Source organism: Hyaena hyaena, unplaced genomic scaffold, assembly GCF_003009895.1.
Source record: "Hyaena hyaena isolate Hyena2069 unplaced genomic scaffold, ASM300989v1 scaffold_870, whole genome shotgun sequence".
NCBI lineage: Eukaryota > Metazoa > Chordata > Mammalia > Carnivora > Hyaenidae > Hyaena > Hyaena hyaena.
Window position 1 is genome coordinate 272,784 of NW_024081505.1, and position 66,838 is coordinate 339,621.

Genomic DNA, 66,838 nt, shown 5'->3' on the forward strand with positions numbered 1-66,838 from the left:
TGCTGTTTTGGGTATCTTTGGATAAAACTGACTGTGTTCTAATTAGAAAATGGAAAATGACTAATTAATGCCATTTTGTGATTAGATTTGTTTTATAAAAGAGGACTAAGAGACTTAGTTTTCACTGGGGGCTAAGGGTTTTAAGAATTAAAATTCTGATAAATGTGATGGAGACTTGACAATGATATGAAAGCAACTCTGAACGTAGGGAAATGGGAGACTTTTAAGAAAGGCATTAGAAATGAGGATACATTTTTGTAGAGGAAGAAAAGTAATTCAGACTCTCTGAAATGAGTCTGGTTGTTTAGAGAAGGAAAACTTAGGACAAATCAAAATGAAAAAAAAGAAAATTATAAAAGGTTTGAGGAGAATCTTCGGAAAATAATTTTGTACGTGGTCAGGACTGACTAAGATTGGAATGAATGAATTTTAAAAGTACACTAGCATTGGGGCGCCTGGCTCAGTCCGTTAAGTGTCTGACTTCAGCTCAGGTCATGAGCTCACAGTTCATGAGTTTGAGCCCCACATTGGGCTCTGTGCTGACAGCTCAGAGCCTGGAGCCTGCTTTGGATTCTGGGTCTCCCTCTCTGTCTGCTCCTCCTTGGCTCATGCTCTGTATCTCAAAAAATAAATAAACATTAAAAAGATTTTTTTAAAGTACACTAGCATAAATAAATACATAAACACATACTTGTACAAGTTTGGAATTTGGTCTTTCTGTTAAAAAGACTAAGTTTTCTTGGATTGTTGGCCTGCTCTTGATAAGAAATTATTAACAAAGTTTTTTTTTCTTTATCTGCCCAGAAAAACAAAGTTCTATGTTTTGTCTTCATTAGTTTTTTTGATTAAGGAAGTTAAAGCTTTTCAATATTAAAAGAGCTAAATTTTGCTAATAACCATGTAATCTTCTGTATTTGCTTTTAGAATCTCTTACAGCCACCTTTGTCAAACAGATTAATTAAGGTTTAAGTTTTCTAATAATCTCTAATCCTATTTAGGAATGTGCTTTAGAACCATCCGAGATTTTTAACAAACTTCCCCCCAAATTCAAATTCTACATGAAGTCTTTTTGACTAATTAGGCTTATTTGGTTTGTTAACTTACATGAGAAGAATTGTCAAACAAATGATGATAAACCTTCTTAGGTTATATCGTGTGGGTAAATGCTGTAGCAAAAATTATATAAAATTCCTAAAGATTTAATACGTCCTGGTATAATGTCATTATTTGAAATTCTACTGATTGAAATGTTGCATGTCACAAAAATAACCACATATCCTTGTCAGCTGCATTTTAGGGAACTCCTGTCAGTCTTTTAACCCTGGCCATGTTTTGAGTCTTATCATTGCAGTTAGCACCCTGTTCTTGAAAATATGTTTTAGCTTCAAGGAGATTCACGAAAAGGACTTTTGATGAGCGAAGGATTCTGATATCTTTAAGACTGTAAAACTAAACTGGGTAAGAATTTCCAGAACTAATGGAAAAACTACATTCAAACAGAACAAGGATTAATAATGTGAGACTAAGTGCATTGAAAAGATGATTGTAGATTTTATGACTCTTGTTTAAAACATTGCTGGTTCTCTAATGTTTGCTCTTCCAGATTTAAGAAAACCTTTTCTCTTAAGATATCTATGGCTTAATAGAAATGTGATAAAATATTCCTTTGTAAGCAAATAGAAACATTTGTCTTTTCTCCCTATCTGAACCCTCCAGAATTTAGAAACTCTACATGAGTATTCTTTCTCTCATGGCAATTATCGTCATTTACATAAATCCAATGAGAATCTGTTCTCCTTGTAACAGGACACCATTGAAAGCATTGGCTACATTACCAAGGCTTTAACTGGAATGTCATATTTGAGAGACACCTGCATAGACTCAGGTATGACCAGACAGGTTTAAAGAACTAAGATTGACTTTATGCAGCCAATAAAACCCCTTGGAATTGTTGGCCTGATACCTTACTTATAGAGTTTTCAGGAGTCTTACCAGGTGAGCAAAGAATATCACTTCCTGGCAGGTGCAGAAACTTCAGGATATTTTGGGGACCTCAGGAAAAGAGAAATTCACCCACATCTACAGGTGTTGCAGGTGAGTCTGATGGCAAGTATTTGTCTGGGCTTCTGACCTTGGGAGGCTATTAAAAGTTCAATGTGAAATGCCTTATAAACATTTCGAGCAAAGCAGATTTTTAAAAACCTATATGGTCAATAAGTATTCTTGCTTTGTCTATGTAAATAAGTAGGACAAATATGTTAAAAAATTGACTTATTTTACAAATGAATTAGTTTTAATTTGGATATCTTCCACAGAAATGAGGGTGCTTTTAGGGAGGAAAAATTAAGTTTCAACAACACACCTTTTGTAGATGTTAGATTCTAGTTCTGATTAATTGTCTTTGAATGTTTGCCTATAAAACCAGGCTGGATCCTGAATTCTTCTGGTTTCCTCAAATGCCTGGCTATGACTCTCCAAATGAAGTTTTCCAATTTTCTCCCATTCTCTTGACTTGGAATCACTGAGAACTAAAACTGCCTCTTTTCCTGAAGCCCTGCAAACTGAAGCTAGACAACTTGAGGTAAACTTCAGAGAAATTTCTTCCTTCCTTCCTTCCCTTCCTTCCCTTCCTTCCCTCCTTCCTTCCTTCCTTCCTTCCTTCCTTCCTTCCTTCCTTCCTTCCTTTCTTTCTAATAAAATTTGTATTGTTTATTTATATTTGAGAGAGAGACAGAGATAGAGTGGCAGAGAGAAACAGAGACAGAATCTGAAGTAGGCTCCAGGCTCCAAACTGTAAGCACAGAGTCCCACACAGGGCTTGAGCCCATGAGCCGTGAGATCATGACCTGAGCTGAAGTCAGATGCTTAATTGACTGAGCCACCCAGGTGCCCCCAGAGAAATTTCTACAAGAGCTCATATATAGAGATGTTCTTCATGCCTGTTGTTCTATGGGCCACTCAAAAGGATGAATAATTATTTTACTGTTTCAAATTGTCCTCAAATTCCTCCAATAAACCCTAGTGGCTGCATTTTTCTTGTTAATATTATTGTACCTGATTTGATCATATTTCATTGAGGATTTAAACAATTAAACCTTAGAAGTGATATCCATGCATCATTTTCTTGTGTGTGCTCTTGATCAGGCTTGGGGAATGTATTTTTGTAATTAGCTGTGTTGATTTAAAGGAGCAGGACGGGAGAGAGGAGTAGACATGCTGAAGCAGCTCCAGTTCTTCCTGTCGGCTGTCCTGCTGCTTGCCTGTGTCTTCTTCTACCAGCTCAGCCTGAAGTCCAGCTGCCTCTTCTCTTGCCTTCCTCCCCCAAAGTTCCAGCAGGACCCGGAAACCATCCTGGGCCATGGGCGTGGCATTGTGTTCATTGAGACCTCAGAGAGAATGGAGCCAACGCCTCTGGTCTCTTGTGCCGTGGAATCTGCTGCCAAAATTTACCCTGAGAAGCCTGTGGCGTTCTTCATGAAGGGTCTCAACAACACCTCAAGGCTGCCCTCAAACTCCACTTACCCAGCCTTTTCCCTCCTCTCAGCCATGGACAATGTTTTCCTCTTCCCTTTGGATATGAAAAGGCTGTTTGAAGACACACCGTTGCTTTCATGGTACACTCACGTAAGTATTCAGAGAATCTTAGAATGTCAGCATTGGGAGGTACCACAGAAAATGAGCCCAATCTCCTCATCTCTTAAAAAAAATATGATTTATTGTCAAATTGGTTTCCATACAACACCCAGTACTCATCCCAACACCCTCATCTTATGGATAGATAAACTGAGCACAAAGACTCAGTGTCAGAGATGGGACTAGAACCCAGATCCTGGTCTTCTTTCTACAGTGTTGAATCCTGATTCAAATAAACAGGAGAGACTTCAGTTAGGTTTATCTCTAGCCTGGTGTCCTTTGCTTCCAGACTTACTTCTTAGGAACTAGGCTTCTTTTGAGACTATTCTGAATGAAATGAGTTTTGATAACTTTTATGGGATTATGTATAATCACTTATTTTTCACTTATTTAAACCCACCTATGTTAAACTTTTTTTTGCATCTGAGTGGGAAACAAGGTGATATTTAATTTGAAAATGATGTGAATAGAAAATTCGTGAAGAATCAAGTGGAGTGCTGCTATATGAGATTGGGTTATATTGAGATATGACCAAGAAACTCCTGGAGCTCTTGAGAATTTTGTAATCTTCATCTTAGTAACATAGTATAATAAGGCAATAACATTTCAATTAAACATTTCTCTCACAGAGGACCCACAATCAGATAATGCTTAAGGAAATTATAGTACAACCACTCAATGATTCTACTATGCAGGTTTAGCTGTGACATCTTATGAAGACTACAACTCAATATAGAATAAGTACACTTCCATTAGAATGTAATTGTAATTATTTTACCTATGTACCACCTCCCCCCAACCACATTGAAGAAAAAAGCCTGAAGAAAATACACAACACAAAGTAATCATAGGTGTTTTAGTGTGATTGGATGGGGAGTGCATTTAGTGATGAGAATATGTTAATTTTACAAATAAAATTATTTTAAAAACAAAAAAGTAATTTAAAAATCAGCATCAAAATACTACCATTTGCTTGTCATATAAAGTCCTTTCTAAGTTCTAATTGTGGGCTAGACCAAACGTCAGATGGTAAATACTTTGTCAAGGGGCCAGATGGTAAATAAACACTTAAGGCTTTTCAGGACAAAAGGCAATATTGAGGCCATTATGGCAGTACCTGTGTTAGTTTCCTATGGCTGCGGTAACAAATGGCCGCAAACTTGGTGACCTAAACCAACGGACATTTGTTCCCTTTTGGTGCTGGAGGCCAGAAGTGCCAAATTCATTTCACTGAGTGGATATCAAGGTGCTGGCAGGGCCACAGTTCCCAGGGAAGCTCTCCGAAAAAATCCTTCCAGTGGAGATCTGCACATGTCCTTTCCCTCTGTGTGTAGGACCTTTCCCTCTACATCTGTTTTTAAAGGATACTTGTGAAACTATTTAGGTCTCATAGCAGGACAACCCAGGATAATCTCTCCATCTCAAGATCCTTCCTGTAATCACGTCTGCAAAGGTACTTCTCAGATGAGGTAACATTTGCAGGTTCTGGGATTTAGGACCTGATGTCTTTGAGTGGCCATTATTCAGTCTACGACAGTATTATATATACAAAAAAGAAAACTCCTATCATGCCCTGCCTCATTCACCTGGGGACTGAGTGTGCTTCCCTGGGTGAGGACACATTTGAGCCTACTTACTATTAGCTGGAGACATTTTCTAGACTAAGCAACAGACGTGTGAGGCTATTGGCCAGTTTTACTTTTGGCACCAGATGACTTCCATAACCAGAGTGCCCATCTCTTCTCCTGAAGAGCCTGGAGGTCTCAAATAGAGACTTATCTGGAGGCGATGGAGCAGCTCCTCAGACTGAGATTTCACCGGCAGCTGCTGGCACAGGGGTCCCAACAAATCAGTGGCGACCAGAGCAGGCCACTGGGAAGCAGCAGGGGACGCCCCAGGCTGGGAAGGCAGGCTCTGGCAGCAAAGAGGGTCCCTGGAGGGGACACACTGGCTAGGTCCCTGTTGCTCTCAGGGCTAGCCTTCTAGAAGGTATTCCAGGAGGCCTAAACAAGAACGGCAATGTGTTTGCCTACTTTCCCCACAGCTAAGCCGGACCTACATTACCTAAACTGTGTTTTGCTCCTCACACAAATAAATCTCTGCTCAAATTGTTTTGGAAGATGCTGCATTCTATCCTTTAAAAAAATTTTCCCCTCACAGTCTAATCATGTACATGAACAGATTAAAGGCTCTGTAGTTCTGAACCAAAGAAATGTTAATTTGATTCAACCCAGAATTTTCCAAACGTATTTGAGCATGAATGCCTCTTTTGATAGGGCATAAATATTTTCTTGGAGCTGATGTTTCATAGAGCACAGTGGGGTCTTCTGAGCTGTACCTCAGTTTTACCAGGTTGAATTTTAGGAACAAGGTGGGTGGGGGGACACAGAGCCCTTAAGTGTCAGCCCCATCTGAGCCTGCAGGGTACTGCACCAGACTATGCATTTGCAATGATCACACCATGATGCCTTTGGGGTAATGTTCTGTAGCATGTTCTACCCCACTGGGGATGGCTCAATGTGCCATCACTTGCTGGTGTCTACTGGATTTGCTGCACTGATTTGGCAACTGTAGCCTTTGAAGATGCCTGGGGTTGAGTACTGTGGGGGTGGAAGGGGATGGGCAGCCAGAACCCTAACCCACTTCCTAGAGCTCACCCCTGTGGGAGCTTTTGTGTTTTAGGTTGATGTTAGTCCAATGCCCACAGAAAGGCAGGCTCCTTCCTCCTCTGGTTTTGTGTGGCTTTTGATATCCTATGTCTCTGGGCCTGTTCACTAGCAATCACCAAATTACCAAATGATCATTTTTACTTATTTTTACCAAAACCTTATTTCTTTTGAATAAGTAGATCTCTGGAGCCAGACTGGCTGGGTTCAAACCCAGCCTCTGCCTCTCTCACCTTGGACAAATTACTGAACTTCTTGTTTCTTTTAGCTTTTAACTTGAAAAAATGGGAATAATCATAATACCAGTCTTTGAGCATTTGTGTAGATTATAAAGAGATTGGAACAGTTTTTGATAAATTTTGCTATTATTATTTATGAAGTTTTCAGCAGTTGTATACAATTCTTGTGACGTTAACAACTTGTGTAAAGATTCCTGCAAACCATTAATTGACTTGCCTTCATTTGGCCTTACAGCAGAGATTTTTTTTTAATTAAAAAAATTTTTAGTGTTTTTTTTTTTTATTTTTTTAAAGAAAGAGAGAGACAAAGTGTGATTGGGGAAGGGATAGTGAGAGAATGGAGCACAGAATCTGAAGCAGGCTGTAGGCTCTGAGCTGTCAGCACAGAGCTGGATGTGGGGCTCCAACTCATGAACCATGAGCTCATGTATGCTTAACCAACTGAGCCAACCAGGCACCCCCTAGAGCAAAGTTTTAAAGAATGTTTACTTTGTTGGGACACTAGAGTGGCTCAGTTACTTAAGTGTCTGACTCCTGGTTTTGGCTAAGGTTATGATCTCATGGTTTGTGCCCACATTGGGCTCTGCCCTGACGGTACAGTGTGGAGCCTGTTTGGGATTCTCTCTCTCTCCCTCTCTCTATGCTCCTCGCCTATGCACACTCTCCCCCCACTCTCTAAATAAATAAATACACTTAAAAAAAAGAATGTTTATTTTGTCAAATGCCAATTATTTAAGTTCAATCTTTCTTTGCTTTTTATTTATTTCTTGGAGTGCCTGGGCACCTCATTTGGTTCAGTGTCTGACTCTAGCTCACATCATGATCTGATGGTTCATGGGTTCAAGTCCTGCATGACGCTCACTGCTGTCAGCATGGAGCACCCTTTGGATCCCCTGTTCCCCTCTCTCTCTGCCCCTCCCCCACTAACATTTTTTTCTCTGTCTCTCTCAAAAAAAAATTTAAAAACATAAAATTTTATGTATGTATGTATGTATGTATGTATTTAAGTAGGCTCTGTGCCCAGTGTGGAGCACAGTGCAGGGTTTGAAATCACAACCCTGAGATAAAGACTTGAGCTGAGATCACGTGTTGAGCTCTCCAGTTGTCCCTATGTTCAATCTTTTAATCAACATATTTCAATCCAGAAAAGTCTATTTCATTTTCTCTATTCAAAATTTTAGCATTCCATTTGGGAATGTTGCCATTTATAGCAATTAGTTTTTATTGCCATTTATTATGAATAGTTTCTATTCTTTTTAGAGTCATTTTCTGTTTTGCTCCTGTGTTAGCATTTGCAGTCATCCTTGACTCCTTTCCCTGCCCCCACATCCAATCCATCCACACCCTGCCCCATTTCATCTGAACCGTGTGCCTAGGATCTGACCATTTCAGCAGCCTTCCTAACTTGCCTCTGTGCTTCTGCCCTTGCCACCTCCCAAGGCTTGCCCCTGTCTGTTTTCCACAGAAAAGTCAGATCACACCACTCCTTTCTTCCAAACCCTCAAGTAATTTCAGTCTTCAAATAACTCCAGCCTACATGATCTACCCTCCCTCTCCATCCATCCCTCTCTGCTCTCATCTCCTACCCCTCTCCTTCACTGCCCTGCACTGGCCACACTCTCTTCTCTATTTCTGCACACAGCCAGGGTGTTCCTACCTCAGGGCCCTTGAGCTTGCTGAAACCCAAGGTAAGATAGTGCTCCACCCTGCCCCCTTCATGTCCTCCTTATCCAGCTTTTTTCCCCTTCACAGTCCCTATGACACCTGACATATTATATATTGATTTGTTTATTGTCTATCTCTTCCAGGTAGGGATTTTTGTCTGTCTGTCCCCTGCTATCTCCCTAGGAGTTATAACAGAGCTTGGCACATTGAAAGCAGGCCCTCAATGAATATTATTAAAGGAAATAATTAGTGAAAGAAGGTATGCATGCATTTTAAGATTCTTTTTACCAATTTCTCAAAAAGCATACATATTGATCTACTCTATAGTTTCCTAGTTTATTTTTTCTTTATTAGTTTTAGCATTTCTAGGACTCAAAAAATTCTTTCTTCACAGCTTCATATTTGTGGTTAAAGTACACTCTGCTGATAAGGGCTCATATGGTTTATTGTGAAATCCCTTCAGGGTTTCTTCTTTACCATTCCATCGCTTTAATTAAAAAACAAATTCATTAATTCTTTAAAAGCTGCTAAAGTCTTCGCACTGATACAGGTTGCTGTAAACTTTTCACTGAAAGGCAAACTTTTGAGTGGAGGTAAGTTTGGTCAATTTGCAAAATTAGGCTTTTGTAAGTAGATTTTTGAGAAGCCAGCTTGCTTCCTTCTGCTCAGCTACTGCGGGCTGGACTCTGGTTGTGACACCTTTCCATTTCCCCTGTTGCTGTGGCTGATTTGCACATGTTCCTGCAGATCAATGCCAGTGTGGAGAGCAACTGGCTCCACGTCAGTTCAGATGCGTCCCGCCTGGCCATCATTTGGAAATATGGCGGCATCTACATGGACACTGATGTCATCTCCATCCGGCCCATCCCTGAGGAGAACTTTCTGGCTGCACAATCTTCTCAGTACTCTAGTAACGGGGTGTTTGGATTCCTCCCCCACCACCCCTTCCTGTGGGGGTGCATGGAAAACTTTGTTGAACACTACAATTCAGCCATCTGGGGCAACCAGGGTCCCAGTTTGATGACGAGGATGTTGAGACTGTGGTGCAAACTCAGAGACTTCCAGGAGGTGAGTGATTTCCGGTGTTTGAACCTGTCCTTCCTACACCCCCAGCGATTTTACCCCATCTCCTATCCAGAGTGGAGGCGCTACTATGAAGTCTGGGACAAAGACCTGAGCTTCAATAACTCCTATGCCCTGCATCTGTGGAACTACATGAACAATGAAGGAAGGTCTGTGGTTAGAGGGAGCAACACGCTGGTGGAAAATCTCTGCCGTAAGCACTGTCCCAGGACTTACAGGGACCTGATTCAGAGCCCAGAGGGCTCGGTGACTGGGGAGATGGGTCCAGGTAACAAATAGAGCCAACACTGGGTTGTTGCCACGTCATAGTACTGGAAGCTTCCTGGAGTGCCAGCTTGCAGTTCGTGTCCACGTTCCCCAGGGGTGTGGAGGCGTGCCCAAGTGTCAGTTAGGGGTAGCTTTCTCTGTGTTTAATAGAAAAATCCCAAAGACCATTGGTGTATAAAATACAGAAGTTTATTTCTCTCTCATTTAAAAGAAGTCTGAAGGCAGATGATTCACAGGGCTTGTGGTCACTCTAGTCATCAGGTACCCAGGTTTCTTGCACATTTCTGTTTGCCATCCTTAGTCCCTGGTCTATATGACTGCTTGACTTCCAGCCCATTATGTCTGCATTTCAGGCAGTAGGATGAAGGAAGGTGGAAGGTACACCTCCTTTATTTAATGAAGACTTCCTACAAGTGCTGTGTAACACTTTCCTTTACATCTCACTTGCCAGAATGTAGCTGCAAGAGACGCTGTACAATTTAAGGAGGAAGAGAAGAAAATGGGTGTTAGGAGAGGGAGCGAACAGTTTTTCTACCCATTAAATTTTCTTCTGTAAGAGTAATTTCAGGACAGAATGGACTAGGGAAAAGGAGTCTTGATTTCTGATCCTGACCTTGATGTTCATTAATTCATTCAGTCAATGAGTATTAACCAAGCCCCTTCTGTGTGCCAAGCACTGATTTTAGGTGCTGAAAATACAGCTAGATCAAGCAGACAAGGTTTCTTCCTAATCAGTTTGGGCTTCAGCAGCAAAGTACCACAGACTGAGTAGTTTAGAAACAACAGAAATGTATTTTTCGCAGTTGTGGAGGCTGTTAGTCCAAGATTAGGGGGCCAGCATACTCAGGTTCTGGTGAGGACCCTCTTCCAGTGGCAGAGGGCACTTTTCTTGTTGAGTCTGTATATAGGCAAAAGGGTAAAGGGAGCTCTGTGGGGTCGTTTTTATAGAGGAACTAATCCCACTCATAAGAGCTTCACCCTGGTGACCTAATTACCTCCCAAAGGCCCCACCTTCTAATATCATCACATTGAGGGTTAGTATTTCAACATATGAATTTTTAAAAGTTTGCTAAAACTTAAAGAGGAGCAGAGAGAGAGGGAGACACAGAATCTGAAGCAGGCTCCAGGCTCTGAGTTGTCAGCACAGAGCCCGACGTGGGGTCTGAAACCACAAACCGCAAGATCATTACCTGAGCCGAAGTTGAACACTTAACTGACTGAGCCAGGTGCCCCTCAACTTATGAATTTTGGGGGGACATGAACATTCAGTCCACAGTAGGGCTCTGGTACTTACATCCTAATGATGGCCACATACCCCTCTGATAGCCCCTGCCCTCCCCAGGGTGTCTGCTGTTCCTGCCTTACCTCATTTGGCTCATAAAAGCAAATTACAAATTCCAGTTTTAACAAACCACTTCCTCTTTCACAGTCACGTAGAAAGCTGCCTTCTTTTTTCCAGGATGTATGAGAATCAATATTTCTTCTACAAATACTCATTAACCAAGATTTTCTAGAACTTTCCTTTTGGTAGTTTGCTCTATAAGAAAATAATTACATATTTTCCAAAAATAAAAATATGATTTTTCAAACTATATTCTCCCCATCTCCTTTCATTCTGCTATTTCCCCCTTTGAGAATCACTGTTGTGATAGTCTTATTTTTTATAGTCTTATTTTTTAAATTTATTTATTTTTTTTTTATTTTAGAGAGAGAGAGAGAGCACAAGCAAGCAGGGGAGAGGGAGAGAGGGAGAGAGAGACAGAGTCCTAAGCAGGACTTGGGACTTGATCCCACAATCCTGGGATCTGACCTGAGCCAAAAGCAAGAGTCAGACACTCAACTGAGTAAGCCACCCAGGTGCCCTCTGACAATCTTATTTAAAAAATGCTCACAAGTCTTGTCTGTACCCTAGCTTTATTTATTCCCAGCTACTTGCTCTGGATTCTTGGATATCTGACACCCTGGTCAGACTATGAGGCCTCCTGGTCCTCCTCACAGCTGCCCTCTGACTTGTGTCCCCAGAACCCCAATGATTTTCAGCTCTCCTGCCTGTCTCCACAGTTGAGGGCCAGTTACCTCAGGGAGGAGGGCCACACACATTGGATCATGTTTCCACATCTGGAGAATACATGATATATTTTTTTAATGTTTTTTATTTATTTTTGAGAGACACAAAGCAGGGGTGGGTCAGAGAGAGAGGGAGACACAGAATCCAAAGACAGGCTCCTGGCTCTTAGCTGGCTGTCAGCACAGAGACCAATGTGGGGCCCAAACCCATGAGCCATGAGATCATGACCTGAGCCAAAGTCGGGCGCTTAACTGAGCCACCCAGGCACCCCCGGAGAATACATGATAAATGGTTCTCCAACTAACATTCCCAAGGGTTTTGAAGGGTTTGGTGAGGAAAAGTTTTAATATTTAAAAAACATATGAGTTGTTTCATGATAGGACCAAATAGGTCAATCTGAATGTCACATGTCTTTATGCTGGGCTATGATGATATGAAGTCACTGTGTTAATGTTGATAATTTGATGTTTGTAGGGAGATTTACCTGACAAAGTGCCTTAGGTTAATAAAATGTGAGAAAGAAATTAATAATACATTGCTTAATGAATGTAGTTCGCTTAGTAGAAAAGGATACTTCAAGACATGGCAGTGAGGGGGAGGATTGGGCAAAGTGATAAAAGTCTTGAGTGGTAAGAAGTGTGGGATTTCTGGGGCTCCAGATGGCCCTAGACTCCTTCTGGCCTTCTACGAGTCTGGGCCACACGTTTATGTCATGATATACTTTGAAAATAAGCCATGCTGGTATTTTCTCTATATTAATTTTTTTTTTTCAAATCCCACATTCAGAATTTCAAACAACAAGATTGTATGGAGTCAAGTGTCAAAGGGCCTCTTGCACCACTGTCAGGTTTGGTATGCGTTGCTCACCTTTTCTCTGCATGGATAGCATGCTAGTGGTAGGAAGCCTTGGCCACCAGCCTTCCAAGTATTTCCAGTTCCTCCTTGTCTGCCTTACTCTTCCCTCCAGAGCCCCTACAACACAGCAATTAAAGGGTTAAGACTGGCCCCAGAAGGCTGTCTAGTTTCCAGCTCTAGGGTTAGTGCCTGTGCAAGTCAGGTAGTTAAATATTTTGAATATCACCCCTGAATTTCTCATATGAATAGTTTTTTTTAAAAACATAAATGGAATTGTATAGCACACAGTATTCTGTCAGTTGTTCTTCACATCATCGGTATGTATCCTGGATGCCTTTTCATTAGCATACTGTGTTCTTCATAATGGCTTCAGAGTGCTTCAATTTAGGACATCTCATAATCTATTTAATGAATAACTGGTGGATATTTAAGTTGATTCTAATTTTAATGGTGCATGTAATGCTGTTGCAAAAGGCCTAATTGCTGCACTTCTAAGGATTTTACATTTTGATGTGGTGCCAATTCAAAGGCTGTTTGAAATTGCTCGTTTTCCCATCTTTCACCAATGCGAAAAATCTATTTAATTTTGACTATACCATAGTTTTAAAAATGTATTTAATTGTCATATTAATTTTGGTGAGGTTTAGTGTTTCACATGCTTAATAATATATATTTTCTTATTCTGTGAATTGTCAAATATCTTTTGTCCACTTTCCTATTGGGTTGTTTTTCTATTTCTTATTTAAAAATTTTTTAAAATCTTTATTTATTTGTTTCTTTATTTAATGTTTCTTTATTTTTGAAAAAGAGAGAGACAGAGTTCGAGTGGGAGAGGGGCTGAGAGAGAGGGAGACACAGAATCCAAAGTAGGCTCCAGGCTCTGTGCAACACAGGGCTCCAACCCATGAACTGTGAGGTCATGACCTGAGCTGAAGTTGGATGCTTAACCAATTGAGCCACCCAGGTGCCCTAATCTTTATTTATTTTTGAGAGGGAGAGAGACAGAGTGCAAGTGGGGGAGGAGCAGAGAGACAGGGAGACACAGAATCTGAAGCAGGCTCCAGGCTCTAAGCTGTCAGAACAGGGCACCATGTGGGGCTTGAACCCTTGAACTATGAGATCATGATCTGAGCTGAAGTCAGATGCTTAACCTACTGAGCCACCCAGGAGCCCCTTTCTATTTCTTATTGATTTATAACCACCCTTTGTATATTAAGGACACAAACATTTAATTATTTTAGTGTAATTTTTTTCAGTTTATCCCAGCTCACCATACCTTGAATCTATTTTTAGACTCAGAGAGTGGGTCCTGGTTAGGCTGACCCTGCATTTTTCATTTTGTAGAAGGGAGCAGTTTTTTCCTGAAAAAGGAGATCTCTTTTGTAAGTGCATCTGTGTCTTTTAAAGTGATTTTTTTTTTCAGGGAATGCACTAGAATATAGGTCATGCCTATATGGTCCGCCCTCAGCTCCAGCCAGTTCTTGACATGTCAGAGTGCAGGTCGCTTTTGCCAGATCCTCAGAGTTTTCAAGAGAAATCAGCAAACCAGATTTTTATGTAAAATCTCCCTTTGACTATAAACCAGTCTATCCACCCATCAACACTGTGAAAACTCAACAATATACTTTTGACCTATAATTGCCTCAGTTACCATTTGCAGCCAGCATCCTGGCATTGGGAGACCTGTCCCATAAACCTCAGATGCCCTCTGGAGGCTAGAGCTGGGTCTGGAGCTGGCTTCTGAGCTGTGATGCCAACAGTTGACAGCAGAGAGCACTCCTATTGTGGGCTGCCTGGGGTCTAAAGTCCACCTTCAGTCAGCAGTCTGTACCACTGTGTCCTGTCACAGCGCTAAGGGTAGGAAGGAGACCAGTTGTGATGTTATCTCTGCTGAGTCAGGCTGGCCTGAGGAAGGGGTGAGAGGCTATGGGGTCAGATAAGAACCGTAGGCATTCAGATCCCACCCTCTTTGTATTCTTCAGAACCTAGAATAGAGCACATAGGAGGCACTTAATATCTCTTGGCTATATTGAATATTGGAATGTGGCCCAGTAGAGGAACGATGTGAAGGTTCCATGCATGGGAAGTCTCGGTCAGCTGACAAGGTAGACGAGGCTGTATGTCAAGTTCACTTTCTCAGGACAACCCTGCAAAGGAGGGTACCTCATTTACCCAAAGGGGAATTGAGGCTGGTGTAAATGATATATACAAATACAGGTGGAGGCCGCCAGAGCTACTTTCTCATACTTCAGGGATACAGTGGGAAGAGAACTGAGAAACAAATTCTCCAAGCCCCCACAGGCTTCACACTTGTTTGAACTCTAGAAGGCACATCACTGACTGCCAGGCCCCAGACCAAGCCTAGAGATGGTTTAGTTAATTGATTCTCATAATGACCCTGCGAGACAGAGCTTATTTTTCCCATTTTACAGAAGGGTTAAGTGACTTTCCCAGGGTTACATAGTGTGGGAATGTGGAAATGTAAATGCATCTTTTAAAATGTTTAATTCCAGGATAGTTAACACACAATATTATATTAGTTTCAGGTGTACAATACAGTGATCCAACAATTCCATACATCACCCAGTGCTCATCACAAGGGTCCCATTAGCCATTTCACCCATCGCTCAGCCCCCTCCTCTCTTGTAACCATCGGTTTATTCTCTATAGTTAACAGTTTCTTGGTTTGCCTCTCTTTCTCTCTTTTCCTTTGCTCATTTGTTTTGTTTCTCATTTTTTATAGGGTGTCCTATGTTTAGTTTTTTAATGTTTCTTTCTTTTTTTGAGAGAAAGAGAGAGAATGAGCAGGAGGAGGGGCAGAGAGAGTAGGGAGAGAGGATCCAAAGCAGGCTCCATGTTGACAGCAGCAAGCCCAATGTGGAGATCAAACTTATGAACCATGAGATCATGACCTGAGCCTAAGTTAGAAGCATGATGCTTAACCAACTGAGCCACACAGGCACCCCAGCTTATTTTGTTTCTTAAATTCCACATATGAGTGAAATCATATGGTATTTGTCTTTCTCTTACTGACTTATTTTGCTTGGCATTATACTCTCTAGCTCCATCCATGTTGTTGCAAATAGGTTGCAAATAGCAAGATTTCATTCTTTTCTATGGCTGAGTAATATTCCATTGTGTGTGTGTGTGTTGTATGTGTGTCTACCACCTCTTCTTTATCCATTCATCTATTGTTGGCATTTGGGCTGCTTCTTTAATTTGGCTATTGTAAATAATGCTGCAATAAACACAGAGGTGCATAAATCCCTTTGAACTAGTGTTTTTGTGTTTTTTTGGTAAACACCCAGTAGTGTGATTGCTGGATCATAGGGTAGTTCTATTTTTAACTTTTTGAGGAAGCTCCATACATTTTTCAGAGTCGCTGCACCAGTTTGCCTTCCCACCAATAGTGCACAAGAGTTCCTTTTTCTCCACATCTTCACCAACACTTATTGTTTCTTGTGTTTGATTTTAGACATTTGGACAGGTGTGCAATGGTATCTCATTGTAGTTTTGATTTGCATTTCCCTTATGTTAAGCGACCTTGAGCATCTTTTCACGTGTCTGTTGGCCATCTGTATGTCTTCTTTGGAGAAATGTCTGTTGATGTTTTCTGCCCATTTTTTAAAAAGAATTATTATGCCGCCTGTTGGTTTTTATATTTTTATTATTTAAAATTTTTTAAATACTTATTTTTGAGAGAGAGAGACAATGTGGGCAAGAGGAAGAGAGAGAGGGAGACAGAGGATCTTTTTTTTATATAAATTTTTTTAACGTTTATTCATTTTTGAGAGACAGAGACAGAGCAAGAGTAGGGGAGGGGCAGAGAGAGTGAAAGAGACACAGAATCTGAAGCAGGCTCCGGGCCCTGAGCTGTCAGCACAGAGCTTGACACGGGGCTCGAACCCATGAACCATGAGTTCATGACCTGACCTAAAGTCAGACGCTTAACCGACTGAGCCACCCAGGCACCCCAGGGGGGACAGAGGATCTAAAGCAGGCTTTGCACTGGCAGCAGAGAGCTGGATGCAGGGCTTGAACTCATGAATTGTGAGATCATGACCTGAGTCAAAGTTGAACATTCAACCAACTGAGCCACCCAGGTATCACCTGCCCATTTTTTTAAAAATTTTTTAATTTATTTCTAGGAGAGAGACAGAGAGAGAGACAGCGTGAGCAGGGGAGGGTCAGAGAGAGAGGGAGTCACAGACTCCGAAATAGGCTCCAGGCTCTGAGCTGGCAGTCAGCACAGAGCCCGACGCGGGGCTCGAACCCATGAACCGCGAGATCATGACCTAAGCGAAAGTCGGATGCTTAACCGACTAAGCCACCCAGGCTCCCCTCGCCTGCCCATTTTTTAATTGGATGATTTGTTTGTATGTGTGTTGAGGTTTATCAGTTCTTTATATATTTGGTTACTAACCCTTTATTGGATATGTCATTTGCAAATATTTTCTACTTGGTAGATTGCCTTTTAGTTTTGTTTATTGTTTCTCTCACTGTGAAGGCTTTTATTTTGATGCAGTCCCAATAGTTTATTTTTTCAATTGTTTCCCTTTTCATAGTAGACATATCTAGAAAAAATGCTGCTGCTACAGCTGATGTCAGAGAAGTTATTGCCTGTGCTCTCTTCTAGGATGTTAATGTGTCTTTGACTCTAAAGCCCAGACGCAATTCTCTCCCCTAGTAGGTGGCAGGAATTCCTGGAGTGAAAAGTGTGCCCTGGCCAGGAGGGAGAGGAGGAACAAGATTCCCCATCAAACTAGATGATTTACAGACATCCCTACTTGGTCTTGGTCCTGGCCAGCCAGTTTCTTGTTTGTTTTTTTTTACATTTAAAAAATTGTGGTTAAAAAAATACACACACACACACACACACACACACCATAAAATCTACCATTTTAACCATTTTCAAATGTACAATTCAGTGGCATTAAGTACATTCAACCAACACCGCTATCCACCTCTAGAACTTTTCCATCGTCCCAGACTGAAACTCTGTACCCATTAAACAACAAGTCTCTATTCCCTACAACCCTAGTCCCAGCCCCTGCTAACCACTATTCTATTCTGCATATCTCTATGAATTTGATTATTCTAGTTACCTTATATAAACGAAATCATAACATTTCTGCTTTTGTGTCTGGTTTATTTCACCTAGCATATTGCCAAGGTTCATTCATAACGGGGCGTGTAATAGTACTTCATTATGTTTTAAGACTGAATAATAGTTCATTGCACGTATGTACTACATTTTGTTTATCCATTTATATGTTAATGGACACTTCAGTTGTTTACACCTTTTGGAACTGTGAATAATGCTGTTATGAACAAGAGTGTACAAATACCTGTTTTAGTCCCTGTTTTAATTCTTTTGAGTATACACCCAGAAATTAAATTGATCAATCATAAGGTAATTTTATTTTCAATTCTTTGGGAATCGCCATTCTCTTTTTCACAGCAGCAGTACCATTTTATATTCCCATCAGTAACGAAAGGCGGGGAGGTGGGAGGTCCAATTTCTCACATCCTTGCCAACACTTGTTCCCATACACTTTTGCAGATTGAGACTGGAGCGAGAGGAAGGCCTTTAAAAAAATCCCAGAAATCTGAGTCTCAGTAAAGCAAAGACTGGCTAGGGATCCGGGACCATATCAGGGGAGAAAGAGTTCTTGGGTCCTGCGTTTCAGAGGCGGATCCATAGGACAAGCTAGAAGGTTGGGGGTTGGGGGTGAGAAGGTTGGGGGTTGCTCGCCATACGGACTAGCTCTGCAACTGCTCCAGCTTTCCAGCTGACCAGCCTTTCTCGGTGGTGGGTGGGTGGGTGTGTGTGTGTGTGTGCGCGCGCGCAGACTAGAGCACATCCAGCCTCCCTGGGCTCCACGCGGACACCCTCTCAGTAAGGCCTGGGAGCCTTTCTCTAGGATCCCGGATTTTCCAAACGGATTAAACGTGGCATTCCCTCCTTCCCTCCTCGGTAGCAACCTAAAAATAGCTCGTCCGGTGGGGGGGAGGGGAACGGGAGAGGCTCCACCCCTGTCTGGGTTGGGTGGGGAGGACGTCCCGGGAGCTCAAGGTGTCGGGAGACCCGGGGGCGTCCGGCTGCCTGTACGGAAGGCTCTCTCGCCCGCGGGCCCGCAAGTCGGCTGCGCTGGGGTGGGCGGCTGGCTCTGTCCCCGCCGGGGAGGGCGACCGGGCTCCACGACGCTGGGGGAGCATCCCCGGCCGGCGCGGCGGCCGGCGTTCCCGGAACGGCCCCCGGGAGGTTGGGGCGGTGGAGCGAGCCGGGAGAGGCGGGGCGGGGGCCGAGCTGGGGAGCCCGCTCCGGCAGCCCCCAGGGGAGCGGGGCCGCGTGGGAGAACTATGGCAGGAATTCGGCCCGGGAGGGGCGCGGGTGGAGAACGCCCTCGCCGTCCGAGCTGCGGGTGCCGCGGACTGCAGGAGGTTAAACATTAGCGGCTCCGACGCCCTGCAGGGGATCGACCGGCCGCGGAGCTGCGGATCAGCCTCTGGACCGCCGCTTCCAGCGCCCCGCGCGGGCCCCCAAATCCAGCTCTCTCGGCCTGCCAGGGACCGAGGTACCCCGGGAGGGAAGCAGGAATGACTGCACCCCAGGACTGGGCTTCCCTGGATGGACAGACTTGGATGCCTACTTTTTGAAAAAAAGTAAAATGGCTTGGGGGGCTTGATGCTTTGAGTTCTGCAGGTAAAGGGGGACCCTTTGGTGATGAGGTGATTTAAAAACAAACATTGGCATCTCTGGTTTGTCCCTCTTGCACTCTGGGGCTGGAGATTAGCCGGAGACAGCAATGGTATTTTCCTTTTGAAGTCCATGCAGATAAAGTCCAGGGGAGACTTGCCTTGTATAGGACGGAGCGAAGGTCTAGAAGGGGGTCCGTAAGGCCTGAGCAGGGGCTCGCCTTCACCCAGCACTCCTAAGGGCCTGGCGCCTACCTGCCCCTGCATTGTTTCCGGAATTTAATTTCTAACAGCATAGCACTTGGAAGAGAAGCCTGGTGAGTGAGGTGCTTTCACTGTGGCCTCTCATACTTCCGTCTGCAGACAGAGCGAGTGGTCTTCCTCCTGTGTCAAGGTCCCTCATCACTTCCTCCTGGCCTCCTGGAGCTGAGGACCCGCCAGTGAGAACAACCCCAGTTAGAGAAGGCCACTCCTACAGTCAAGTGGTTGATAAAGTCTTTTTTTTTTTCCTTGTCTCTGTCAGCAGGAGGGTCTAGAGACATCTTCATCATGTGGAGATACTTTTGGATACCATCCAACTTGATAAAATGGTCTCACTAAGGTATATGCTTCAGGTTGGGAACCGGATCCTGAATTCCTTTGTGGAATGTAACGCTTCTTCCACAGAGCTGAAGTTTGGTCAAAAGGCCTGTGGCTCAGTAGACACAGACAGGAGCAGGGAAGGGGCAACTTGGTGGGCTGTTCTGAATTTCCTTGCAGCCCCCTTTTGGAAAGGGCCTGTCTTGGTTAGCAGGGTTAAGGTTAACTACCTGCAATACCAGTGAGGCCTTTGTACCTCTAGGAGGGGATTCAGTGAGGCTCTGATGCCTGAAGGAATAGAAAACCTACTAAGAAGCAGCGACTCCTCTATGGGAAAGAAAGCACCAGTATATTATTCGAAACTGGTATTCTTTTGGATGTAAAAAGCAGTAGTGATTTTTGACAATTCCGCACCCAGGAAGATAGGTCATGTCAATTTGTAGTCTTCCCCTCTAAAATTCTCCTAAGCAATGACAGTTAAAGCCCTTGCCCCAATTTTTATTTGACTTTATTAAAAATTTTTTTCATGTTCATTTATTTTTGAGAGAGAGAGAGACTGTGAGCAGGTTAGGGACAGAGAGAGAGGGAGACAGTATCTGAAACAGGCTCCAGCCTGAGCTGTCAGCACAGAGCCCGACACAGAGCTCAAACCCACGAACCTCGGGATTATGACCTGAGCTGAAGTCCGGTGCTTAACCCAGGTGCCCTTCCCAATTTTTATTTTAAAGAAAATTCTTTTGTGGCAAAAACCTAAAAGAGGCTCTTGAGAAAACCATTGGTACTATTTTTTAAAAATGCCTCCTTACAGAGAAATACAGGCTACCAGTTACAGAGTAAGTCACCGGAATAAAAAGCAGAGCATAAGGGGTACAGTCAGTGATAGTGTAGTAGCGATGTAATGGGACAGATAGAAGCTATGCTTGTGAACATAGCATAATGGATAAACTTGACAAATCACTAGGTTGTACACCTGAAACTAATGTAACATTGTGCGTCAACTAAACTAAAAAATGAAGAAAGAAAAATACTTCCTTAAAGTTAGTGGGAAGGGAAGCCAGCTGTAAGGGAGAGCTGTGTGCTACTTGATGGTTCTGGGAGTAAATACAGCCCCCATGAAGGGCATGAAGGAGTGGCAAGGGTACACCTTTCTTTAGAAAACAACTGAATCAGGGAGTAAGTAAGATGTGTAATGATAGTGTTCCAGAAGAGCTCTTGAGTCACCCCAGTCTTCTTTGGGATCCCTAGGGCTCCCTTGCCTCTGGTGTGAGCCTGGCTTGTTTGCAAACTGGGAAGGTTTCCTTGGCAGCTACAACAATTAGCACTAATGACATGCCCGGGCTCCCAGGGCGCCTCCGCCTCCGGCTGAAGGTGGCTCTGGAGCCAGGGCAGGTTTGGAAACGATTGCCTGGCAGCCGCCTTGGTAGCTTGACTCCTCTAACAGCTCCTTTTGGCTGCATACTTGAGGGAGCACAAGAGACAGTAAGGTGGCAGAGGAGGTGGTATAGTCTAGCCGTCAATTTATAGTAACATTATCAGCCATTTGATTGATTTTGTGCAAGTTATCTTTGACAGATTATAGAGGAGCAGGTTTCAGAGGAACGGTAAAGTCTCCAGGAGTTGGTTCGCTGTGGGAGGACTTCTTCGTGAGGTGGTGAACCCCTCATCACTGTGGGTGTGTAAGGCAAGAAAGCTTGTTTTCTTGGCTGTGGGATTGCCCCAGGTATAAACCATCTCTTCAGTAATGAAGCAACCTTGGAATGCTAGGATAAATAGCGTTCTTTGGGGTCCACTCATTCATGACATTGATCTAGGATTGGGAAGTTTCCTGGGACCCCATCAAAACATCTAGAGATGGTTAGCACGGCCTTGGATTTCCTAATGATGGCGAGTCATTTCTGCCTTGTGTTTCTGTTCCCAGATGTGGGGAAAGCAGTGTGCTGAGAACTCAGTCTGGAGAGAGCGCTGCTTTCCTGCCCATGGGGGTACGTGGTTTCCAGGTAACCTGCAGTACTCTCATTTGGCTTTGTCTCCTGGCATCCCAACCTGGACACAAGCTGTGGAGTTGAGTCGTGTTCAGCTACGCTCTGTGGAGATACAGAGAGAATTTTGGGTCTCCGGCACCGATCCTGTTGTGAGTTCCTGTAAAATCTTTCCGTTCTTGGAGATTGGACAAGAGATCTCAGGTAGTGTCATTTCCATGATGAGAAGTAATCTGTGTGTCACCATCATCATCAGCAGGAGGTAGCCTGACATAATTCCAAAGCTTTGGAGTCAGAACCTGGTTTAAATTTTGGGTTCGTTACTTAGCAGTTGAGTGACTTGGGGGCAGGTGTCTTAGCTTTTCTGAGCCTCAGTTTCTACATTTGTCAGATGAGGCAAATGAGAGCTACATACAAGGTTGTATGATGGCTAGAAATAGCAAGGCTAGCACAGTGCCTGGTACACAGAAACACTGACCCTTCTGCTCAGGTGAATGGCAACCTGGAGTACAAGTAATATGCTAGGGGTTAGAACAGAACAGATATGGATAAGCCATGGCCTCATCCCTGGGGGAACTTATAGCTGAGGGAGAATGGCGGGGGGAGGGAGACAGGAATGTCCTGGTATGGCCTCTCTTTGGTACACCCACTGCACCATGTAGCTCCTACCCTGGCACTTATCAGTCTGTAGGGTAATTTCTGTGTATTTTTCTCTCATTCTGGAGAACTCTGGAGCCAGACACCATCGTTTACTAGTCGTGTGACTGTAGGAAAGTCGTTCTGCCTTCTTGGGTCACATTTAATTTTCTTCCTCTGTACCCTGGGTTGTAATGAGAACTAAGTGGGGTAGGGCCTGGCATGCCTTACAACTCTGTGTGGAGCACACAATTCCAGAACTGTTAACTAGTTTTATTAACAACAGCAGGGAGTATTGCCTGGGTCACCATCAATTCTGAGTGCCAGTCGTAGTGCCTGGCACTTAGTAGGGGCTTAGGAGTCATTTGTTGATGATGGATGCTGCATAGTCACACCAGTACAGACTGGAGTATGGTGAGGTGCTCAGAGGAGTGTATACGCGATTCTGGGAGCCCAGGGGAGGGCAGGGCTTTCTGACTGAGCCTGGGAAGGATTTATGGTGGCTGTCAGGTGTGAGGAAGGTCTTGAAGCATCCATTCATTCATGTGCAGTAGGAGCAGGAGGAAGTGGTGGAGGTCCATCTCTACCAATAGGCAGCATGGCATAGTGGCTAAGAGGTCAGACTCTAACCAGGCTGCATGGGTCTGGATCTTGCCTCCTACGTCTGGGACAAACTTCTTTACTTCTTTGTGGTTTGCATAATATTAGTACCTCCTTGAGGGCTTGTTCTGAGGATTACATGAGTTATTCTTTTTTAAATGCTTGCTTATTTATTTATTTATTTATTTTACAAATAGTTTATTGTCAAATTAGTTTCCACATAACACTCAGTGCTCATCCCCATAAGTGTCCTCCTCTATGCCCATCCCCCCCTCCCCCCCACATCCATCAGTCCTCAGTTTTTGTCAGCATTCAAGAGTCTCTCACTTATTTATTTATTTTGAGAGAGGGAGACAGAGTGCAAACGCAAGCACAAGCAGGCGAGGGGCAGAATTGCAAGCAGGCTCTGCACTACCAGCGCAGCGTCATGGGGCTCGATCTCACAAACTGTGAAATCATGACCTGACCCCAAATTAGGAGCCGGCCACTTAACCAACTGAGCCATCCAGGTGCCCCTACATGAGTTATTCTTTATAAAGCACTTAAAAACAGTGCCTATAAATAAGTATCCCAGAGGTATGAATGTGTGGACAGCAAGTAATATAGTAAGTGGGAGATGCAGCTAGAAAGGTAGTTTGAAAACAGCTCATAAAGATCTTTTTAAAAAGTTTTTAAATGTTTATTTATTATTGAGAGACAGAGAGAGACAGAGCATGAGCATGAGAGGGGCAGAGAGAGGAAGAGACACAGGCTCTGAGCTGTCAACATAGAGCCCGATGTGGGGCTTGAACCCACGAATCATGAGATCATGAGCTGAAGTCGGACACTTAACCGACTGAGCTACCCTAGCGCCCCCATAAAGATCTTTGAATATCTTTTTAGGTATTAGAATTTAGAATTAGCCAATGAAGGATGCATAAAATCCATTTCCATATGGCCAAAGCCCAGTGATGGCTGCCCCTTTTAATATCTTATTTTATTATTTTTTATTTTAAAGAGAGAGAGCACAAATAGGGAGAGAGAGAGAAAGAGAGAGAGAGGAGTGAAGGAGAGTCTCAAGCAGGCTCCAGGCTTAGCACAGAGCTTGATGTGGGGCTCAATCCCATGACCCTGGGATCATGGCCTGAGCTGAAATCAAGAGTTGGTCGCTCAACCAATTGAGGCACCAGGCGAGCTGCCCCTTTTAAAGGGCATGCACACATTTTGCCTCAGTCCCCAACACTCTCTAGCACAGTTGTTCTGAATCAATAAACCTAGAGGTTTGCATTTCTTTTTTTTTTTTTAATTGTTTTTAATGTTTTATTCATTTCTAGGAGAGAGAGAGAGAGACAGCGTGAGCAGGGGAGGGTCAGAGAGAGAGGGAGTCACAGACTGAAACAGGCTCCAAGCTCTGAGCTGGCAGTCAGCACAGAGCTTGACGCGGGGCTCGAACCCACGAACCGTGAGATCATGACCTAAGCGAAAGTCGGATGCTTAACCGACTAAGCCACCCAGGCGCCCTGAGAGGTTTGCATTTCTAACAAGTTCCCAGCTGCTGCTGCTGCTGCTGCTGGTAGGGACCACACTTTGTGAACTGCTGCCTAATTATATCTTGGACACTAAGGTAGGGAATCAGTTGTCATGGCCCTGGGGGAGTTTGGATTTGCAATTTCTGGTATAGTCATTATTGGAAGGCCAGATCTGAAGGTCCTGAGAGAGATGAGACAGCGAGAAATAGATTTGGGAGTGGCTGAGGCTCAGCCTAAAGTAAGCCTTCGGTAGCTGACGCTGTGGTTATGTGTCAGTTCCTCTTCTGGAAGAGTGTGCAAGGAGGGATGGGTTGTGAATGAACAGCAGAGTTCATGGGGGCATTGTCCCCCCCAACTCTCCCCCCACATTGAAGGAAGGGTAAAATGATAGTAACTGTTCCAGAAAGAGGCTGGACGGAACATTCAAAGAGGTAGGAGAAGTGAGAGAGTTGCTGATGGTGCTTTCTTGGCCTTAATCTTAGAGAGAAGAGTGTGGGCAAACCTCTGAGGCTAAAACTTTTATAGTTACACGCTGAGTTCTAGGTGAGCTCCTAGACGGGAAGGACAGGAAGCAGGTATCCTGTTACCCCGCAGCATGCCTGGTAACCTTCTGTTGCTCCGAGGCGTAGCTTGTTGTGGCAATGATTCCTGGGGCTCCAGTGACACAGTGGCAGCTTGGAGCTGAGAATGGTAGGTATCATGTCTCCTGTCTCCCTTTTTTTTTTTTTTTTTAAAGTAGTGCAACACGTTAAGTAGAAATGGGCTGATCTTCTTCTCATGGCCGTGATGGGGGTGCACGTGGCTGGATAGTTTTGGTTTTGGAGTATATTTGGGGGAGGGGTATCTGAGAAAGGGAAGCATGGAACTGAAGTGGAAAAGGGGGGTCAGTGGCAGCCTGTGGATGGTCTTCAAGGCCAGGCTAAGGGGTTTGGACACTGTACTGTGGCAACAAGGGGCCACGCTGAGCTCCTGGGTAGAGGGCAGGTGTGTAGTTTATATACCTCAGTAGCCCCAGTCAGTGCCAGGCACTAGGCCTGGCTCAAGTAGGCAAGCTGTGAATGAGAAGGGGGATGAGTGAATGAATGAAGGAGTTTGAGGCATAAGGGGTCATGATCTGATCAAAGCGAAGTTTCAGGACAGATAGCTTCAAGAATCAGTGTTCAGAGTTCACAAGCTTTGGAACCAGATGCACCTCCAGCTGTACTTCGAGTCTGGCCTCCCAACCTGGGACAAGACTCCTACCTTCTCTAGATACCAGTTTCCTTGTTTGTAAAATGGGAATAGTGATACCTCTTCGTAAATTTGTGTTTACACAGTTTGTGTGTGGCACTCGATGCTCTGGGGCTGGGACATTACTGAGTACCTTCGCCTTGCACCTCCTCCGAATCTCAAGGACCCTATGAGCCTTCACCTGTCTTTCTCAGGTGAAGGCTCAGGGAGGTCAGGAAAGGCCCTTTCCCACTTTGCAAACTCAGCCCCACCATTTCTTCAAGGCCTTTCTCCTTCGTGAGGTCAGTGACTTCTCTGACTTCATCTTGTGCTGAGAAGTCTGATCTAGAAAGAACTTGTTAAATAGGGTCACCTGTACTCCTTGTTCCCCTGGTCAGATTCAGAGTTCAAGGGCGGAAGTTGTATTTTTTAAATAAAAATTATGAAAGTAATAGATGATGATGTAAAGAAATTTGAATAGTATGGAAAGGTGGGGAGGGGAAAATCAGTCTCCAGGTTCCATTCCAATCCCAGAGGCAACCATTGCTCACAGCTTGTTTATGTTTATAGAAATACCATAGTCTATGCTTACAAAATGTTGGAGATAATGAATCATATATAGGAATAATAAATTAGTATATTTTATTTAGTTATTATTATATATGAGTAATGAATTTGAATCATTCATGTATGTGTATGTACATGCATATATATTTTATATGTAACATTATCACTATTGGTCTGTGTAAGGCTTCCCTGTCTATCCATCTCCTGTTGATGCAATGTCCACCTATTTATTTATTTATCCCTGCTTCGCACCCCGTTTCCCTCCTCCTGTACAGGCAACCATTCTAATGTGAGATATAGAATATAGATATATAGGTATATAGAATAGATATAGGCAGTTACAGAAGTGATACATACATATCTTCATTTTTGCAAATTATTATTAGATGTGATTATATTATCATTCAAACAGATATGGAAATCTCTCTCTGTGTGTATATATATGTATACACGCTCATTATTCTATATCAGTGCATGAATAGTAGCCTTATTATTTTTTTTTAATGTTTATTTATTTACTTTGAGAGAGAGCATGCACATGTGAGCAGGGGAGGGGCAGAAAGAAAGGAAGACAGAGAATTCCAGGCAGGCTCTGCACTGTCAGTACAGAGCCCAACATGGGGCTCCATCTCAGGAGCCATGAGATCATAACCTGAGCTGAAATCAAGAGTCCGATGCTTAACCGACTGAGCCACCTAATAAGTTGCCTTATTCTTATCAATACCTACATAGTATTTCGTTGTACAGAGATACCATTTGTATCCACTATTGTACTTTGTACTTCACTTTCTTATATTTTTTCTTGTACTTTGCTGTTACAAACAACACAACAGTGACGGGCTTTGCACAAACACCTTTGCACACTTGTATAAGTTTATCTGTAGGACAAAGTATAATTCTTAGTGGAATTTTCATTTTAAAAACCTATTGCTACTGTCGGGTTACTCTTTAAAGAGAGAGAACAATTTCTGTGACTACCTAGAGAGTGGAGAGGAGAATCTGAGTCTTTCGACGACATGTTGGGCCTCTTCTCAAACTAGGTTTGAAAAAAAGACCACAATGGATTGAGCACAATCTGTGTGCAGAGACATGGCTGCCGTATCAAGCATCCCCATCATTTTACTCACATCCTACCAGGAGAGCATAGTCATAGGGTCACACTTTGCAGCTGGGGCCCCTGGGAGATGTAGTCTACTCCTGTTCTGCTATAATCTTGTAATTACAGGTGGGAGGATAGGATGCAGTCAAGGTGAGTGGCTCTGCCTCCCACGGCAAGTTATTGGACTTGATCCTGAGATCAGTTTGGGTTGCAGAAGGACCACTTAGACACTTGACAGCTCCCTTTGACAAAGATGCCTGGCAGGCACTCTTGCAGTGGATTTGGGCACGGGGCACGGTGGAGGGGACTCAATGCCCCAATCTTCATTACAAACCTGAAAAGTAAATCCCTGCTCCCCATTGGACACAGAAGGCTTCAGGATGGGAATCTGCGATTTGAATCCACCTCGGTGTGATTATAAAGCCCACACCCTCGCCTTACCCAGCTCCTGCCATGCCTGAGCATCCAGGCATAGTACAGATGTTGCACACGTCCCTCACCTCACCCCACTTAGGCTCTTGCTGGCCAGGGGTACAGTACACGTGGCCACATGCATTTTGCCTAACTTGGACTCTCCTCACTTTCCAGGCCCTCTCTCAACTCGTTTGCTTGCTGCCGTGGCCTTGGTGGCACCCCCCCTCGGTGGTCAGCCCAGGGCTCCCCCAGCCCATGCAGTCCCCTGCTACCTTTGCCGAGGGTAGCCCCCACTTTGGGGCCTACCCACTCCCTACCTTCAAGTTCCAGCCTCGCTCTGAGAGTGTGGACTGGAGGCGCATCAGCGCCCTGGATGTGGAGCGCGTGGCACGGGAGCTGGATGTGGCCACGCTGCAGGAGAACATCACTAGTGTCACCTTCTGCAATTTGGACCGGGAGGCGTGCAGCCGCTGCGGACAGCCTGTGGACCCGGTGCTGCTCAAGGTGCTGCGCTTGGCTCAGCTCACCATCGAGTACCTGCTACACTGCCAGGACTGCCTGAGTGCCAGCGTCGCCCAGCTTGAGGCACGGCTGCAGGCCAGCCTGGGCCAGCAGCAGCGAGGCCAGCAGGAGCTGGGTCGCCAGGCCGACGAGCTCAAGGGCGTGCGGGAGGAGAGCCGCCGGCGTCGCAAGATGATCGGCACCTTGCAGCAGCTGCTCCTGCAGACGGGGGCCCATGGCTACCACACGGTGAGGAGTGGCTGCAGGGTGGGAGACAGGAGGCCACCCAGCCACTTGGGCCACTTGGGCAGTACCACTGCCCTGGACCCTGGGGTTGCTGGGGGCCGTGCATACTGAGGTTAGAAGCAGATGGTAGAGATATCTCATCAAGTTCTGCACAGTGCGCGCGTGCGCGCGTGTGTGTGTGTGTGTGTGTGTGTAGATTGTAGATTGTATTGTGTGGCAAGTGTGCATATGAAGGATGTGTTTGCATGTGTGCTTATGGAGAGGGTGCATGTCCAGGATGTGCATGTGTGAATGTGTGGAGGATAGTATTTAAGAACAGTGTGAATATGTGTGTCTCACATGTGAATGTTTGGAGCAAGCATCTGTGCATGGTATGTGTGTATATGTATGTAGAGTATGTGATGTGTAAAGTGCTTGTGTGTGAAAGTGTGCATATAAAGATGTATTTATGCTGTGTGTGAATGAATGAAGGACTTGTGTGTGTGTAAAGGTGTATGTATTTATGGAGGGCAAGAATGTGTGTTTGAAGGGTTTGTGGGTGCATGTAGCAATGTGATATTAAACGGTGTATGTAAGAGGTGTGTGTGTCTGTAGAATTGGTGTGTAGCAATGGACTGATACTACCAGGCCCATTCTGGAAAAGTGACCCCGTCGTTCAACCAAGTGATGGTTCATTATCCAGAGTGGCATTTGAACATTTGCACCTGCATGGAAAGTGTGGCCTGGGGACAGCTGCAGTTTGATCAATTGTCATGGTGGCCAGGCCCTGTTCTTAGGATGCAGGCACAAGTCCTGCTCATTCAGGTTTTCAAGAAATTTGTAGTTTAGGAGTGGGTATGGGACAGAAGGAATCGTATGGTACAATGTTAATTGATTGAATGGGTAATTGATATAACTGATGTAATGTTAATTACGATCAAAAGGGTCAGAATCTCTTCAGTAGTAAACGATAAAACACCAGTCTAATTTGGCTTAGGCCAGTAAGGAATTTTGGTTAATTTAACTGAAAAATCCAGAGCCACGGTGGGACTCAGGGGTGGCTTGTCCTAGGAATCAGATGGTGGCACTAGAATTTAGTTTGTCTCTCTGCAGCTCTTGGTGACTCTTCCTCAGTGTGGGTTCCATTCTTAGGAAGATGCTATCTGTGTGGCAGCAAGTTGGGCCACAGCAATGCCAGCATCTGATTTTCACAGGTTCAAGGCTGGAGTGATGGAGGGCCTACTTTGGTCCCGGAAACCTGGCGAGTATTTCACTGTCTCCTGTGTTTAGCTGTGTTTGGGTCTCCTACCCATTTTGGGACCACTCACAGGTTCCTGGGAAATCAAGGTTGTAACTGGCTTTGTCTAGGTCACAGGTCCCACCATGGAGCAGGGGATGGACCAAAGTCCATGGATGGAGAGTAAAGGACAGGGTAATTCCCCAGGAGAAAACTGGGGTTCTGTTCTCAGAGGAAAAAGTGGTTATTGTACTATCATGACCCTTGGATGACACCTTCTAGAAGTTGCATATATCACTTCTGCTTACATGTCATTGGCCAGAATGCAGTCACATGGCTGCACCTGGTTGCAAGGGAGGCTTGGACATATAGTGTTTATTCTCATTAACCTCATGACCGGCTAAAAATCAGGGTTTCTAGAACTAAGGAGAAAGGGGCAAGTTATTGGGGGCAACCGACAATTTCCATCTCGTTTGTGTAAATTTAGCAAATATTCTGCCCTCTGAGTCTGATTGAGTAGGATTGGCAGCCTGCAAAGTTGTGTTGGAAAAATTTTTAAGTTTTGCAGTGAACACACAATGTGATGGATTGGCAGTGTCTGAAATGCTTGAGGAGAGTGTAGTGGAGTTAGAGATACTATTATTTGCTATCCTATGCTCTGGTGGTTCTCCACTCTGGGGTGGGACCTGGGCATTGTTTGTTTGTTTTTTTAAACTTTTTATTGTGAAAAAATGTAAACATGTACCAAAGAGAGAGTATGGTAATGAGCCTTCATTTTTGCACTACCCAGCCCAGTCATTGTCAACCATGGCCAGTGCTTCTGCGCATGTTCCCCTACCCACTTCCCCCAGCCCTGCATTACTTTCAGGTGTGTTAGGCATATGGTGTCATCTCTAACTGTTTCAGTATGGATCTCTAAAAGGCGAGGACTCCGACTTTAAACATAAACACAAGACCATCATCACGCCTGTGAAAAACCAACAAAAACTCCTCAGTATAAATCAAATACCCAGGCAGCACTCACTGCTCCCTAGGGCACTGGTAGTATTCAAATCAAATTCTTCATTTCTGAAGCAGCCCAGGGATCCCAAAGAGATGGGGATTTGGATCTTGGGAGAACCCCAGGCTGAGCCAGGTGATCTAATCCCGCACTTCCCACTGTTTCTCTTCTGTGCAGTGCCACCTGTGTGACAAGACGTTCATGAATGCCACCTTTCTCCGGGGCCACATCCAGCGCAGGCATGCGGGCATGACGGAAGGTGGTGAGTGTAGGTGGCCCTCCTGGGACGGTGGAAGGGCCTGGGCTGGTCTTCAGTGAGTGCGGGGCACATACACCACCACAGCTGCCCTCAGGCCTCATCATCCAGTAGAGGAGGTGGTGATCCCGCCGTCCACACTGGGGAGATCCATCCCACATAGGCCTGGGAGGGTTTCTGACAATGTGTGTAGAGAAAAAGGGAGTCAGACAGCTGGGTTCCATTGTTAGCTTTATCCCTTTCTACTATGTGACCACAGTCTGTGCCCCTCCCCTTGAGTGTCAGTGGCCTTTGCTGTGAATGGGGCAGTCAGATGGGGTGACTTTGGAGGGTCCTTATCTCTCAGCCTTCTGTGAATCTGCTCTTCTCTGATGCTAACCATGAATGACCTTCAGTGGGGTTAATGAGCAGTTAGACTGGTTCTTTGACTTTTTGTATGTACATGAGCTTATTATGACTTAATCACTTTAATTTTACCATTTCAAATCCAAAAGGAGTATAAAGACTGTATGTTTTCCCATAAAGAGATTTGCATACTTTATATCCATTTTTAAGGTTCCATAAGAAATAGCTGCTAACAAATAAAATAAATACAGATGTGAAAATATAAATCACATAACATAAATCTAAAAAATATGCCATTAAATAAAACCTGTTTCTTATTTTTCTTCATTTTCATTTCCTTTCCAAAGAGCAGACTTAGGGTATTTTTAAAACATTTTTTAATGTTTATTTATTTTTTGAGAGACAGAGTGAGTGGGAGAGGGGCAGAGAGAGAGGGAGTCACAGAGTCTGAAGCAGGCTCCAGGCTCTGAGCTGTCAGCATAGAGTCCGACATGCGGCTTGAACTCAAACCGTGAGATCATGACCTGAGCCAAAGTCGGACGCTTAACCGACTGAGCGACCCAGGTGCCCCATAGAGTTTTAAAACAGCACCATTTACCTAGTTGCTATGCATTTATTAGATATCTAATTATTTTTGATTTTACATTGGAGGCTGCTAAGGGAAAACAGATTTTCTACTTCTTAAATGAAGTTTTCTGATAAAAAGGTAGGTCTTTGAAGAGACATTTGTATACTGATGTACATAGCAGCATTATTCACAGTAGCTGAGATGCAGAAGCACTCAAACTAAATGTCCATGCACAGATGAATTGATAAGGAAAATGTGGTGTATGCAAGCAAGGGAATATTATTCAGCCTTAAGAAGAAAGGAAATTCTGTAATATGTTACAATAGGAATGAACCTTGAAGATATTATGCTAAGTGAAGTAAGTCAGCCATAAAAAGACAAATACTGTATGATTCCACTTCTATGTAGTATCTAGAGTGGTCACATTCATACAAACAGAAAGTAGAATGGTGGTTGCCAGGGGCTGGGGGTAGGGGGACCATGGGAAGTTATTTAAAGCATACAGAGTTTTTATTTTACAAGAAGAAAAAAGTTACAGAAGTGGATGGTGGTGATGGTTACATCACATTATAAATGTATTTAATACCACCGAACTGTACATTTGAAAATGGTTAACATGTGGGACTTAGTTGTTGAGTTTCCAACTCTTGATTTCGTCTCAGGTTGTGATCCCAGGGTCTTGGGATCATGCCCCACGTCGGGCTCTGCGCTGGGCATGGAGTCTGCTTGAGATTCTCTCTCTCTATCCTTCTGCCTCTCTCCCCCTGCTCAGGCACATTCTCTCTCTAATTAAATCTTTAAAAAAATGGCTAAGATGCTACATTTTATGTTATGTGTATTTTACCACAATAAAAGAATTGGACAAAATGCCTTTAACCTGGAAAATTTAAATACAGAAAAGTAGAAAAGAGAAAATAAAAACCATCAACAATATCACCTAGTTAATTTTTTGGTGTGTTGTCTTTTATTATTTTTCTGTGTACATATATAATCATATAGTATGCAGCTGTGACTATTGCTTATTTTCAGTTAAGAATATATCACATTTTCCAATGTCATTCAATCATCTTGGAGAACATGATTTTTAATGGCTAAATAGTATCTCATAATGCAGTTATCATAATTTATTTCATGATTTCCTACTTTATAGGGGTTACTTATAGATTTTCCTGTTATAAATCATATGATGATCAACATTCTTATATGCAAATCTTTGGGCATATTCCTTATTATTTTCTTAAGGTTAAGTGCTTAAGGAGAGGGAAAATATGTTCTTAAGGCCACTTTTGCTAAATTAATATTCATGACCTTTTTATTCTCAGGCAGCTGGCTCTTCAAATACCTCTACTCTCCTATTTCATATCATCCTAAATCGCTTTGTTAACCCAAATTAATTTCTACTGTGTCTAAAATTGCTCTTTGCAAAAAGTCCAGTCTGAGAAAAACCATCTCTCTTTTCAAAGAAAGGCTTAGAGCTTTAATAACAGCACCATCTATCTAACAGTCACTAAAGGTACTTCAAAAAGTAACAAATGTGGGGGCACCTGGGTGGCTCAGTCCCTTAGGCATCTGACTTTGGCTCAGGTCATGATCTCAAGGTTGGTGAGCTCGAGCCCCACATATCTGCGAGCCCCGCTTCTCTCTCTCAAAAAATAAATAATAGCAACTGTTCAAGTATAATTGGTGTCTTTTTCATTAACCTGTAACTCTTGGTTTATCTATATGTGGTTTGGTTAGAATGTTCTTTTATAATTCATTCTTTTTTTAATCTTAGAAAGTTTAAAGTTTACACTTAAAAAACTTTGGCTGAAAGTGTTCTTCATAATGTACACTTCTTTTTCTTTTCGTTTGAAACTTCATAGTATATTATATTTCTGAAAAAAAGGGAACTTAAAACTACAATTATTTTCACTGCTTCAAACTCCTCTCTGATGGCTGTGAGGATACATAGATACGTTTTTTGTATCAATAATCACTGTGTACATGCTATTTGGTATTCTGCTTCTGTTACTCTACCAATTTTGCATTTACATTTGTGTGTTAGTATTGCCAAAATAGTTATTTTCAACGACAGTCATAGTTCACATTTATTGAGCAGTCATGCCGGGGACTATGCTAAGCACTTTGCACTGTCACCTTTCATCCTCACGATAACCCTCTGAGTTAGGTGCTTTTATTATCTACATTTTCCAACTTGGGGAAACGGAGGGTCAGGGAGGTTATGTCATTTGTCCGTGGTCAGTGTCCAATGGGAGTGGCAAAGCAGTCTCAGACTGAGGGGTGACAGATGGCATAGGCAAGGAACTGCACGCCGCTAAATTTCTGACTTAACCTGTTCACCCTGTCTTTGCATGGAGCCCACAGGGAAGCAGAAGAAGCAGGAACAGCCAGTGGAAGAGATACTGGAGGAGCTCCAGGCCAAGCTGAAATGGACCCAAGGGGAGCTAGAAGCCCAGAGGGAGGCCGAGAGACACCGGCAGCTACAGGTGGGCACAGAGAGGAAACGCCAGGGAGACCCCTGACGCACGGGTGTCCCACAGCACCAGAAGTCTGGCTGGTTTCCCGGAGCTGGGAGTCAGAGCTAGGATGGCATCTTCCAGGTTGTGGCAAATGATCTTAGGTCGTCTGCAAAGGAAAATTCAATTATATTTCCAGATCTGTATGGCCAAAAGTAGAGGAGAGAATTGCTGTGTCCTGCATTATTCAGCACCCTCTGCAGGCATTTCAACCTGAATGTTAACTTCTTACACTACACTGCTGGTTGGCTTTTTGAGAACAGAGATTGGATAAACTCCAAAGTCCAGTCCCGAGGACGTACTTAGTAGATAATTGTAGAATGAAAATATGTGAACTCATTCCTTCATTTCTTCATTCTACATTCATTTCCTCAGCATCCATTTATTGAGCACCAACTATGCCAGAACACAGAGAGAGACAAGGCAGGGTCTCTATCGTCGAGGGACTTTACAGTTCACATAAGACTTGTCCCACTCCATGTCCAAACAATGTGGGATGAATGTTCTTTGGGTCTCCAGAGTGACTTGCACAGACAAGGGGCCCTAGCAGTTTCTCAGTAAATATTGGCCATAACGTGGAGTTAGTGATTCTCTTGTTCCTGCTTTTCTTTCCAGGAAGCAGAAATTGCTCGTCAGAAGGAAATAGATGCTAAGAAAGAATTTGATGAATGGAAAGAAAAAGAGCGGGCCATACTATATGAGGAAATAGACAAGCTAAAAAAATTATTTTGGGATGAATTTAAAAGTGTTGCCAACCATAACTCTACTCTAGAAGAGGTACCCAACACAAAAGACTTTCAATGGTTTTTGTTTGTTTGTTTTTTGGGATTTTTTTTGCTGAAAATCTGTTTACTTGTTCTCAAAATTTATTTCTTCCTTTGTACTCATTTTATTTCATCTGCCACTGGAGGCTAATCTGTGAGGCTGGATACCAGAGGCCAGTGCCAGGGATTGAATCCCTGCTCTATCACATTGGCTTGTGACCTTAGGCGAGTTACTTAACTTTCCTGTGCCTCAGTTTCTTTTCTCTAAGATAGATTGCTGAACTGATTAAATTAGCAGATAGAGAGCACTTAACATTGTCTGGTATATAGCAGGAACCCCCTAGACATTGTTTATTTTTGCAAAGGGCTTTCTTTGGTCACTGGATGAAATATGAGGCAAATTTAATGAATGCATTTTTCTCCCAGTGGGTATTTGCTGAGCACTGGCTACATGCTAGGCCCTCTGCTGGGTCTGTGGAGATCACACATGATGGTAAGATTTACTGAGTGTATTAACTGGTTCTAGCCCCTGTGCAGAACACTTTTAATTCTCACTAACAACAAAACAACCTTAACATTCTCAAAATAGGCTCATTATTAGTTTATAACTTCCTTTCTGTTTTTTTAATGTTTATTTATTTTTGAGAGATAGAGACAGAGCACGAGCAGAGGAGGGGCAGAGAGAGAGGGAGACACAGAATCCGAAGCAGGCTCTAGGCTCCAAGCTGTCAGCATAGAGCCCAATGCAGAACTCGAACTCACGAACTTATCTGGAAAGATAAGAAGCATATAGCTCTTCCACAGATTTACATTCATCAGTTTAATTTTGTTAATTTTTGTTTTTTTTAATTTCTGAGAGAGAGAGACACCATGAGCAGGGGAGGGTCAGAGAGAGACGGAGACACAGAATCTGAAACAGTCTCCAGGCTCTGAGCTGGCTGTCAGCACAGAGCCCGATGCGGGACTCGAATCCAGTAACCGTGAGATCATGACCTTAGCCGAAGTCAGATTATCAACTGACTGAGCCACCCAGGAACTCCTGGTTTATAATTTCTTTTTAATAGCTCTTAAAAAAACTATTATTATTCCTCATTTACAGGTGAAGGCGTTGAGGTTCACATAATGTGCTCAAGGTCACACAGCTACTAAGAGGTAGACCTGGGATTTGAACTTAACTTTTTTAAACTTGAAAGCCTCTGCTCTTCTACTGGATATACTGTCAAGTTAATTCAGCAAAACCTTATTAAGGTTATCCCGAGACTGTATCTTCCTATATAAATCCATATGACTAAAACCATATCAGGGAAAACGTTTTGAGGAGAAATATTTTCAGAATGTATTTAGCTCTTATTGGTCCTTCTAACATCAAGGAGAATCATTTCTTGTTTTTGAAAATGAACTGTCTGCGTTTCTCACAATCATTCCGTGTTTTGCTAAAGAAACACCTGGACAACTTTTTGAGTAGGAGCTTGTCATAGGATATGCTTGGAGTTTTGGGTGATCCATCTGCTCAGTCTGAGATGGGAAGCCAAGGTTAGGGATGGCTGAGGGGTCGAGAAGAGAGCTGTGTGTGTGTGGGGGTGTGTGTGGGGGGGTGTCTGTAGTGACTCAGTCTCTCCCATCCTAAATGGTCCTGCAGTGTGGTAAGGAACGATTTGTGGGAGATAAGATGTTACCCCACCATATGGACCTCATGGTCTTACCCCCCAGCTCCATGGCCCCCTCCACCCCAGCTGGCCTGCACCCTGCTGACTCACACTCATCCCCTGATGTGGCGCTAGCTGACCAGACATTTGATAGATAGGTATTGATTTGACTTTGGAGCTACTGTTCAGAAACCACCCCATCAAAGGTCAGAGGGTCATTTTGGCTAAGAGGGTTATTTTGGTTATTGTAAGTTTTGGTGAATGAGGACCTACTTCTTACCATCCGTGGTTTCTTTTTAACTTGGATCACATTTTCCTAAACTGAAACATTTTTTAACATTTTTTTGTCTTTCCTCTGTAGGATTGCTTATGCTGTGTTTTTATATTTATGTGTCTCTCCCTGTCCCCTCTCATGTGACATTTCATTATTTTATTTTTATTATGGGAACCAAACTGGAGACTCAATTCTCAGTGTATTTGGATAATTTTTTTTTCTAATTCTGGGGAGAAAAAGAGAAGATTTCATTTAGAGTGAGTGTGAATGACACTGTAAGACCGTCTGCCTCATAACACAACAAAAGATTCTCCTTGCTGTCAGGAGGGCCATTGAGAGGGAGATACTTTTTGAAGATATTTCTCCTCAAAATATCCCCCCTGGTACAGAAGTCTGTGAGGTTACTTTGGCTGATTTCCCTGACTGAAGAGAGAGAGATAAGATGTAGGGCAAATCCAGCAGCCAAAGGAGTCCCCATTTGAATGGAAATTACCGTGCAGCTTTGTAATGCCAGGAGAGCCAGCTCTCTGGGCGTCATAAGCATCGGTGTGAAGGCAGAAATGACACACGAGAAGCGGAGGGTTGTGCACACACTTGATAAAGCACTTGACTCTATGAAAATACTCAAGGGGTTTAGAAATGGTTAACATTTGGACCGGATATTGCTTTAGCAGTGGAGAAGAGTTAAAGATTAGCAAGCATGATATCAGGTTAAACTCAGCAACTTGCAGTTCTTGAAAGCTTTAATGGGTCTTACTGGTTTTGTATAATAGTAGAGATGGAGGTAATTTACTTTTGTGAATGCAGCAGTGACATATTTAAAAATATGTCTTCCACCATAAGTGGAAAGGCCTCTTCTCTAGGATCCACTTTTCTGTACCTTTTCCTTCAGATTACACACAGCTGGCTGAGGAATTGTTGGATATTGGTGATACCACGCCAAGCCACACAAAGCCTGGTCTTTTTGGGGACAACCAGGATTTTTTTTTGTGGGAGGAGGGACAGGAGTCTTCAGGGAATGGTCCAGAATACCTGAGAATACCCCTATTTGAGACTGAAGAAGAAAGGGGGCAGCTGTCTGGTGAGCTCCAGATTTTGGATGCAGCAAAATTCTAGTGCATTTGAAATTGTGTTCTTGAATTCTGTTCTTCCCTGGGAACTTGCGCTCCTGTGTGAGCACTGAGCTCTTGGGGAATCCTGGTGAGGGGGAACGCTCACCTGTGTGTGTGTTCGCAGGCATGTAGATGTCTGGTGAGGACAAGATGGAGTTTGTAGTTGAGTAAGGTGTGCCTTTTTGACATTGCTTGAGGTGTAAAAGACAACATCAAAGATTAGATCCTCATTTAAATACAACTCTATCCTGGCCTTTTCAGAAACTGCAGGCATTGCAGTCCCACAGTGTGATGGAGTCCAACCTCGGGTCACTACGGGACGAAGAGTCTGAGGAGCGACTCAGGCAGACTCAGGAGCTCCGGGCCCTGAAGGAGAAGATGGAAATCCAGGTGAGCTAATGTCTCTTGCTTTCCACTCGCAGACAGCCATGTTGTCTTCCAACAAAATGTCTCAGTCTTGCTTTATGGTGTTAACAGAAGCTGAAAGACATCAAGTTTTATCTTGTCAGACCTTCTGCCAATACATGGAACCATGAAATAGGGTCCTTAGGGTTCTCAGGTGAGGCTGCTGATCCACACGAGTGCAGTATCAGGTTTGCCTGGGATCTTTTCAAAACACATACAGTTATGTCTCTTACTGGGTGCCTTTACCCTCATTTTGATTCTACCCAGTTAGAAACAACATTTAGGAAGTGCGACAGTTTACCTGGGTTTGAAGGTATTTGGGATGGATCTAGTGATGTGACGGTAGATATTTAACAACCACTCTGCTTTAGTAGGTAGCAGTTGCCATTTTCCATGGTGTAAAATTTCCCTTGGTGGCCAATGTCGTGGAATTGGGCAGGCTTGTGCACAGTCTGCTCTCATGAGTGGCAGGAGGTGACTGTGGCCACCACCGGATGAATCGTGCAACAGTCCAGCGAGAGGGTCTAAATCACTGATAATCCCATGGCAAGGAAGGGCAATGGGGATCATTACTGAGTCAGGTTGTGCTTCTGTTTCTGCCTAAGATTGTGAAGAAAGGGATTAAAGTCTAGTTAACCGCAGTAAAGTGTTTCTACTGCTTGATGTTTCCTTTCATAAGTTTCCCATTAAGAGAAGCTAATTTTTTTTCTATGACATCTGTTCACATTCTTTTGCCTAATTTTCTAACGATTTCCTTACCAATTTTTGAGTTCGCATAGCACATGGAAGTGAATCCAGCCCTCCTCCATTCTTCTGCTTATTTTGTCCACAACGTTGGTCCTTCAGTTTTCTTTATTGTGGTTTGGGTCACGCAAAATTAATAATGTTTATGTGGTGAAAATGATCAAATTATCAATCTTTCGTTTATGCCGACTCTGAGCTTTAAAAAGAAAATATTTCTGTGTTTTATTTTAGTGCTTTTTTGGCCTCATTCATTCATTCATTCATCATTCATACTACTTTACTGAGATATGATTGGCATGTGAAAAGTTGTATGTACTTGATGTATACAACTCAGCGAGTTTGGGGATAAGTACTCACCCTTGAAACCATCACCACCATCAGTCTGCCATCATTTCTATCACCTCCTAAAATTTCCTTCCATCCTCTTTATCTCTGTGTGTGGCAGTAACACTTAACATAAGATCTACTTTCTTAGCAAAGTATACAATACAGTATATATATCTTGCATAACAAACTTTGTACCCTTTGACTGTGACTTTCCCATCTTCTCCCTGTTTTAACCCCTGATGATCACCATTCTCTCCCTGTTTCTGTGAGTTTGACTATTTTAGTTTCCGCACGTAAGTGAGATCATACAGTATTTGTCTTTCTTGCCTGGCTTTCGGTTAGCATAATATCCTCTAGGTTCATTCATGTTGATGCAGGATTTCCTTCTTTTTTTAAAGCCAAATAGTATTTCAGTGTGTGTATGTCCCACATTTGCTTTATCCATTCATCTACCAATGGATTATTAGGTTTCCATGTTTTGGCTATTGTGAATAATGCTGCATTGAACATGGGAGTGTATCTCTTTAAGATCCTGATTTCAGTTTTTTGGAGGAATATCCAGAAATGGGATTGTTGGATTATATGGTAGTTCTATTTTTAATTTTTTTAACAACAGAAAAACAAGTTTATTAGCAAGTATATCTCGTGTTCACATGGGAGATACCCTGGAGAAATGAGTTAACTCTTGTTTTTAATCTTTTTAGGTGCTCCCACTCTGTTTTTCATAATAACTATGCCAATTTACATTCCCACCAACGGTGTATGAAGTTTCCCTTTTCTTCATATCCTCGCCAACACTTGTTATCTTTTTTTTTTTTTTTTTTTAAATAACAGCCATCTTGACAGGTGTGAGGTGATATCTCATTGTGGTTTGATTTACATTTCTCTGCTGACTAATGACATTATAGGCCTTTTGGGGGGAAATGTGTATTTGGGTCTTTTGTCCATTTTAATTTTTTTTCAAATATTGAGTTGTATAAGTTCCTTATTATTTTGGCTATTAAGCCCTTATCAGATATATGGTTTGCGAAATATTTTCTCCCATTCTGTAGGTTGTTCTCCTTTTGGGTAGAATGTTCTGTATGTCTGTTCGGTCCATTTGGTCTAGTGTGCTGTTCAAGTCTAGTGTTCCCTTACTGCTTTTCTGTCTGGATCTCTCCATTGCTGAAAGGGGCTATTAAGGCCCCATGCTCTTGCTGTATTGCTGTCTATTTTTCCTTTCAGTTGTATTAATATTCACTTTATATATTTAGGTGCCCTGACATTGGGTGCATATATATTTCAGTTGTTATAATCTGTTGATGAATTGACCCCTTTATCATTATATGGTGATCTTGTCTCTTGTAACCATTTTTTTTACTTTAAGTCTTTTTTACCTGACAGAGTGTAGCTACCCATGTTCTTTTGGTTACTGTTTGCATGAAACACCTTTTTCCATCTGTTCAGTTTCAAGTATGCCCTTAAAGTGAGTCTCTTGTAGGCAGCACATAGCTGGCTCTTGTTTTTTTAGTCCATTCAGTCATTCTTTGTCTTTCAGTTGGAGTATTTAATCCATTTAAATTTAAAGTAATTATCAGTAAGTAAGGACTTACTATTGCCATTTTATTAATTATTCTCAGACTTTTGTAGTTACTTTGTTCCTTTCCTTCTTTTTTGCTGCCATCTTTTTTTTAAGTAATTTTTTTAATGTTTAGTTTTGAGACAGAGAGAGACAGAGCATGAGCAGGGAAGGGACAGAGAGAGAGGGAGACACAGAATCTGAAGCAGTTCCAGGCTCTGAGCTGTGAGCGTGGAGCCCGACACCGGGCTCAAACTCCCAAACTGTAAGATCGTGACTTGAGCCAAAGTTGGATGCTCAACCGACTGAGCCCACCCAGGGGCCCCAGCTTCCATCCTTTTTGATTTGATGGTTTTATTTTGTAGTGGTATGCTTTGATTGCTTTATTTTTTGCATATCTGCTGTAGGTTTTTTGTGATTAGTATGAGGCTTATGTAAAACACCTTCTAGGACAGCAGTCTCTTTTAAGCTGATGACAACTTAACATCAATTGCATGTAAATTCTCCGTACATATACTTCTCAACTTATACCTGCTGGGATCTGCAAGCCAGCCAGCTGGATCTGTGGCTGGTTGTTGAGATCCGTGTGCCAGCTCTATAAGCTGAGTCAGCTGTGTCCTTTCCTTCAGATCTGACAGGGGTGGGACAGAAGTGGGCCTCCTGGGCAGCATCCCACCCAGGCTGGGACCGCGGGTGTTCACTCACTCTCCCTTTCCCCCGTGGGAAAGATTGGGGGCTGAGGAGGTCTCCCTTGGCACTGAGCTGTGCCACCTTGGGGGAGAACTGATGTAGGTAAAGTGAAACTTCTCTGGAATGTATCTATTCTCAGGTGTTTTGGTTCCACTGAGGTGCTGGGTTCCTGGGCTCCCATAAAGGAATTCTCATTGTGGAGGGTTTGAGAGCTGGAACCTCTTATTTTACCGTCTTGCTGATGTAACTTCCGTTTTTTAAGTTAAGTCTGTAACCCCCCTAAAATTTATTTTGGTTTAAGATATAAAAAGAAGATTCAATTTCGCATTTTTTTTTCCTAGGCAGTTTAACCACCTTTTGAACTCCATTTGTCAATAATCTATCTTCCTCCAGATTAAGATTCCATTTTTCTCCCCCGTCTTGGTCTGGGCTTTCTACCTTTTCACTACACTCCCTAATCATGAGCCAGTAGTTTTTAATTCCTGTGTCTTTATACTATATTTTATTTAATTAATTTTTTAAAGTTTATGTATTTGAGAGAGAGTGAGCATGAGCAGGGGAGGGGCAGAGAGAGAGGGAGAGAGAGAATCCCAAGCAGGCTCAGCACTGTCAGCATGGAGCCCGATGCGGGGCTCAAACCCACAAACCGTGAGATCATGACTTAAGCTGAAGTCAGACACTTAACCAACTGAGGAACCCAGGTGCCCGCTATAGGATATTTTAATACCTAGGGGCCCATTTGACACACTTTTTTCTTTTCCAGAAAACGGAATGGAAGAGAAAAATGAAGGAACTGCAAGGGGAGCATGCAGCCCAGAAGCGAGAGGTAGCCCTTCTTGGGTGGTCTGGGGTAGCTTGGTTTCCTGTGACCTCCTCTCATCCTACAGCACCCCCATCCTCCACCCCTACCCCTCTCGAACTGGTTGGCAGGTATTTTGTTGCTGATACACTTCCTGGTGGCTGACTCCCATCCATACAGAGAAGGGGTCCACGGCCTGGACTGTAGCCTCCGGGACCAGGAGTAGGGCCCCCAGGCCTTTTTTTCTTAACCCAACACATGCTTCACACTGTGGTCCTCTCTGTAGGGACCCCTCAGGCCCCGCGAGGAGGGTTGTGCCGAAAACATCCGATGAATTGCCTGGCTATTTCATGTTTGGGCCCTTCTTTGAAACCCCACTCAGGAGAGAAGCAGGCGGATGGGGACCTCAGCCGTAGTGCAGAGGGAGCACAAATGGAAGGGCTCCGATACGGAGACCACAGAACGCAGAGCAGCAGGCCTCAGGTGGAGAAAACAGCTGCTATGAAAATGCCCCTGAGGAGGGAGCAAGTTGCAGAGGAGGCCGATTAACAAGCACCCTCTGTTCTGCCTATAGAAAGCTCAGAGAGAAAAGATCAGAGGCTGACATGTGATAGACACCCCCAATTCCTTTAATACCCATCTTGATGGTTTTATTTTATTTGAAATGGTTTAGGATGAGAAATACACTTAAATGTATTCAAAAAGCAGAAGAAATATATTAAGGTACACTCAGTGAAGTGTGCTGAAATATATTAAGGTTCACTTCCTCCCCATCTCCATTTACCCACCCCCAGCAACCCCCCCCCACAGCTGACCTTTACTGCTTTCTAGTGTAGTTTTCTAGAGTTTCTTTATGCAAACATAAATAGTATTCTCTCTGCGGTTACAATAGCATGTGACCATATTTTCTTCACCTTTTGTTTTTACCTAAAAACACAATTTGAGGACTTTTGAATGGCTTCGGGTTACCTGACTGTCCTTCAGGGGATGGTCACGCTGGACAGAGAGCCTTTTTGCCCTGGTCTTAGGGGACTGTGTGCAATTCTTCCTTTCCCTTAAGCGCACCTTGGAAGGTAGTCAGTCTTGTTAGAAAGCCAGCTGTCCAGGTCAGGAAGCCCTTCCCCTGCTTCAGGCGAAACTCCGGCCAGTGTTTGCCTACAGGTGCAGGCCCGGCCGATCCCGGGCACCCAGAGGTCCTTGTGGACATTTGACTGATGGACTCCCCTGTGCCCACCAGCTGCAGGAGCAGAATGAGAGGCTCCAGGCCTCCCTGTCTCAGGATCAGAGGAAAGCAGCCGCCCAGGCCCAGCGCCAGATCAATGCCCTCCGTGCCCAGCTCCAGGAACAAGCCAGGCTCATCACTTCCCAGGAAGAGATGGTAGGTCTGTCCCTCTTCCCAGCCAGGCCTCTGCGCCCCTAGACCTCTTCTCTGCGAGGCTCTCCTTCTATTCTCTGGGACTCACTGGCACTGGTCTCATTAGTCAGGCTCTTTAAGGAGAGAGCAAGGTCCTCAGGCTTCAGGAGCACAGAATGGTGAGGATGCAGGCTTTCTGCAGGCGGAAGATGTGCCTGTGTGCTGCTGGGTTCACAACATCAGAGACCATCTCAAGACAGGCACCTTGTCAATACTTGGCCTATTACTTCATTTATTTATTTATTTTTTATTTTATTTTATTTATTTTTATTTACAAATAGTTTATTGTCAAATTAGTTTCCACATAACACTCAGTGCTCATCCCCACAAGTGTCCTCCTCCATGCCCATCCCCCCCTCCCCCCCACATCCATCAGTCCTCAGTTTTTGTCAGCATTCAAGAGTCTCTCATGGTTTGCCTCTCTCCCGTTCCCCCACCATTTCCCCCCTTCTTCTCCCGCTTGTTCCTCCGTCAAGTTCCTCCTAATCCTCCTATACGTGCAAACATATGATATTTGTCCTTCTCTGCCTGACTTATTTCGCTCAGCATAACACCCTCAAGGTCCATCCATGTTGCTACACATGGCCAGATTTCATTGTTTCTCATTGCCATGTAGTATTCCATGGTATAGATAAACCACATCTTCTTGATCCATTCATCTGTTGATGGACACTTAGGCTCTTTCCATGTTTTAGCTATTGTGGAGAGTGCTGCTATGAACATTGGGGTACATGTGCTCCTATGCCTCAGCATTTCTGTATCCCTTGGGTAAATTCCTAGCAGTGCTATTGCTGGGTCATAAGGGAGTTCTATTGTTAGTTTCCTGAGGAACCTCCACACTGTTTTCCAGAGGGGCTGTACCAGTTTACATTCCCACCAACAGTGTAGGAGGGTGCCCGTTTCTCCACATCCTCGCCAGCATCTAGAGTTCTCTGATTTGCTCATTTTAGCCACTCTGACTGGCGTGAGGTGGTATCTCAGTGTGGTTTTAATTTGTATTTCCCTGATGAGGAGGGATGCTGAGCATCATTTCATGTGTCTGTTGGCCATCTGGATGTCCTCTTTGGAGAAGCTATTACTTCATTTAAACCTCACTTTTGCAGGCAAATATTGCCATCTCATCATCGTCGTTTGACAGATGATGAAACCGGCTGGAGAAGTCAAGTGCCTCCCTTGAGTCCGCATTGGACCCCCTATAAGATCCAGGGGAGGATTCAACCCTGGCCAGGCAGTGGAGTACAAAGGCTGTGTTCTTTTCACCATGTTCACAGATGTCATTTCCTAACCAGTACCCTTTTCATAAATTAACAGCCTCTGATGAGGTTGTCAGGTAGACTAGTATGATGAGAAGTCACTTACGAAGCGCCTCTCTCCTAAAACTGGCCCCAGGACTCTTCCCCTGTTGCTGGTAACTCTCTGCTCAGGCTCAGCTCCAGCTTCTGAGCTCCAGGTCAGCAGAGAAGTGTCTCTGTCCTCAGAGGGGCTCCTCTGTGGTCTCAGGACCTTGCCATGGTTCTGATACCACCCTCCACACAGATTGTCTGCACAGAGCACCTCCTGTCAATATCTATTCAGTCTTGTTCCTGCATGCTGCCTATTTGTGCTCTTCTGTTCTCCCAGCCAAACTTCAGCCAGGCATCTAACCCCCTCCTCTGCTGCTTTTCTTTTTACTGCACTGCTCCCCTCATCCCCCCTGCATATACTTAGCTTCACTGCTGTGGCCGCTTCAGGACGAGTCTGGACATTTCTTCCTTCTGTTATCCAGAACTCTTGTTTGCAGATAGTTCACTTAGGAGCTCACTGGTTAAACATGGAGTTAGAGTAGGCTAATAGGGGTTTATTTTTATTGTAACACCAAAAGAGGTGACAGTTGATGGCCTTGGCTTAGCAGCCAAATTATGCCATTGGAAATCCAGACTGTTTTTCTTTCTACCATCTTCAGTGTGTTGACTTCTGTTCTCATGCTTCACTCTCACAATTGTAAGGTGGCTGCCATAGCTCCAACCATCACAGCCATATTCAGTAGAAGAAGTTGATGAAAAGGTCCCTTTCTAAGACTTTTGCTTATATCTTATCAAAGGTATACATGGGCAACCACAGCTGTAAAGAAGGTTAAAAAGCAAATAATTAGTTTTACAGTCTCCAGAGCAGAGGTAGGCAAGGGAGGAAACATTTGGAAATGGACACTGGATGTGTCATTCATTGGTACATAATAAAAAACAACTCAAGCTTAAGCAGAAGAGGGAATTTGTCATTAGGGTAGACAGGGTGTCTCACACAGTTCAAGCAGAAGAGCAGTTGGGTCTGGGAATAAACTGGAACCAGAAACATAAATGTGGTCAGGAGTTTTCCTTTGCTGTGTGCCTCTGTTCTGTATATCTGCTTCAATTTTTTTCTTTTATTCTGAAGATCACCTTTCACTTCATATCTGTCCCATGTGGCAAAGCAAACAAGCAAACAAGTGAACTAAGAAAACCAAAACCAGTTGGCTGCCACTGGTTCTTGACTTCATAAGTTTCCAGTTCAGAGTTCTCTACCCAAACGTAGACAGTCAACTATGGCTGTGGGGGAGACATATTCACTAGTGGCTGTCCCATGTGCAGCTGTGTGGAAGGAGGAGGAAGAGGAGGGGGCTGTGCAGACAGGTTAGTGACCGTCCACATCACGCCTCCTTCCTCCCAGGGGCCACTCAGCTCAGATGCCCACGTCGTGGGAGGGAGCCTACCTTGCCCTGGTTGTCCATCGCTAGTACCAATAGTATTGACTGTGTGCCTGTCCCACTCAGCTTGCATGGGGCTCCTGCCCTTCAAATCACAGGATTTGAAGGGGGGTCGTTCCCACCCGGGGAAAAGGTGGCAGGACGCCATGCCAGTTGCTGCCATCCAGCCTTGGTGCCACCCCCCCCCCCCCACATATGGAGATGTGCTGGGGGGTTGGGCGGTGTACTCTGAGCTCCTTGTTCCTGGGGGAGGTGTGGAAACAGGGGCTGTCCCTTCTTTCTGGTGCTAGGCAGATGCACTGCTCAGAGCAGAGCGCCCTGCTGGCTGTAACCGTTCTCTTCCACATCTTTGTAGATCCAGACCATGACTCAGAGGAAGGAGGAGGGTAAGTCTGCACGGAGTATTTTGTCATGTCCTCTTCTCTTTCCTGTTCCCCACCAGTCAGTTTACAGAATGAGGGGGGTGGTGGTGGTGGTGACGACAGCAGCTCATGGAACATGTGGTGTCAGGCTCTTTGGCGGGTGAGGGAGGGGAGGGAGATATTTGCTTCTGGGACACATAGGGCTCTAGCCTGCAGTGTATTCTCACCTGACCTGCTCTCCTCTGTAGGGCGGTGGAGACATGGGGAAGGGCGGGGGTCCTGGGGGCAGTGAGGGCTGGAGCAGGGTCTGGGAAAAGGTTCTTTCTAATCCATCACATCTGTGGTCTGGGCCATCAACTTTCACCTTGCTCCCAGGGGGTAGCACGTTGACCCAAGTCAGTGGGAGTGTGACCGGAGTGGAGTATATGCTGTTCCTCGCTGTGCTGCTGCATAGTGCTTGTGTGCATGCGCGTGTGCTGGCGAGCACGCGCTGGCCTCTAAAGGGAGACAGGAATGGACAGGGCACCGGCCCTGGCTGACGGCCTTGGCCTGCCCCTCATGAAACCTGGCCCTTCCCACTCCTTCCCGCTTCTGTCCTAGCTCTTTAGCCACGCTTCTGCCTTTTCTTCCAAATCCACACATCTCTTCCCACCCCCTGCCTCTAGGTCAGACGTCTCCTTCCCAGCTTTGCAACCCATTCAGAGAAGCAGTGTCCCTGAGGCCCCAGCCATCCCAAGGGCTGGGGCTGGGACGTGTGCCATGCGCTCTGCCGAGCACTTTAGATTCATGGTCTTATTACACTGTCTGTCTCCACAATTTCAGGTGGGCTGGGCATTACCATCCTCATTTATTATTATTATTATTATTTAGTTTATTTTTGAGAGAGAGAGAGAGCAGGGGAGGGGCAGAGAGAGAGAGAGGGAGAGAATCCCAAGCAGGCTCCACACTATCAGTGCAGAGCCCGATGTGGGACTCAAACTGACAAACAAGAGATCATGACCTGAGCCAAAATCAGGAGTCAGCTGCTTAACTGACTGAGGCACCGAGGCGCCCCATCATCCTCATTTTCTAGATGAGGAGCCTGAGGCTTGGCGAGGTTCCCGGGGTCCCCGTGTTGTGCACAGCTAGTTGGGCAGGGGTGGGCCGTGTGAACTCCAGTCTTTCTGGCTCCCGGGGTCTGTGCTTTTGACCGTGGCCCCATCCTGCCTCTCCTGGGTACAGAAACAACCGGAGGGCTTGCCCCTTCTTGGCAGCACTCACACGGTGTCCCATGCTTTCGTCTCGGTCAGGGATGGGGTCCAGGGCATTGAGGCCACTAACTGTTGCTGCTCTTCTCAGGGATCCGCAAGGGCCCGAAGGCCGTGGACACAGAGGAGGACTCTTCCGAGGAAGGTGAGGCCTTACTTCTTACCCTGGGGTCCAATGCAGGACACAGATTTGTCCTCTTCACTGTTTAGTTTGTTTCTACTTCACCGTATCTGGCTACTGATGCCGGGGGCGGGGGCGGGGAGGGAAGTAGGGACAGGAGACAAGTGTTCCTGAAGCTCCTTATGTGTGCTGGGCACATGACACACAGGCACTAACATGTGGTCTAAATGGTTCCCTGAGGGGGAAACCCAGAGAGGCTCAGTGACTTGCTCAGGGCCACAGAGCCAGCAGGTGCGTGGAGGCAGGGTTTGGAGCGGCATCTGACGCATTTGTCCTTTGTGCCTGCCTCACCTCCTCTCACCCTGGTGACTGTCTCGTGCTGCAGAGCTGGAGGACTCCCGAGATGGACAGCAGAAGGTGCTGGCAGCTCTGAGGCGAAACCCCACCCTGCTGAAGCAGTTCAGGCCCATCCTGGAGGACACCCTGGAAGAGAAGCTGGAAAGCCTGGGGATAAAGAGAGTAAGCTCCAGGGCTACCGATGTAGGGTTACCTCCTACCATTTAGACACATGGTGTTCTTAACCTGGCAAATGCTTGATTGCTCATTACAGTGTAGGCTTGTTCATCTTATTTGTTCCATCTGGCGGCCTTTCATATCCAGGAACATGAGCCCACACAGCTTCTCCTCACCTCACAGCAGTAACGTGGTCTCTGTTCTCTGTCCCCAGTGGTTTCTGGGTGTCGCCCTGCATCCAGAGCTCTCTGTGCTCTCCACTCTTCCGTGTCTGTTTCTGACAGAGGGATTTTAATTGGTTCAGTCTGCCCTCTGTAAGGGTCCCTTGGGCGAGGTGTCCATCATCAGCGGCACACACGGCCATGGCACTCAGCACATGGCTGTGGGCGAGGCAGGCACTGAAAGCTATGTCTGGTACAAATTAGTATTTGAATGCCATTGTTCCTTCATGCCTGTGTTTAACCAGAGCATGCATTTTATCATTAAAGGCATCAATGACATATTTTATTAAATAAAAACACTAACCTTTGACTTTTCAACTACTGTTTCATCTAACTTTGGTTCTATGATCAGACTTAATTAAAACATTTCTTTCTTTTTTAAACATTTTTTAATGTTTTTTAAAAATATTTTTTGTTTTATTTATTTCTGAGAGAGAGAGAGAGAGAGACAGCATGAGCAGGGGAGGGTCAGAGAGAGAGAGAGAGATACAGAATCTGAAATAAGCTTCAGGCTCTGAGCTAGCTGTCAGCATAGAGCTTGACATGGGGCTCGAATCTACAAACCGTGAGATCATGACCTGAGCCGAGTTGGACAATTAACCAACTGAGCCACCCAGGTGTCCCTTTAATGTTTATTTTTGAGAGAGAGAGAGGGAGAGAGAGAGAGAGAGAGAAACAGAGTGCAAGCAGGGGAAAAAGAGAGAGATACACAGAATCCAAAGCAGGCTCCAGGCTCTGAACAGTCAGCACAGAGCCCAATGCAAGGCCTGAACTCACAAACCATGAGATCATGCCCTGAGCTGAAGTCAGATGCTTAACTGACTGAGTCACCCAGGTGCCCCCTAAAACATTTCTTTCCAACCTCGAATGAATCCTTACGGGCTCTGGGTGGATGTCAAAAGCCCAAGCAATTTCCAGCAGGTCTTGGAAGGTTAGTCAGCTTTAAAAAAATTTTTTTTAAATGTTTATTCATTTTTAAGAGATAGACAGAACATGAGTGGGGAAGGGAAGAGAGAGGGAGACACAGAATCCGAAGGAGGCTCCAGGCTCTGAGCTGTCCGCACAGAGCCAGATGCAGGACTTGAACCCATGAATCGTGAGATCGTAATCTGAGCCGAAGTCGAATGCCTAACCCACTGAACCACCCAGGTGCCCCTGCAGTTGATTTTTCACGCATTGTTAGCCATGGCGACAGCATGTCTAGCATAATGATAGTGCCTGACATATAAGAGCAGTAGGCTGTGGTCCCGGTCCTCAGATGAGTGGGGTGGCAGGAGGGCATGTTGTGACGTCAATGGAGCTGTGCGCAGCCCCGTTGCATCCTCTTGCCATGCGTGTCTTGACGCAGCTCCCAGACCCTAAACCATTACACTTCCTGCAGCGTGTGCAGCCTCCGCCCACCCAGCTGTGACACGCATCCCGTCTTCTTCCAGAAAGCACCACAGTGACTCCTAGGCCAGCAGCAGGTGCGAGAGGCTTGGGGGAAGGAGTAGGGGAACTTCTGTCGCCAAAGAGGGAACTTCTGTCTCTTCTAGGATGCAAAGGGAATCCCCTTTCAAACTCTCAGACACCTGGAGTCCTTCCTGAGAGCCCACCGGGAGCAGAAGGCACGGAGGTTTTCTGAATTTCTGAGTCTGAGGGAAAAGCTTGTCAAGGAGGCCACCAGCAGAGTGATGGAGAGACAGAGACACAGGGTCCCGGCGTCTCAGCCGGACAGGAAGGCTCCAGGTGAGCTGGTGAGAGGGCTTGCTTGGGGGCTGTGGCCGGGAGGGTCCAGGCTCATTTGCACACGAGGAGAGTGTACTTCCTGCCTCCAGCAGGGCACTGCTCCAACGGGCGAGATGGTAGCATCCCCCGTGCAGGTGACTGAGTCCAAAAGCCCTCTGTTGGTGGGAAGGGGCCCAGGAGTGGGCCCCAGAGTCACCAGGGAAGCTGGAGGAGAGCCAGAGCTGGAGCCTGTGGTCCGCCCTGAGCTTGCTGCCCCTGCTCAGCAGCTTACTTGCTTTGACCACAAGTTGAACTTTGCTCCAATGGAGAAGAGCACACTCAGTTTCTGGCCCTGAAGCCAGGGGATGTCAGCGCTGGCAGAAGGCCCAAGGTCTGGGAGCACTGGGGTTGCAGGCAGAGCAAATGAGAATCAGAGGAAACATCCGCTCTGGAACCATGAGAGGGGCTGGACAAGCTCTGCTTGCGGACGCACCCTGAAAGCTTGGTTCCCTGGGTCAGGTCATGGCCACTGTTTTGCCTCTGGGGGTGTGTGACAAGGAAAGGCCGGAGGGTGTGTGTGTGTGTGAGGGGTGGGGGTTCTTGGGGAGGATTCAAGTGTGTGGGTGATTCTCCAGTCTCTGTCCTCAGGGAACTGAGGAGGCAAGGGAACCTGTGTTCCTAAGTTTAAGAGCCCCCTGTTTCTAGAGGATTTCCAGATTCACCAAGCTGCTGAAATTGGGGACACTGGGGAGGGCTTCAGGGGGTCTGAGGCTGTGTGTGCAGGGCGGCGCTGCAGCTCCTTTTCCTCCTGAGCGTGTATCAGGGGGACATCCCTTCTCTTATCTCCTTGTGTCCAGGCAGACCCGCCTGAGCTCTTCATCCTAAGGAATTTCCCAGCGTGTGGACCACATTTTCTGGGGATGTGAAAGATGATTTTAGTTGGTACGTGGACCAGTAAAATTTTCAATTTTACTGAGGCTGCTCGGCACAGATCCTCTGCTGGGAAACCAGCCCAGACTAGGTGGTGATGGGACTAAGCACAGGGGTTGTGGGTGCTGGGAAGAGAAAGGGGACAGCGAGGCACGGGAGAAGAATGAAAGCATCCTCTGAGGACAGGATTCCAAAAGAGGAAAGGCCTCTTGCTCCTCCAGGAAGCCCCTCCCATCCAGCCCTTGCTCCAGTGGTCAGGAAGCCGGACTGAGGACCACTCCCTTGCTTATCCTCCCCCCCTGGTCCTGGGGCCCTGCCTTCTCCAGGGCATGCCACAGTGCTGTGACCTGAGCACTGTGTTTCCACAGCATTTTGTAGACCTCTCTTTCCAGCTGTATACCCACAGACTCGTTTTCTAGGCCCCACGAGTGCTGTGTGAATGCTCACCTTTGATCTCTGCTCAGACTGTGCCTCTTTCGTTTTGGGGCAAAGCTGTGGAGTGTAGCGAGGCCGTGAGTGGCAAGAGCCCAGGATTTGGGGTGGCTGATGACCTGGGTTTGCAGGTACCACTGACCTGCGTGGAACTGAGAACCTTGATTGAGCCCCTGGATCTCTTGCAGCCTCTGTAAAGTAGGGAAAACGACACTCTCCTAAGGGGTCTGGGGCTAGTGGGGGCTGTAGATCAAGTGCTTAGCTTGATGTCTGTGTGCAGTAACTGTAGCTATTATTGTTGTTGCTTTTCCTCAGCGAGTTTGTCTGCTTTCCCCATCTCTCCAGTCTGCCCTTCTTAGAAGATCCACCTCTGTGTAAATGCATTCTCTGAGAGCGGTATATTTCCAACGTTTTCGATCTTGAGCTACAGTAAGAAATAGTTTACACTGTGACAATCCACACTTCAAGAGTTTTGTGGGACAGTGCTTACTCTGACACTCTGTCATGCCCTTTACTTCTCTTTCCGGAAAAGAAATTGCTGATCCTGGAGACCTCACTGGGGAATTTGGAAAAGGGAGGGGCTGGGTCTGAGCGCTTGCCTTTAGAGCACTCCTGCTGCTGAGAGTACCTGGCGGACATAGTGGATCTAGGTGACCCATATGGTCCTGTGGTGACCTCTGGTGGCAGCAGGGTCTGCCTGCAATGTTGTGTGCACTGCAGCCGCTGCAGCCTTGGGTGGGTAGAGAGGGTAGGTGCTCTTGGCTAGATTAGCCCCTAGCACTGCACAGGGAGGGTTAAACTGCAGACATGCTGGGCCGCTTTTTATTTTTTTGTTAAGTTTCTTTCATTTATTTTGAGAGAGAAAAAGAGAGTGCACGAGCAGAATAGGGGCAGAGAGAGAGAGGAGAGAGTAAGAATCCCAAGCAGGCTCTGCGCTGCCAGCACAGAGCCCGATGTGGGGCTTGAATCCACGAACCATTAGATCATGACCTGAGCTGAAGCTGGACGCTCAACTGACTAAGCCACCCAGGCACCCCATGGGCCCCTCTTTAGACCTGCCGACGCCTGTGGGACTCCTGGAATGATGATGTGACCCTGGAAGGAGAGCTGCTCTCCTGGTCTCTGCCAGAACGTGGGTCCCAGCCCCGAGTCTGGCCAGCAGCAGGACACCTGGGGTGGAGGCAGCGATTATATCTGGTTATTATGGTATACTGCGAGTGACTTCTCCATTTCTAGTGTGCCAGAACCTCGCTCTATGTCCTCTTCAGGCTTGAGGGCCCAGATGGTCATGCCTTGGAACTTACTCCTACCTGTGTTTCTAGTCAAAAGCCAGCAGAACCCACTGGCCATCCAAGAGGCCCAGCCAAAGCCCAGGACCCTGCATGTGGCATCACCATCCAAGCCAGCAGAGCCACCCACGACAACTCTTCAGAGCCGCAGCAGCCGAGGCCCTGGCCTGGCTCACATGTCCACCCCTACTCCACGCCCCAGAGCACGTGGACCGTCCGGCAGCCCTGCTTCCCCAGGGCCCGGGCCAAGGTGAGCCCCGGACCCTGCACTCTTGCTGGGTATTGGCTGTGGCTCCCAGCCTCAGGCAGCCCTGATGGGGGCTTCCCACAGGTTTCTGCACACAGGTGAGGGGCAGAGACAGAAGTGAACCTCAGTTGGGGTCCATCTTGAGATCTGATGAAGAGACTGGGGTCCTTTGCTCCTGGCCAGGACAAACCTACCCTTTCCTTTCATGTCTCTTCCTTGAGTCTTACTTGCTGCACCAGAAAGCCTGGGTCATCATCCTCTAACAGAGTTGCTGGTGAGGCCGCCATGCTCTGGGTGACTCCTGGCTGTCATCTGCGCCCAAGGAAGGAGGAGGGCTGGCTTGGGGAAAATCAGACACGCTTACAAGTGGTGAGGTTTGGCTTTTAAAGTTTTTCTGGCCTACATAGCCCTCATTTCTTCTCCTCTGTGACAGTACGCCCCCGTTCAGTTCTGAAGAGGACTCGGAGGGAAACTCCATGCAGCGGACATCTCTCCAGCCCCTGCGAGGTCCTTCCAGGATGGGGCCCCGGCCAGAGGACAGCTGTGACTGGTCTGACACAGAGGCCTTGGACGGGAGTGCCCAGCCCCCTGACAAGGGCTCAGGTGGCCTGGCTTCCTCGGGTGAGTAATCTGGGACCCCCGGGGTAGCCCTTCTTCAGCCCAGATCTCTTTGTCCTGGAAACACCATGTGATTTTCTTTGGATTTTCTGATTTGGCAACTCACTGTGACTTGGAGAGAATGACTGTCCCTCCCATTAGGTATTTTCCTGTGGTCGCAGAGATATCAGAAGAAGGATAGAATCTGAGTGAGTTTTATTTTGCCCTTTGTGTTGTCATCGAATTGCTTAACTGTTGGAGGTTGGAGGAGCTCACCTACTCCTTCTGTCCCCCACATTCTTACCAGTAGAGAATGAACATGGTGGCCAGACCAATGGAGATTAAAGTGTTCTATTACTGGAGACAGTGCCTAGTAATGCTAAGGCATAGGCTTCCTCTCAGAGCCGGATTGGCTCTTGAGGCCAGTGTGGGAACCCCTCTAGCCTCCCCAGCCCAGATCCATGACCATTAAGGGCGGGGTCTGCAAAACAGTCCAGAGAGGGCTGTAGTATGTCACTGTGAGGACAGTCCAGCTGGCCTCCAAACGTGGTCACAGGTGTAGGGATCGTGTCAGAGAGAAAAAGAAAGATAGCCCAGGGGCTGTTGCCGTCCCTCTGCTTGGCTACTCCGGTGGATAGGAGAGGTAGGAAGGTGTGGGGGCCACTGAGAGAGTGTTCATGCTATGCTTGCCCAACCTGGGAGGGCAGGAATGCCCTCGTTCCACCCGTGAGGTGAGGCGTGCTGCACACATCATTCCTGAGGTGGAAAACTAAGTCTCTGACACCTTATATTACTTGTTCAAGGTCACATAACAAATAACATGGAAAACTAAGATTCTGTATTATGGTTTTGAAGTTTCATGTGTTGGTGTTGTATTTTCTTTTTACTTGACAAATAAATTTTTTCCCAGAAAGAACTGCCTTTAGCCATTTTCCTAATTTTGAAAATATCCCCACAGACTTTTATGCTGCTTGAGTTCATTAGTACCAGATCAGGGGGTTGTGGTCACCCGGTTAACTATCACTACAGTGAAAGTAGCCTCCAGGGCAAACCTAGGTTACATCGAACATTTTGAGAGAGGCTACAAGCAACGCATGCAGTCTCACAAAAAAAGCTTTTGTAGCAAAAGAGTGGTTTTCCAGCTAACCTTGAGATGGAGGGGAACAGCTTCAGAAAGTCACAATGAACCTTCATAGCAGGCTAACTCATTTCCAACCGTGACCTTAGGTCCATAAGGGCATTTTTACAGGAAAGTTCTTTGCTCTTGTTTCAGTAAAGAGATTTAGAAATCCAACTTGATGAAAAGACATCACAGAAATTTGAGTTAAATGCTACGGTTAACTGGAATAAATATATCCATTAAACTTGTCACTTTCTATCTAACAGGTTACTACAATAACTAATTGACCATTTTTCTTCTCGAAACAACTAAGTCAACCATCATTCTTTCAAGATTTTCTTTTCTTTTTATGTTTTTTAAATTTATGCTTGAGACAGAGTGGGGGGAGGCACAGAGGATCTGAAGTGGGCTCTGCATTGACAGCAACGAGGCCAGTGTGGGGCTCGAACTCATGAACTGTGAGATCGTGACCTGATCCAGTCTGATGCTCAACCGACTGAGCCACCTTGGCACCCCTCTTCCAAGATTTCCTTATAAAACTGTTCATGGAAAGGCCTGCAGCTTCTGGCTTCAGTTGCATTTTCTTTCTCTTTAAAAATTTTTTTTTAATGTTTATTCATTTTTAAGGGGGTGGAGGGGCAGAGAGAGAGAGGGAGACACAGAATCTGAAGCAGGCTCCTAGCTCTGAGCTGTCAGCACAGAGATTGATGCAGGGCTTGAACTTGTGAACCATGACATCATGACCTGAGCTGAAGTTGTACGCTAAACTGATTGAGCCACCCAGGCACGCCTTAAGGTGCATTTTCTAGCCAAGGCTTAGTTAAAGAACATGGAGCTGAAGAGTTTTGTCTTTTCATAGTTATAAGAGGAAGCTTTGGGATATAAACCCAGATCTGAGCAATCTGTAAAGTCCATGCTCTTAATGGATTCTGGAGAACTTTATCTTGTCCATAGCATATTGCAAGCCTGTGGTCCATCAGAACCCACCAGAACTAGATGTTTGGAGAAGTACTGATGGCTGCCAGGTGGGGGGATAAGGTGGAAGGGTGTTAGAAGTGGGAGTCAGGAGTCATCTGATAGTTTGGGTTCTATCACTTGTTACCTGCTTGTGCTTGTGTGAGGGGTTTTGGTTCCTTTGCTGTAAAATGAGGTTTCAGGACAATTAATGAGGGGTGAGGAACACAGTGCCTGGTACATAGTGGCCCTTAACAAACCTTTCTTGAGGGGCGCCTGGGTGGCTCGGTCTGTTAAGCATCCAACTTTGACTCAGGTCATGATCTCACCATTCATGGGTCTGAGCCCTGCATCGGGCTCTGTGCTGATGGCAGCTCAGAGACTGGAGCCTGCTTTGGATTTTGTGTCTCCCTCTCTCTCTGCCTCTCCCCTGCTCATGCTCTGTCTCTCTCTCTCAAAAATAAATAAACAAAACAATTTAAAAAACAAACAAACATTTCTCTAATGAGTCATTAAACCAAGGGCTGTTGTAGCCCCAGCTGTCTGCTCAGACTCTCAGACAGTTGAATCCTACAAGGCCATGGTTAGCTCCCTGCTTCCTGGACATTCCTGAGGTCTGGACATCCACTGTGGTTTACCATGTCACCAGGAGTCTGTTGATAATCTTTGTCCCTGCTTAGCTCTCCTTCCTGCATGGAGTTTGCAGAAAGCCTGTCTGGCCTCCAGTCCTTCTGTGATAATTTATATTTATGATATTTCTTCTCATCTCAGTGCAGATGTTGAAGGAGGCTGTGTTTGCATGTTAGTTTTGCTTTTCATGTACCAAGTGAGCAGAGGTTCTGCCTCTTCCTCCCATTTAGAGAGAGGAACAGCTTTCTAAGCCTCTATCTGCAGCCATGTTGTTAAGTGCCGTTATAGTTTTAGGATGGTCAGAGCCTCTTTTTGCTGGCACCCATTGCCCTGGGCCTTCTCTCTATCCTCACCCGTCTTCTTTGCAGTTGCCCTTCCTTCTTCCTCCTGACCCCTCTCCACACTCCCTCTATCCACACCAGAGCCTGGTCGTGACCTACAAGGATGAGGCGTTCATCCTCTGCAATTTTCCCTCTGGTTGCCTTCCAGGAACACTGGTGCAGTCGCTGGTCAAAAACCTTGAGAAACAGCTGGAGGCTCCAGTGAAGAAGCCCGCCGGAGGGGTCAACCTGTTCTTAATGCCCAGCGCTGGCCTGGGGAAGGCTCCCGTGCAAGGAAGGACGCCTCAGGTAGGGTGCTGGGCTCTTGCAGGCTGCCCCGCCATTTCCAACAGAGCCAGCTCTGAGTTTGGGGGCCGGGGCTGGGGTCTAGTGAGTGTCAGCCGCGGCCCCCGTGGGACATCACAGGCGACCTCATGGTCTCCTCTGCCCCAGCCAGGTGGAGGGGTGGCCATTTTCAAATGCTTTTTGTTTGTATCCCTGTTGACATTAAAAAGCCTTTTGGTCCATTATGCAAGTAACTGCTTGTATATATAGGTCGTTTCTCCTGGTAACTCACGGTCCCATTTCCTGCCTCTGACGGAGCCTGGACCTGGGTCTGTGCTGGCAGTAGCTGCTCTCTCCTGGCTCTGGTTCATTCCACCATGGGCTTCCCCATTTCCTTCACTCAGCCGAGGACCCCAACACCAGGCTGAGTGCAGAGCAGACTTCTCGGCGAGGGCGGGGTGTTGGACTGGCATCACACAGCACATCGGGTGGGCGACAAAAAACAATGGGGATATTTAGATACTTGCATTCTAAATGTTCAAGGCCATTCCTCCTCACTAAGCATGTCTTGGTGGCCTTGACTCTCTGAGGCTCTAGCTGCCATAAGACTTAGAGCTCAGAGGCTCGGTCTCCCTGACCATTACCATTAGGATGCCCTCCTCTGTGCCTCTGGTCAGGGAATGACTCCCACATGCCAGTTGCTTTCTCAGGCAGAACATTTCAAGCTCTCCTTACTTCACATTCCTGGCTCACCTTTCTCAGTCAAAAAGGTGCCTCCTGGGATGACCGGAACTATTGCCCTAATGTTCAGAAGTAGTGGGTGATTCCTTTTTTGGTCGTTAGGGGAGCATATTCTCATCACATGATGTGTTTGGTTTATCATGTAGCCCATGTGTGTTGGTGCGTAGCAAGTCCACATGATTAAAATAAATTTGTCCCTTTTCCCCTGTTGGGAAAGAGTGTCAATACCCCAAAGCAGGTTGAGCCTGCTGCCCTGGGCCCGGGTGGTTCTGACTACTTGGCCTTACATTCTGGGAGAAAGTGCATAGGATGTTCCTATCAAAACCCAGGTGACCCTCAGTGCCAGGGGGCCACTGAGAGCTATGATGGGTGACGCTGGCCCAGGGGTAGCCTGGGCCCTTGGCTCCTGCTGGGCTCTCCCATTGGCTGCAGCCCAGACCCTTTCCAGGCTGAGGGTTCCTGGTCCCCGAGATCTATCCTCCTGCTCCTTCAGTCAGGGTATTTACCAGCTCCACAGAAGCCGCCTGAGGGCGGGTGGGTAGGGAGGGGCTTTAGCCCCTGCCACATTCAGGAAAGTCAAGGCTCTGGATGTTCAGCTCCATCTATGTGGGGAATTAAAAAATCTGGACAAAATTTAAATGATAAGAGCAGCCCAATTTGCCTTAAGCCTTTCCAAGGAGCCTGCCGTGGCTTGGCCAGCAGGATTTCAGGAGCGTTTGAAATCACTCTGACCCCGGGTCTCTGAAGCAGGTTTTGAGAGACCAGGAAACATGAAAAAACAGAAGAAGTGTCTCCCTACTGCTTCTTCCAAACCTGCATTTTGTCCCCATGTCTGTCCAGCATTTTCATCCTCCCTTGTCAGAATGCATTTCTTTTCCCCCCTTACCTCCCTGCAGCTTTCAGACGATGAGAGTGACTTGGAGATCTCTTCCTTGGAAGATCTCCCCCAGGACCTGGGCCAGAGAGAAGAACCGAAGCCCCTGTCTCGTTCGAAGCCGCCGGAGAAGTTTGGCAGCAGCCCTTGGAGCCCTGGCCGGCCCAGGGTCCCTGGCTGGTGATCCCCCACCAGAGCCTGGCTGGGGCCAGCTCAGGGGCCCTCCCCTAACACAAGAGGCTGCTGGGCCTCTCGTGTCTTCACGAGACCAAGACGTCTTCTCTGGAGAGAAGCAGAGCAGAAGGTGGATATGATTTCTCCTCTCTTGCCTGTGAGGACGGGTTCTGCTTGAGAGCTCCAGCGGTGCCTGACTGGGTGCCCCCGGCTCCTGTGGTTCGAGAAAGGGTTATTTACAATGAGCTCTTACCTCCTCCCACCTCCATATTCACTCCAGACTGAAGGAGCCACTTGACCTTCAGGGCGTGTTGTCAATCTGTGGGATTGCTGTGGAGAGGAGTCTTAGATGGTGTCCTTTTGGGGATTCGTATGCCTCAGGCAGTCATTCAGTGGTTGATCCAAAGTCACGTACAGAGTGCTTGCTCTGGGCCAGGTCCTCCAGGCTCTCCCTACCGTGTTGGGGTGCTGGCAGAGGCGAGTGGGGCAGAAGTACCGGGTAGTAGTCTAGAGACAGAGATTAGGTGTTATGGAAAATAGCGAGAGCCACCCAGTGCAGGCGTGAGTGATCTGGGAGACTCCCAGAGCTGATGTCAGTCTGCTTGCTGATGGATGGGAGGGAGATGGGGGGGAGGGCCACCTGGCTGGGGCATCATGCCCAAAGAACCACACATTAGAGTTTTGATACTATTTCTAAAATGAAGTTATGGATGTGACCACTGTATTTTTTTGTTTTAATGCGAAAAGCATCAGTTTATCATGTGGAAACATTTAAATATAGCACAATAGTTATAACTCGCTTCCGTTCATTATTTTTGGAGCTTCAGGCGGGGCACAGTGGGGCGAAGCCACCTGCACCCCCATTGTGGCAGGTCAGGTCCATTGGGATGCTGACGTCAAGGTGGAGTTAGGAGAGCCAGAGGTTTGCTGGGCTGAAGGGGGAGCAAGCAGGGTGGGCAGGGAGAGCCCTCGGAGAGCAGCGCAGGTCCCACCACCGTGAGGGCAGAGAGAGCAGGAAGCAGGAGCAGGCAGGAGTGGGGGGGCAGATGGCCCCATGGGGCTGACCTCTCTGCCAATGCCATGGGAGCTGCCGAGCAGGAAGTCCCCACTGGGCACAAACTGCCAGGCCCTAGAGCCCGCACCCTGTCAGCCTGCTTCACTGCTCGTGGTGGAACAGCAGTTTTTTGCCCAAAGGGAGACCCAGCCCTGTGCCTTGGCAGTAGAGGACCCCAAGTTCACCTGCCCGCGCAGCAAAGACAATGACCAAGGCTTCGAGTATGCAGCGAGGGGAGGGTTTAGTGAGCGGCAGCCACACGGGGAGACAGGAGGGCAAGCCTGAACACCCTCTCCGAAGGAGGAGGGTCAGGGGAATTTAAAGGCCAACCAAAAGACGGTAAAAAGTTGCAGCTGCACTTACTAGTCTGCAGCTGCGATGGGTCCCCCATCCTTACAGGTTTCAGGAATAGCGTCCCCAGTGGTCTACGTCCCCAGCACCCAGCCTCGACCGCTATCTACTCAACTCACAGTATTGTGCTCCATCTGTCTCTCCCCTCACCTTGGGTCTCTTGCCCTCCCCTGCCTTCCATCCAGGCTTCCTTTAGCCTCTCGGTAGAGGCGCTGCCACCTGGCCAGACCTGATGTTTTGGTGGGAGGAACCAAGGGAAGAGAGGGAGGAAAGACTTTGCAGAGGGCAAAGGGCACCTGGGGGCGGGGAGGGCTGGGGGTGGGGAGACCAGAGCACAGCTTATGCAGGGCCTTATGTGGGACTTGGGGCCAGTGCAGCCCTGGCCAGCTAGGGGGTAAATTCCATTTGCGTATCTCACACCTTTGAGCAGCTGAGGACATGTGCAGAGGATGAGCCCAGTGAGTGCTCCCGGTGAGTGTATGAGGAGAGGAAAGGGCAGTGGGTGGGAAGTGCAGTGGGTTCATCCCCCTCCCAGGATTCCCCCAACAAAGTCATGTTTTCCTATTCACTGGGTTTGGGCAAGGGGCGTATGAAAAATTATGGTGCCCCTTACCACCTCCTGGTCTCCCCTCACCACCTCCTGGTTTTCCCACCACCACCTCTTCATCCCCCCACCTCCTGGTCTCCCCCTCCCTCTCCTAGTTTTCCCACTACCACCTCCTCATCTCCCCCCACCTCCTGGTCCCCCCCCACCTCCTGGTCTCCCCCTCCCCCTCCTGGTTTTCCCACTACCACCACCTCATCTCCCCCCCACCTCCTGGTCTACCCCCCACCTCCTCATCTCCCCCCACTACCCCCTGGTCTCCCCCCATCACCTCCTGGTCTCCCCACCACCAACACCTCCTCGTCTCCCCCCCCATCACTTCCTGGTCTCCTCCGCCACCTCCTGGTCCTCCCCCCTCCCCCGCCACCTCCTGGTCTCCTGCAGCGCTGACATATATCTGATGCCAGCCCCCACATCACACATGCACCTTGAGGTCTCCGCTTTTTGGCCTCAGGTTTGTCTCTGATACGGTGGAAGGCTGCACAGTCTTTGCAGGTGCAACCCCGAAGTGCAGGAGAGCTGACACGACCGGGGCAGCTCGCAGCCAAGGTGGGAGGGGAGTTGTTGAGTGATTGCCCCAGCCTTCCCGTGCAGTGGTGGGACAGTTCCAAGGTTTATCTCAGTTTCTCAGAGAGTCCCTGATGGGAGTGAATCCCAGTTGCTTGTAGCGGTTACTACTTACTAGTGCACCTTTTATTGGCCTTTCTCCCTACTGTCTGATATTTTTCACTCTCCCACGCCTGCTTCTTCGGAGCACCTCTGAAATAAATTACCCTGCTCCCAAGTCCTTGCCTCAGGCTCTGCTTTCAGGGGCAAGGCCAAGTGAAATAGATGTATGTGCATATGTGTTTGCATGCACTAGTGATAATTACCCATGGGAATGACTCTGTTCTTGAATGTTCACTATTAAGTTCTATGCTTCCAAATGTGTTTTTCTATCTACTCTGAAGGGTAGAATACTGATTTTGTATTTCTATGCTGTTTATTTCTCCCCCCTTTCAGATATGCTTTAGAATGTTTGGCAAGATTTATAAGAACTTTGGAACATATGTGTACTAACCAGTGTTCTCCAGAGAAACAGAAGCAGTAGGATATAAGAATAGATACAGATACAAAAAGGGGCTCTAAGGGACGCCTGGGTGGCTCAGTCGGTTGAGCATCTGACTTAGGCTCAGGTCATGATCTCACAGTTAGTGGCTTTGAGCCCCACATCAAGTTCTGTGCTGACAGCTCAGAGCCTGGAGTCTGCTTCAGATTCTGTGTCTCCCTCTCTCTCTGCCCCTCTCCCATTCATCCTCTGTCTCTCTCTCTCAAAAATAAATATTAAGAAAAAACAAAAAGGGGCTTTATGACAGGAATGGACTCCCATAGTTATGGAGCTCGAGGACTCCCATGGCCTGCCAGCTCAGGCTGGAGAACAAGGAAAGCTGCTGGTGTCAGTCCTGAGTCCAAAGGCCCCCAAACCAGAAGCTCCGATGTCCAGGGGGAGGATATAGATGTTCCAGCTCAAGAAGAGAAAGCTAACTCATCCTTCCTCTGCCTTTTTGTTCTCTTTGGGCCCTCAGTGGATTGGATGATGGCCACCCATATTGGTGAGGTTGGCTGTTCTTCACCCAGTCTACTGATTGAAATGCTAATGTCCTTCTGGAAACATCCTGAGAGACACACCCAGAAAGAATATTTCATCAGCTATTCGAGCATCCCTTAGCTCAGTCACATTGACTGACTTTAACCATCAAGATATGTAACATATTGACTTATTTTAAAATTATACAAATAGGATTGATCTAGAAAAATTGGAAGACACAGATAATCAAACAAGAAAAATAAATTTGAATAACGCCCAAATCCAGGGGCAGCCACCGTTGACATCTAGATATACATGCACTGATTAAAAAAATACATATGTCTCCTTCCTAGGATTCCACTGTATTTATTCTTCTTTGGCTTGCTTTTCCTTCTCAAAAATAGATTATAAGTGTCCTCACATCAGTACATACGTATCAACATAATTATAATACTGGTAACATAGTATTACAAGGTAAGGATGGCAAAAATTTATTTAACCAATCATTTCCACTTTTGGCCTTCGATAAATCATGAAATGATAAACAAATGTGTATATACATCTTGTGCACTTAATTAAGATTTCCTTAGGATAAGTACTTCGAAGTGAGGTTGCTGGACCAACATAATAATGAACGCTGTGTGATATGCCAGGCACTGGTCCAAGGTGCTCATGAATATTCACTGGTCGAGCCTCACAGCAGTCAGGGAGGCGGTTAAACTATTACAGTCATTGTGCAAAGAGTATGTTGTAGAGCAGGTCTGCACAGAACTTTAAGTCCTGTTGCTAGCAAGGGCACACCGGGGATCGGACCTGGGCCGGGTCACCCTGGAACCCCGGCTTCTGACCATGTGCTTTTGGGGATTTTTGTTGCCAATGGCCAGATGCTCTCCAGAAAACCTGAGCCAGTGTAATTTAATGTTTGCAGCGTTTTGCTTATTTGCACATTCCCTTGCCACCAGGGGGAATCGTTCCTCTTTAAATGCTGTGGGATGAGTGAAAAATGAAAGCTCACTTCAGAAAAATGGATATTTCCTAATGTTCTATTAGGATTCTTTTTCATTTTCACATCAGTTATTTCTATTTCTCCTTACACAAGTCGCCTGATCCTGGGACACCTGGGTGGCTCAGTCTGTTTAACATCCTACTTGGACTCAGGTTGTGATCTCACAGTTCATGGATTCTGTGCTGACAGCTCAGAGCCCGGAGCTGCTTCAGATTCTCTCTCACTCTCTCTCGCTTGCACGTTCTCAAAAATAAAATAAACATATAAAAAAAAACCCAAACCCACACATTGTCTGGTCCTATTCTTAGCCCCCGCCCCAAGTTGATGTGATTAACTGGTTGGTGTATAACCATAGAAACTACTTGGGCCTTAATTGGGTTATGTTTTGGATACTTCTAAGCAGAATGTTCCATTCATCACAATTCTTCCTGTTCTGGATTCTCATCAGGCTTGTTTTTCTTATAAAGTGGGAGTGCAAATCCCTGGTAGTGATCCAAGTTTCCCAACTTCTTCTTTTTTTTTTTTTTTAATTTTTTAACGTTTATTTATCCTTGAGAGAGTGGCAGAGAATGAGCAGAGCGAGAGAGGGACACAGAATCTGAAACAGGCTCCGGGCTCTGTGCTGACAACTCAGAGCTCAGACGCGGGGCTCGAACCCACAAACTGTGAGATCAGCTCGAACCCACGAACTGTGAGATCATGACCTGAGCCAAAGTCGGACGCTTAGCCGACTGAGCCACGCAGGCACCCCCCAAGGTTCCCAACTTCTATTTTGCCAAGTAAGAACATGAAAGAAAGTATACAACAGTCGGCATGTGCTAGCACACTATTATTTTTATAAAAGACATTTTAAATACTACAAGAATCAGATTTGAGGTATCTTAGAGTAAAAAGCAGAACTTCCTAAGAACAGATCTTTGGCTCCTCATGAGGACACCCCCCCGCATTTTTCTCATTTTACCTTGGACAGAGGAAACCTTGGTGTGGACAGGCACTGGCCCACAGCCTGGCACTTGGGAATCCCTGCACTGGTTTGTATCTGCAGGCAGCCCACACCAGCTCTTACATTCTCTGATTGCATGATTCAGTATGAAAAAAATTAAGTGTAATTAGTCGTATCTTCTGGAGTAACTTCAAAAATGAATTTAACTTAGGGGTGCCTGGCTGCCTCCGTCGAAAGAGCATGTGACTCCTGATCTCAAGGTCATGAGGTGGAGCCCCCCGTTGGGCGTAGAGCTTACTTTAAGAAAATAAATGTAATTTAGACATATAGGGAGGATGTTGATTGGAAGTTAGAAGTGAGCTTACGGTGACGACCTGAAACCATCGAAAAACACGAAATCGAAAACACGGTTTAGGGAGGAGAAGTCTCATGGCTGGAGTCTCATGGCTGGAACCGGTAGTAGTATAGAGCTGAGATGAAAATTAAGACCGTTTCTTGGCTTTAGAAAATCTGATGTGAAATAATGTATCCTCAGTTGATTTACAGACTCTAATCAAACTTTAAGTCGATAGGGAATTCAAATAAGGCCAACAGAACCTGCAGTGGGATTCTGCCCTTCCCCTCCCCCCCCCCCACCTCCCAGCCAGTTTCTGAGGGGTGTTACAGAGACCCATCAAGTCCCCTCTAGATTTAGGAGGAGAGAATGTGGAAGGATTCCTCCTGCACCTACATGGCGGCTCTCCATGTTTTCATGCCTGTGGCCATTACAAATGGCTACAAGCTTGCCTTCCTGCTGGCGATAATGCTGCAGGCTCAACCTTTAGAAGAACAGGCAGAAAACGGGACTGCCAGGCACTGACATTTGCTATGTGCTGTAGGGAGGAGGATGCATTGCTGACCCTTGTACCACTCGAATGTTCACAGAGCAGATACTTACCATCCCAAACGCCAAACCGGGCCAGTTCCAGGTCAGTCCCTATGCTGGGAGTGTCTTCATACATTGTTCTACCTAATGACAGGACAGTAGAACTAACTTAAGCAAGGATCCAGGAAGAAAAATATTTCCAAGGGGTCGAGGGGACTTCAAATAAAGGTGGAAAGTGTGGCTGGTAGAAGGACCTGATCCAGGGTGAGATAATGATCTGAGCTGTCCTGCCACTGCCCATAGCTGGTCACTGCTAGGCTCTTGTAATAGCTGAAGCCGCATTTCATACTCATCAGCGGACTCGATCAGATGGGGGTCTGAAGGAGCAGAGAGCCGCCCACTGCTCATGGATTCCATGATTCTAATCACAGTCACACCTTACAGAGGAGATGGGTGAGAACTCGGGCCCAAGAGCTGGTCACTCGGTTCTTTTGCACCCTAAGACTCAATGGCCTTTTTCCTGCATTGGTTCGGTGCAGCAGCCGTGCAGAGGAAAGTGCTTCAGGTTCCCTGACCAGAAGGGACATGCTGGGTAAGCCTGCTCCTCCTTTGGTTGTATTTTACGCAGGATCCGCCAACCAGCGCCCACCACACGGTGGCACTGTGGGCCACAAAGCTGGTGGCCCACACACCATTAGTTAGTCTGTGTGTGGACCCCAATGCAAGAGATACCAAGGGTGCTTCCAGCCTGCACCACCTCTCCTGGACAGGTGGGCAGGACTTGGAAAACTGTCTCATTCAGCCAGGCAACTCCCCTG

The 66,838-nt window shown here is 45.9% G+C and overlaps 2 protein-coding genes across 6 annotated transcripts; both read left to right on the forward strand.

Moving 5' to 3' along the window:
* The first annotated feature begins 3,213 nt into the window (after positions 1 to 3,213).
* A4GNT (alpha-1,4-N-acetylglucosaminyltransferase) lies at positions 3,214 to 9,565 on the forward strand. Its single transcript, XM_039220213.1, has 2 exons — positions 3,214 to 3,624; positions 8,951 to 9,565. The coding sequence occupies exons 1-2, from the start codon at positions 3,214 to 3,216 to the stop codon at positions 9,563 to 9,565; spliced, it is 1,026 nt and encodes a 341-aa protein (XP_039076144.1).
* Positions 9,566 to 18,571: 9,006 nt separating this feature from the next.
* On the forward strand, positions 18,572 to 60,393 carry DZIP1L (DAZ interacting zinc finger protein 1 like). 5 transcript variants are annotated; one of them, XM_039220209.1, is made up of 17 exons: positions 18,572 to 18,617; positions 21,673 to 21,751; positions 27,941 to 28,516; positions 30,907 to 30,991; positions 34,263 to 34,384; positions 35,030 to 35,191; positions 38,472 to 38,600; positions 42,698 to 42,760; positions 43,971 to 44,111; positions 47,222 to 47,252; positions 48,567 to 48,620; positions 48,982 to 49,115; positions 50,866 to 51,058; positions 53,722 to 53,938; positions 54,369 to 54,556; positions 57,726 to 57,865; positions 59,479 to 60,393. In XM_039220209.1, exons 2-17 carry the CDS (start codon positions 21,731 to 21,733, stop codon positions 59,638 to 59,640), a joined length of 2,418 nt encoding a protein of 805 aa, XP_039076140.1. In that variant the 5' UTR covers positions 18,572 to 18,617; positions 21,673 to 21,730; the 3' UTR covers positions 59,641 to 60,393. The 5 variants fall into 5 exon arrangements, with proteins under 5 accessions (XP_039076140.1, XP_039076143.1, XP_039076141.1 ...); XM_039220212.1 differs by lacking the exon at positions 18,572 to 18,617 and adding an exon at positions 18,985 to 19,054 and having other exon boundaries at positions 21,673 to 21,937; XM_039220210.1 differs by lacking the exon at positions 18,572 to 18,617 and adding an exon at positions 18,991 to 19,054.
* The last annotated feature ends 6,445 nt before the right edge of the window (positions 60,394 to 66,838 follow it).

Coding starts and splice junctions, on each gene's coding strand:
- A4GNT (XM_039220213.1), top strand. CDS start 3,214: ATGCTGAAGCAGCTCCAGTTCTTCCTGTCGGCTGTCCTGCTGCTTGCC. Junction 3,625..8,950: donor TGCTTTCATGGTACACTCAC/GTAAGTATTCAG, acceptor ATGTTCCTGCAG/ATCAATGCCAGTGTGGAGAG.
- DZIP1L (XM_039220208.1), top strand. Junction 30,992..34,262: donor TGCGGGCATGACGGAAGGTG/GTGAGTGTAGGT, acceptor TGGAGCCCACAG/GGAAGCAGAAGAAGCAGGAA. Junction 49,116..50,865: donor AAAGCCTGGGGATAAAGAGA/GTAAGCTCCAGG, acceptor TGTCTCTTCTAG/GATGCAAAGGGAATCCCCTT.